At 37.6% G+C, this 72,089-nt stretch overlaps 3 protein-coding genes across 3 annotated transcripts in view; all 3 read right to left on the bottom strand.

Moving 5' to 3' along the window:
• The window catches only part of LOC121388122 (protein unc-93 homolog A-like), a 14,964-nt gene extending 87 nt beyond the window's left edge, over positions 1-14,877 (bottom strand). Inside the window, exons 1-7 of the mRNA XM_041519347.1 lie at positions 14,803-14,877; positions 8,987-9,542; positions 7,530-7,687; positions 3,836-4,072; positions 3,034-3,169; positions 1,247-1,378; positions 1-501 (exon numbers count right to left, since the gene is read on the bottom strand). The exon at positions 1-501 is cut by the window's left edge and continues 87 nt beyond it. Of these exons, the coding sequence (XP_041375281.1) occupies positions 254-501; positions 1,247-1,378; positions 3,034-3,169; positions 3,836-4,072; positions 7,530-7,687; positions 8,987-9,533 (1,458 nt within the window). The 5' untranslated portion in view covers positions 9,534-9,542; positions 14,803-14,877 and the 3' untranslated portion in view covers positions 1-253. The remainder of the gene's footprint in view (positions 502-1,246; positions 1,379-3,033; positions 3,170-3,835; positions 4,073-7,529; positions 7,688-8,986; positions 9,543-14,802) is intronic.
• Positions 14,878-26,411: 11,534 nt separating this feature from the next.
• Positions 26,412-71,696, bottom strand: LOC121388119 (protein unc-93 homolog A-like). The gene is made up of 7 exons (XM_041519344.1): positions 71,507-71,696; positions 41,367-41,916; positions 39,822-39,979; positions 38,255-38,491; positions 37,552-37,687; positions 34,701-34,832; positions 26,412-33,601 (listed from the first exon to the last, which is right to left on the bottom strand). Exons 2-7 carry the CDS (start codon positions 41,812-41,814, stop codon positions 33,333-33,335), a joined length of 1,380 nt encoding a protein of 459 aa, XP_041375278.1. The 5' UTR covers positions 41,815-41,916; positions 71,507-71,696; the 3' UTR covers positions 26,412-33,332.
• Positions 64,486-69,412, bottom strand: LOC121388120. The gene is made up of 3 exons (XM_041519345.1): positions 69,176-69,412; positions 68,343-68,430; positions 64,486-66,406 (listed from the first exon to the last, which is right to left on the bottom strand). Exons 2-3 carry the CDS (start codon positions 68,377-68,379, stop codon positions 65,910-65,912), a joined length of 534 nt encoding a protein of 177 aa, XP_041375279.1. The 5' UTR covers positions 68,380-68,430; positions 69,176-69,412; the 3' UTR covers positions 64,486-65,909.
• Positions 71,697-72,089: the final 393 nt, after the last annotated feature.

The raw sequence follows: 72,089 nt of genomic DNA, 5'->3' as shown, positions 1-72,089 counted from the left end.
GATTCCGTATACACTGTAATATTATTTTCTGTGCAGGGGCGTAGCGTAATCTGGCCCTGGGGGGGGGGGGGGTCGAATATGAACCAAGTGGACCTTTTTCTATTTTGTTTTTGCACCACCAAAAACTCCACATGTATAATATGTATAAACCTGTATGTTTTAGTTCTGAAAGCGAACCATTTGTTTCGGGGGAGGGGGGGGGGGGTCGTCCGAACCCCCCTAGCCTACGCCCTTGCCTGTGATAAAATTATATTTAGGTTTTAACGACTGTCTCTACGACAGTCACTGTCTCTTTTGAAAGTTTTCGCCTTCTCTCCATAATCTCGACGAGGCTGTAGCACACTACCCCCACCACCAGGAAAACAATACAGATGTAGAGCTTTACGTTTGCACACAGATAGTCATTATACGCATACGTAATCAGAAATCCCAGAGACTCCCACAGCCGATAATTGGCGAAAGCTGCTTCGGTATTTTTCGTGAATAAACATCCGTAAAGTGCTGTGAAACGAAAATAAAAGTAGCAATAATTACTGGTGAGAAATGGTAATGAATCTAAACTTGGATATCATATCTGTTGAAGATAATTTTGATCTACTCATAAATACAAATACTTATTAATTTTTGTTGACAGTATATGGGTCCGATGGAATGCTAGATGCTTACTGATGAATTTTTAGATCGTAATTGATCCTAACAGATTACAATTTATAATCGATCATTATTTTAAAGTCATTAAACTACACCAAAAAACTCACAAAGAAACAAACTTAAACGTTTAAATAAATCCATTTTAGGTTGTTAGGTAACAGCAGACCCTATAGGTATCTCAAACTACGTGATACACCATAGTGCCACTATGACGTAAAACTACCTCGTACATTGTGGTAATAGTCTTTTAGAATATATTACACAGCTTCCAACATGAGACAATACTGTTAACGTATACATGTAATAAATACAATAGCGAATTTCAAAAACAATTAAAGCATTTTATTTTAATTTGGCGAAATAATTTAATGTAATTACTTATTTTTTAGAAACAATTTTAAATAACTGTGTTCTTCCATTTTTACAAGTTTAATAGATAAAATGGAGGGGTTATTTTGTTCGTTTTTTGTTGTTGTTTTTTTTAGGGGAATTTTGGGGGGGATTTAAAAAAAATTTTTTTTATCTTTTTGCTCACACAGAGCTAACCCTGTAATTATTATAAATTAATAATAGCACGTGAAGCCTGAAGACGTACCGTTAATTTGTGTTTGGATAACAGCATCTCCCATTCCCCACAGCGCCGCTACGACGTAAAACACTGCTAGGTGGTCGGGATTTGGACCCCACAGAAGAAATGTTATCAGACATCCACCGTGCAGTAGGAACGCTTTTAATAGGAGGAGAGAGAAAAAACCAACAGAAAATGATAAATAATTATTAAAATAAATAAATTATAAATAAATGCATCATGTAAATAATATTTAAGGTGTGTCAATTCATTATAGAGGATTAGTTTATTTTCTTTCTTTCTGTCTCTCTCTCTCTCTCTCTCTCTCTCTCTCTCTCTCTCTCTCTCTCTCTCTCTCTCTCTCTCTCTCTCTCTCTCTCTCTCTCTCTCTCTCTCTCTCTCTCTCTCTCTCTCTCTCTCTCTCTCTCTCTCTCTCTCTCTCTCTCTCTCTCTCTCTCTCACTTTAAAGTATAAATATGTAACGTGTGATGCGTTGTAGAGCTCAAAGCACCCGCTTGGGTATGCGCTGTCCTTTCTATGAGATAGGAAAGCGGGGTGTTTTTTTCCACATTAATCCAATGATTTAATCCAATGATTTAATCCAATGATTGTCCTAGGACAATGTACTCAAATTCTTAATTGGACACAAACATTTATTTGATCATTAACAAATACAAGGCAACATGGCGTAATCTTATTTCATTTCATTTCAACTGATTTTCTTGCTTATATCCAATTAAGGTTCAAGCACGCTATCCTGGGCACACACCAGTGGATTAGTTGTTAGTTGTTAGTGAGAGAGAAGAACACCTTACACCTACCCATTGATTCGTTAAAACTCGCGCTGGGTAGGAGCGGTACCTTGCCACGAAACCTGTACCTACCAGCCTTATGTCCGATGGCTTTACAATGACGCCACCCGAGGCCGGTCGTAATCTTAAAAGTGGGGCGGGACGTACCCCACTGGTAAAGCGCTCGCCTGGTGCGCGATTGGTGTTGGATCGATCCCCGTCGGTGTGTCCATTGGGCTATTTCTCGTTCCAGCCAGGGCACCTCGACTGGTGTATCAAAGGCCGTGATATGTGATATCCTGTCTGTGGAATGGTGCATATAAAAGATCCCTTGCTACTAATGGAAAAATGTAACGGGTTTCCTCTCTAAGACTATCTGTCAAAATTACCAAATGTTTTTGACATCCAGTAGCCGATGATTAAATAATCAATGTGTTCTAGTGATGTCATTAAACAAAACAAACTTTTTTAATCTTAAAAGTTATCAGTTTTAACAGGAGAGGGTACTCTCGGATTATAAAGAACTATTCGAGTGATCTCCCCTGAACAATATTTCAGAATGCAAGTGTTATTTCAGATTTCACACCCTTAGAAACCTAGAGAATTCAAATGATGGGCTAACAGACTAAATAAATAAATAAATAAATAAATAAATAAATAAACAAAAACATAAATAAAAACATATATAAATCTATAATATTATAATACGCAGGTCTTTTTCAACAGTTTCCTATCGTTCTGATAGCTTCTCCTCTTTTAATCTGCACTGCTGACCGCCTTGTGTGTACTTACTCGAATTCCACAAATAGAACCTTAATAGGAAGCCGCCATCTTTGTCATTTGACATACGCGGCGACCGTATATATATGATCGGCTAATGAGGGATGGCTACCTACAAAGCGGTAGTATTTGATTTTTAGGAAAAGCCTAGTGAAAGAATACGGCATCTCATCTAAATTTTCCCATTTAAATAAATCAATAAATTGTGTGTAATATACTGCTGGTATATTAATATGAACGTACCGAGAACAAAGAAAGGAATGTGTCCCACATACTGCACAAGCCGTCCAAAGCTGAAGGAACAGATGGCGTCCGTGATTCCGTAAACGATCATCACGTATCCGATGTTCCAGATGCCGAGAGAGCAGGTCACGTACGCCTGGATACAAAGGTATGTAGTGAGTAGCGCATACTGGAAGGCAGTGTGTGTGTGTGTGTGTGTGTGTGTGTGTGTGTGTGTGTGTATGTGTGTGTGTGTGTGTCAGAGAGAGAGAGAGAGAGAGAGAGAGAGAGAGAGAGAGAGAGAGAGAGAGAGAGAGAGAGAGAGAGAGAGAGAGAGAGAGAGAGAGAGAGAGAGAGAGAGTGAGTGTGTTCTTTAAATTACAAAATTCATTAAAATAATTGTACAAAATTAATTATCTTTGCTTCAGACAAATATTTGTAATTTTATAAGACAAACATGTGCATATGTGTTAAAATAAGCAGTATACGTCATTGATTGGATGAATGAACATTAGCACTGTTCGGTTTCAATATTTCATCAAGAAATACCTCTGTGATATTCCAATTGATAACCTTTCATAACTTTCTGAAATGGTGTATCCTTTTGTAACAGAAAAATCAATCTTCACTACGGACTTCAGTACGAAAAATTTAGTGCTCTACCAACTGAGCTAATTTTGAAATTCCCGCTAGCTACTGCCAGTAGTAGCACTTTATATCAACACTACTGCATACACCCCCCTCAAGTGAAGCTACGTCCCGGAGCTGTGGGCCATGGACATTTGAGCTGTTACAGTTTGCACCAAGTAGCAGCCAGTCTTACCCGTGTGAAGGTTCCACCAATAAAGCCTTGCTCGACGCCACTATAGATAGTGAGCGGCACCAGCAGCTTCTGCGAGTGGTTTTTGAAGAGCTGGGAGAACGTGGCGACCAGCAGACGGAAGGAGATCTTCCTCGATTTACCCTGCTGCTTGTCCAGCACAATCTTGTCCAGGAAGAGACTGACGAAAATAATCGCGAGAATAGCAAATCCGGTTGTGATGCCACAGACGATATAGACCTGAAGAGTAAATTTTTAAAGTAGCTACATGTTGTCAGTATTTTATTTTGTTATTAAAGGCATTAAATCGAACAGGGGCGGTGGTAAAGGGCTCGCTTGATTCGTGGTCAATTTAGTATTGATACCCGTCGGTGGGCCCATTGGGATATTTCTCGTTCCAGCCAGTGCACCACGACTGATATATGAAAAGCCGTGTTATGTGCTATTCTATCTGTGAGATGATGCATATAAAAGACCCCTTGCTACTAATGGAAACATGTAGCGGGTTTCCTCTCCAAGACTATATGCCAAAATTACCAAATGTTTGACATCCAATAGCCGATGATTAATAAATCAATGTGCTCTAGTGATGTCGTTAAACAAAACAAACTTTAACAAACTTTAAATCGAACATGACATTGCATTGGTACAATGTATGGTGTAAGGCATCTTCAGTAATACATGTGATCACTAATGGTATCCGAACAAGCATTGCATTTCACCATGGTCACTCGCATACAATTTGTATGGCGTTGTCATGACATTAGTGTCTCAGACTCTATTAGAGTATTGAGTCAAAACCTGGTACCAAATACTTCGACGAAATACTCAAAATAGATCACAGAGATTGACAGGCTGATATTATTTTCTCGTTCCTTCCTACACCACCTCAAGTATAAGTATAGCAATTTTACTTTCACCAATACGTAAAGGTAACACATTCTCTGTGACATTTCGACCATTAACTTTTATTTTAAAAAGTATAAGAGTTGACTACTGCATATGATTAATGTTTTATTACATACAATACAGATGAAAGGATATATTACACTACGTTAATTACACCTTCAAAATGTTATTTCGCTGACTGGGAAAGCTCATTCCATATGTTGAAATGCCCACTCCCCTCCCCCCCCCCCCCCAACAATAATGTTTCACCATACAATAGCACTATCATAACACGTTTAATAAATTTATATACACAATAACGGGCATAGAATTTACTTTATCAAATAATGCACCTTATCAAATGATACATTATACGTTCAGACACGTAGTAAAATGCAATATATATATATATATAAACTGCACAGCCAAAATGAAAACTAGAATGTTCTTTGTTGAATAATAACTATGTGTATAGTCCGTTTGCTTCAAACGAAAACCGATGAATTGACATGTAACTTCATCATGAATAAAAATTAAAATTCATATAAAAAAAAATTCTTAAGTTTTAACCCTACACAAACTTAAATAACATTTTTTGAAAAAGAAATCTAGTATAAATAAAAATGTTTTCTTTACAAATTACCATTAAATTATACAGATTGAATATAATTTTTAATACAGGGGTGAAGACAAAATGCTAGAACAGCCAAGTAATGCACTTGACTTGCATTGCCTCTTAAGTAAAAATAATAATGCAGTACAACGAGAATAAAGGTAGAACTGCGCGTGCTGTAATATATAAACTAGTATGGGGTGGCAGTCCTCTTTATGGAGATGCAAGCGGGATGAAATAAACTTTGTGGCGATGCAAGTGGCTGTTCTCCTATAGACGAAGCACCCACACGTGTACTTTTAATATGAATATTGTAAATGCTACAATAGAAGGTTACTAATAAAATAAATATCGAAAGAAAAATAAATCGGCTAATTGTTTTTTGTTTTTCTCCAAATATACGATGTACTTAGTTATCATATTACAAAGCATTAAAAAAAATGTACTTATTGTTTATCACAGTAATATTTGGACAGTTATGTCATCATGTCAGTCTTGGTGTAACTTTAGATCAGTTCTTATTTCATGCAAATCGCTTAAACTTAAAATAATACCGATAACGACAATCAGTTAACTGACTTTTGGAATAAGCCTTGTAGTAATCAAAAAAATATTTGTTCTTTGTATATGCGTGCATACGCTCACGGTAGTATGTTAAAATTGCAAGATTTTGTACCAGAATAATGTAAGCTAATTAAATTTGATTCCGTTTTACCATAACATTAAATAACAATTGTCAAATAGTAGTTCTACTAAATAATTATGGTGTATCCAGTTCATTCCAATAAGCAGACAACTTCCAGATTTTAGAAATACATGCAATGTCTTCAATACGTTTTGAGCTCTACTTGTACAAAGACCCGGCCCAAAGCTACAGAAGCCGAGAATGGCACTGTCAAAATATAGAGCATGTGCTATGTATTCTGCTACCAGATCTGTAGTTCGCGCCAACACAGACGCAGTTTGTTTTGTCACATTCAATTCAGTTTCAGGCTTTCTTTTTTCAACTGGTACCATACTCGCCAGATCCTAAAATCGATCGTTGCCCTTTGTAAGATTCTTAATTTATTATGCTCGCATAATACAACTTTTATTCCTAAAATATGATATTGACGATACCGAAAGACACACTAGTAATAACCGTTCTCTCTCTCTCTCTCTCTCTCTCTCTCTCTCTCTCTCTCTCTCTCTCTCTCTCTCTCTCTCTCTCTCTCTCTCTCTCTCTCTCTCTCTCTCTCTCTCTCCGTGTGTCCGTGTGTGTGTGTGTGTGTGTGTGTGTGTGAAGGAAAGTCCACATTTATGGCACTTTACTTCATTCGTAAGTTCATTCGTTCATTTCAGGCGATTGTAAATGAACGTAATTAATTATATTATATTTTTTTGTTGAATGGTTGCAGTAGATATCATTGCATATGTTATTTTATTCTTTGAACCCAGTGTATAGCCGGAAATGGCAGTACCGAAAATGGCAGTTGCGTCAAAACAAATAGAGTGATGCAAAACTAATTTCAAAACATAAGTCTCGCAGTTTAGACAAACAGATTACTTATACATTCTCATTTCTATTAATATCATTTTATCATTATGTTCAGAATCTGTAGTAGATACGAACCTAGTCTAAAATTAGCAGGTTAATGCATAGAAAAATTGCCGTGAGAACAGACGTTAGACCACTAATTGAACATATTAAAATTGTAAAGAACAAAGTCACATTTCAAGTATTAAAAATAATAATAATAATAATAATAATAGTGCATAGGCCTAAATGCATTTCTTAGCAATTTTGTTAAATTGCTATAAACACATATTATTAAGTGATCTAACATTGTAGACATACAAAGTAATCCCACTGTACTACACTGAATATTTATAAAGTTTCTAAGTGATTAAGATATCTTTACATTAAATAAAACGTTGTCATGTGGTGTTTTAGTTTGTAAATCGTGTATCCAAAATGTTTTCCTTACTAGGCGGTCGTGTTCATCCTTGCTAAATAACTGTTCAATTGGGGTAAAAGAAACGTTTGATAGGGAATGACAACTTTCACTGAAAAGGTTCGATCCAGGAATCTTAATGGGCGAGTTCTCTAACAAATAAGCTAATATAGATACCAGTATTCCCACTAGCTACGTAACTACCAGCAGGAGCACATTATAGCAACACTTTTACAAATCATATATCTAATATATTCCTCACCTTTTCGTCGGGAGGTCTTAGAGTCTCATTTCCTTTCTGGGGACAGTAGTTCGCACCGCATAACGCCAACTCCTCTTTTGACTTGTTGGGAAAACTGGAAGAATTTTCTGGCCGCTGGCTAAATACTTCAGATGAAATAAGATTTCCCCATATTTGGGCTGTAATTGAAAAAGTAAAATATAACATTATTTTCGAACGTGGATTTTTTAGTAAAAATTATTACAAACTCTTAATAGATCTGTTAGCTAGCAGCAAGAACAAAGTAAACAATATTTTAGCAACTGACAATATACTAGCAATTGGCTGGCCAGTGAAAAGGGACTAGTGAATGGGAAACAAATATTACTGTCCTTCTACTAACACTAATTTTGCTTCTATTTCACAATCTTGATGGTACTTTAAAAGTTGGCACGGACTGGGATGTGCCCCATTCTGTCAGAAAAATTATGATATATGTAAAGAACGCCTTTGTAATAACAATAAACCAACTTGTGCCTCTATAACATGTTTGAACCCCAGTATGTCATCATTGTTAGTGTGACACCCAATAGCCGATATGTATTTTTGTGCTGGGGTGTCGTTAAACAATTCATTCATTCATTCATTTATTCATTCATTGCTAGTGTGTACACAACCACTGATATTTTAAACAAGAAAATAGCTTCGCCATCCTGTCTTTGAGAAGATTATATGTGTAAAGAACGCCTTTGTAGTAACGATAAACCAACCTTGGGCCTCTATAACATGTTTGAACCACAGTATGTCATCATTGCTGGTGTGTACACAAACACTGATATTCTAAACAAGAAAATGGCTTCGCCATCCTGTCTTTGAGAACATTATATGTGTAAAGAACGCCTTTATAGTAACGATAAACCAACCTTGTACCTCTACAACATGTTTGAACCCCAGTATGTCATCATTGCTTGTGTTTACACAGACACTGATATTCTAAACAAGAAAATATCTTTAGTATGCAATTGTAGTCATCAAATAAGGCTCTGTTAGTCGTAGACATTTTCCAATGGCACCAAAACCCAGGACAGTCCCTTTAAAGGGGCATTCCTGACTTTGCTGCAATTTTTAAGATGTTATCGACTAACAGAGACTTTTTAACGATTATAATTACATATCAAATATATTTTCCTGCATAAAATATTAGTGGCTGTATATTAAACGTGTTTCGGATCATTCTAGTATTTGTGCTAGGTTAAATTTCATTTTATTTCCTAAAATATTATTGTTTCGTACGTACGAAATTATTTGAAGACAAAATCCAGTTTGGGCTTCTTACAAATATTAAGACGACCAGAAACACATTGAATATACAGACACTGATATTCTAAACAAGAAAATATATTTAATATGTAAGTTCAATCGTAGAAATATTTAATAGTCGAAAACATCTTACAATGCACTAAACTCAGGACAGTTCCTTTAATAATCATTCTACTTACTGGTCTGGAACGTCATGAAGAAGATTCCGAAGAACCTATTGATGATGGCGTCTTCGGACATTCCCGTCATTTTAGAATACCACACACCTATCTGAGTGAGATACGTGCATTTGGCAGACCACAGGGGAGCAGCACCAAGACCAATGAACACGGCCGCTGGACCCATGAGCTCCCAGACCGCGTAGAAATTGGCAGCCATATACAGGACGTACCCTACCATGGATATTGGGATCGTCCACTTGCAGCCGAGCTTGGCGACCATGATCGGTGCCAAGAACATACAGGATGCGACGAGGGCGGCGTATATGATGGCGATGCTGCCAGATCCAACTCCTTTTTCCTTGTTGAGGCTCGACTGCAGATTTGAGATGCAGTTGAAGGCTGTGAACATAAACAGGAATGCGATACTGAGGACTGCCACATTCTTGAAGATCTTGTTCCTGCTCATCGGAGAAACGAAGGTCTCTGCTGTCTTGGAAATTTCGCCTTTCGGTGAATGATCCAACGATTCAGCATTGAATAATGGCGTGTCCTTCTCATCAGACATGTCTGTAACCTGCAGATAGAAAATTATATTTACGTTCTTTCGTGTTAAAAAATAATCTTCGATTATATATATATATATATATTCGATAATCGATTATAATCGAAAATTGATCCATTGGACTCCGATGTGATCATCGATTATAAACATGCATTACAGATTGTCGCGGGGAATGTTGTCTCTCCAAATTTCAGTAATGTAATTGATGTAAACATGCTAGTGTTTGGGTTTGTTTAATAAGCGATTGGTAGGATCTTTCCCAGACAACACGACAATAGGTGAATAAAGGAAGGAAATGTTTTATTTAACGATGCACTCAACACATTTTATTTACGGTTATATGACGTCGGACAGATGGTTAAGGACCACAAATATATTGAGAGAGGAAACCCGCTATCGTCACTTAATGGGCTACTCTTCGATTAGCAGCAAGGGATCTTTTATATGTACTATCCCACAGACAGGATAGCACATACCACGGCCTTTGATATACCAATCGTGGTTCACTGGATGGAGCGAAAAATAGCCCAATGGGCCCACCAACGGGGATCGATCCCAAATCGATCGTACATCAAGCGAGCGCTTTACCACTGGGCTACTTCCCGCTCCCATAGGTGAATAGTTCTAACAATTCAAATATTTCTAAACTTCATATAATTCTATTGGATTGTATAATCAAAAGTTAATCGATTGAAAAAAGAAAGATTATAATCGATAATCGATTACGAATTTGCAGCCGATTCCCAACATTGCCATAAACTGACTTCCTACAGTCTAACATAGTGGTGTTTCGATGAATCTCAAATTGATATGGTGAGTTACCAAAATCCATAATCGATTGTCGTGGAAAATGTGGAACAGTAATATTTCAATGCATTTCAAAGTTCATATATACTCTAACCAATTGTGTAATAGAAAACTGATCGTTTCTGCAAACCGATTATAACCAATGATCGATGGTGACATTTCCAAATGGTCCTATTACTTAGGGTATTCCAGTAAGATAAAAAAAAAATGACATACTACTAAGTTGACGGTCTTTTTAGTACTGCTCTTGAGTACACAGTGAAACTAAAGTTCTTCTTGGTGACATTAATGAATAGCTGCCAACATAAAAAAGTTTAGGTTTTTTTGTTTAACGACACCACTAGACAACATCGATTTATTAATCATCGGCTATTGGGTGTTAAACATTTGGTAATTTTGACATATTGTTTTAGAGAGAAAACCCGCTACATTTTTCCATTAATAGCAGCAAGGGATCTTTTATATGCACCATTCCACAGGATAGCACATACCACGGCCTTTGATATACCAGTTGTGGTGCACTGGTTGGAACGAGAAATAGCCCAATGTGCCCACCGACAGGGATCGATCCCAAACGGACTGTGCATCAAGCGAGCGCTTTACCACCGCCTCTGCCAACATAAGGTCTAACTGAATTTTGGTATCGATGAAAACTAGTTTCAGACAGTAACTAGTTTCAGACAGTAACTAGTTTCAGATAGTATCTGTCAAGGTAAAGCTTGCATGTATATGTAATAAACTAACATTCATAAGGCTTTAGATTTTTTTCATTTCATTTCAACTTATTTTCGTGCTTATATCAATTTAAGGTTCAAGCACGCTGTCCTAAGCACACACACACACATCTGGGATGTCTCTCCAGGACAGTGGGTTAGTTGTTGGTGGTTAGTAAGAGAACAAACGGTGTAGCGGTCTTAAACCTACCCGTTAAGTCTTTAAAACTCGCTCTAGGTGGGAGCCGGTACCGGGCTGCGAATACTGTACCTACCAGCCTTATGTCCGATGGCTTAACCACGATACCCACGAGGCCCGTGCGGAAGTGCGGAACTTATTCAACGTGCCCATATCCAATTAAGGTTCAGGCACGCCCACCCCGTACTTAGCCTCTGACTTCGCCAGTCACCAATTCCGGGGCCGGAGGGGACCTGTTGTTTTAGATTTTTAACTGCCATAATTATATTACCTGACCCAAAGTCTAGATTGATGGTTTCTCTTGTGTGCTCAGAAATATATGTAATAGTTTTCATCCAAAGTATGTGCCGCAGTGATGTTACATAACGTAGCATTTGAAATAAAATTTAAATACGCGTGTACCAACAGTGTAGATTATTTATGTTAATAACCTTAAGTCGTGCTGACCTAATTCATAATATTATCTTGGATTACCTTGGCGAGTCTGTCGCATACGTAATATACACGTTTGTGTACACACTCAAAATATGGACTTAGTCTCTTGTGTTATATCTAGAGAAACAAAAAAGAGGTTTGTTTTGTTTAACGACACCACTAGAGCACATTGATTTATTAAACATCGGCTATTGAATGTCAAACATATCGTCATAGAGAGGAAACCCGCTACATTTTTCCATCAGTACCAAGGGATCTTTTATATGCACCATCCCACAGACAGGAGAGCACATACCACGGCTTTTGATATACCAGTCGTGGGCTTTACCACTGGGCTACGTCCTGTCATATATCTAGAGAGGTGCGAAAGCTGCCCAGGCTTCACCCACATACATGTACTAGACGTGTCCACATTTTGGTCAGTGTATCCATAGACGTTTTTGTAATTAATATTTGGGTGCTTCATTACGAAAACTGATCAGGGCAGATTTCTTTATCAACAGCAGGACCTGGTTAAGACATGGAGTCCCCGTTAACAGAATTGCTTCGCTAAAGTTTGTTTTGTTTAACGACACCACTAGAGCACATTGATTTATGAATCATCGGCAATTGGATGTCAAACATTTGGCCATTTTGACATATAGTCTTAGAGAAGAAACCAGCTACATTGGGGGGTTATTCCATATGTAGAAAGGGATCTTTACATGCACCATCCCACAGACAGGATAGCACATACCACGGCGTTTAATATACCAGTCGTGGTGCACTGGCTGGAACGAGAAACAGCCCAATGGGCCCACCGACGGGGATCCATCCTAGACCGATGACGCATCAAGTGAGCGCTTTACCACTGCGCTACGAATTAATACGTTGGCCTAACGTCAATCTTGGTCAAAAAGGTTACAGCTGGAATCCATAGTCGCAAGGATCGATTCCTGTCAGTGGCCTATTTCTCGCTCCAGCCAGTGCACCACGACTGGTACATCAAAGGCCGTGGTGTGTGCTATCCTGTCTATGGGATGGTGCATATAAAAGATCCCTTGCTGTTAATCGAAAAGAGTAGCCCATGAAGTGGCGACCGCGGGTTTCCTCCCTTAATATCTGTGTCGTCCTTAACCATATGTTTGACGCCATATAACTGTAAATAAAATGTGATGAGTGCGTCGTTAAATAAAACATTTCCTTACTTCCTTCCTTCCTTCGTTTCTGGACCGACGAAGCATCAAGCGAGCGCTTTACCACTGGGCTATGAATAATTACGTTGGCCCAACGTCAATCTTGGTCAAAAATGAATGAATGAATGAATGAATGTTTAACGACACCCCAGCACGAAAAATACATCGGCTATTGGGTGTCAAACTATGGTAATGCAAATAAATAAAGTGATGATCAACTTCAATATAAAAATTCAAGACTTAAACAAAAACAGTGTAAAGAACTGTGCAAAAACACAAATATCGCAGAATTTTACGGATACTGAATTTACCTCAAAAATGTTGTGCTGTATTGGCCATTCTCAAAGAGAATGTTACACCCCTGCACCACGGTGAGGTTACAGCACACGCAGGGGTCTTGATCAAAAAGGTTACAGTTGGAATCCATTGTGGCACTAACATTGGTTGATGAGTTATCAGCCAACACCAGAGACAAGCCATCAGTAGTGCTGGGCATCGGCTGAAATGTCATCATCGATCATCGGTTATAATCGGCTTGCACCTGCTAGATGTTTAGTCCGGTATTGTGGACGAAGTCGGCAGTCAGCCTTAGCGACGTCGCCGGTCCCCACAGCTTCTCCCTCATGTCCACTGCACTGGGCCACGTTTGCTGTCGCAGAGTGTCGAAGGTGGGACAGGATTGGAGAATGTGGGCTGGTGTCTGTGGACCAGTGCCTCATGGATACTCGTCCGTGTGAGAGATTTTCAGCCTGAAAATATGCGAGAGGAGCTGACAATGTCCTGTTCTCAGCCTGAAGATGGTGACCTGTTGTGACCTGTTCAGCTGGTAGATGCCATTCCCTTCAGGCCCTATATGCACCAACCGATCAACTTTCGATTACACAACGGTTACTTAGAATTATATGCACATAAGAAGGATAAATCGAATTATAAGGACAATGCACATATTGTCGTGTTCATCGGAATTAACCTTAAAAATGGGCGATTTTACCTTTGTGTACACATGAATACAAAAATATTTACATCACTACCATTATCTAAACTGGATGAACAATTACAGTTAACATTTTCCCGCACAATCGGTTATGGATTTTTATAATCGATCATCACATCAGTAGAGTCAAACCGATTAATTTTCGATTTTAATCGATCACTGGCGCTGGTCATCACTAACCACCAATGAGCTAACGTGGGGTGGGTGCTAAAGATCACGATGGGTCAAAGTGAAACCACTGACTGTCCATCACTAGCCAAACAGCAGTGTGCTGTCTGGGACAAAACTTTAAATTTATATTATTACAGACGTGTAGCCCAGTGGTAAAGCGCTCGCTTGATGTGCAGACGGTTTGGGATCGATCCCCGTCGGTGGATCCATTGGGTTATCTCTTGTTACAGCCAGTGCAGCATGACTGGTATATCAAAGGCCGTGGTATGTGCTATACTGCCTGTGGGATGGTGCATATAAAAGATCCCTTGCTACTAGCCGATGATTAAGAAAACAGTGTTCTCTAGTGATGTCGTTAAACAAAACAAACTTTAAGAAAGTGTTTTTCATATATTAAAATACGGTATTTTCAGCACATGAACAGGGAAAAGTGGGGGATGGTCCTCGCTGTTCACGGCCCCTTTCAAAAAACAATAACCGATTACACAAACTGTCAGTTTTAAAACTAGCAAATAAACAGTGAAAAGTGTGGGGGGGGGGGGGGGGGGAGGGGATGGCCCTCGCTGTTTCGCGGTCGCTTTCTGTAAACAGTAATCGGTTACACAAACTGGCAGTTTTAAAACTAGCAAATAAACAGTGAAAAGTGTGTGTGTGTAGGGAATGGGGGGGGGGGGGGTTGCCCTCGCTGTTTCGCGGTCCCTTTCGGAAAATAGTAACCAGTTACACAAACTGTCAGTTTTAAAACCAGCAAATGCTCGGATGAAATAATGACTCTTACCCGTTAATCTAGCTGCAGTTAATGCAGGATCTCTTCTTCCACTAAGATAACCCTGGGTGGAAAATTATATTTAACACTGATGGTGTATCTTACAAAGACATGTACAAACTTCCAGCCTGTCGCGTGATTCTTCGTGTCATTGTAGAAGGGTAGCGCTATCTATGTTGACACACAACTGAAAAGTTTGTGTTTGTTAATAAATATTTTTCACAAGTAGGGCAAATCTCTGGGGACACCCTGGGTAGTGTGTGTGTGTGTGTGTGTGTGTGTGTGTGTGTGTGTGTGTGTGTGTGTGTGTGTGTGTGTGTATGTAATGAAATAGGCAAACCTCCTAAAAGGCCTGCGAAGTCTTTGTTTTAGAAAGAAAGAAATGTTTTATTTAACGATGCTCTCAACACATTTTATTTACGGTTATATGGCGTCAGAAATATGGTAAGGACCACACAGATATTGAGAGAGGAAACCCGCTGTCGCCACTTCATGGGCTACTTTTTTCGATTAGCAGCAAGGGATCTGTTATATGCACCATTCCATAGACAGGATAGTACAATCCATGGCCTTTGATGTACCTATGTTTCAGAGTCCATTTAGGGCCTAACTATATAATTGTTTAGCAGTTTACTGTGAAATAATCTTTGTTCTTGGTGGGCTAATTTTCGTGAAAATGTTAAAAGTTTGTTTTGTTTAACGACACCATTAGAGCACATTGATTTATTAATCATCAGCTATTGGATGTCATACATTTGGTAATTTTGACGTATAGTCAGATACCAAACCTGTTCACTCATTTCATAAAAATGGTATGACAGGCAAGCTCGTTTAGTGTTTTATATTTATGAAACATGATATGAAACAAAGATGATAAGACATTCAAGTCTGGTATTTACTTCAGTCATACCGGTCTCGGTGGCGTCGTGGTTAGCCATCGGTCTACAGGCTGGTAGGTACTGGGTTCGGATCCCAGTCGAGGCATGGGATTTGTAATCCAGATACCGACTCCAAACCCTGAGTGAGTGCTCCGCAAGGCTCACTGGGTAGGTGTAAACCACTTGCACCGACCAGTGATCCATAACTGGTTCAACAAAGGCCATGGTTTGTGCTATCCTACCTGTGGGAAGCGCAAATAAAAGATCCCTTGCTGCCTGTCGTAAACGAGTAGCCTATGTGGCGACAGCGGGTTTCCTCTCCAAATATGTGTGGTCCTTAACCATATGTCTGACGCCATATAACCGTAAATAAAATGTGTTGAGTGCGTCATTAAATAAATCATTTCTTTCTTTCTTACTTCAGTCACATATATCACAGATGTATATGTTATCAACATATTTAGGATATGGTGTAGGATAGTATCAGTCAGTAAATGTATAATCTTGTGTCATCTAAATTAGATGATAACTAATATCTTTATACACACTGTCATCCTGAGTCACATATATACATGATAACCTGTCTAGATATCCTTATAAAGATATGAAAAGTCTGATATTTACTTCAGTCACATATATCACAGATGTATATGTTATCAACATATTTAGGATATGGTGTAGGATATTATCAGTCAGTAAATATATAATAGTGTGTCATCTAAATTAGATCGTAATTAATACCTTTATACACACTGTCATCCTGACTCGCATATATACACGATAACCTGTCTATGTACCCTTATAAAGATATGATAAGTCTGGAAGCCCATGAAGTGGTAACAGCGGGTTTCCTCTCTAAATATATGTATGGTCCTTAACCACATGTCTGACGCCATATAACCGTGAATAAAATGTGATGAGAGCGTCGTTAAATAAAACATTTCTTTCTTTCTTACAACTCGATTCTCGTCGTATAACCCAGTAGTTGTTAATCTGAGCGCTCTGACAACTCGATTCTCGTCGTATAACTCAGTAGTTGTTAATCTGAGCGCTCTTACAACTCGATTCTCGTCGTATAACCCAGTAGTTGTTAATCTGGGCGCACCCGTCTTAACTCGGGAGTTGGAAAAGATACAACGCAACCGTCGAGTTGGCCAACTTTCTGCTAGCAGTTGGTAGTCTGATCCTATCATTATGCACCAAATTGCCATAAGTTAAAATGTGCTGAGGTGTCGTTAATAAATATTCATTTTCTTTCGGTTATGGTACGTCGGTGAGTTAATCGTTACAGCGTATCTACCCACTTTCTCATTGCTTTGCTAAGAGTCCCCCTCCCCCACCCCCGCAATATTTTTCTTATTCTGCTATATAAAGATCCCCCACTTTTATTGTTGTTCCATAGGCGGATTTTATATATTATATGTACACACCACAACCATCATATCATAGGTAGCGTATCCAATGTAATTCCTCGGGCAATGTATCGAAGTTACAGGGAGAGTTTTTAAATATTAATATTTCCAGGCTGTCGTTGGTAAAAATTATACATTATTTCATTGAGTTTCTTCTATCATTTTAAAACCTACCTTTTCATAAGACCCTTTATAATGTTTGCCGGCATCTACAGCACCTTTTCTTTTTGCAGACATCGTGAAATCCATCTTGAATGAAAGAGTATGTGGTACAAATACCACCTGCAGACTCTACATTACCAGCATACACTGGAAGGTCGACCACTTAGGCTACATTAATGAACACATGCATACATATGCAAACACATGTTCCAGTGATGGGATAACCAGAAGTACTAATAGTCAGTCAGCCTTAAAAGGGACAGTGTTGGGTTTCCTGCCTTTGCCTTAATGGGATAGTGCTTAGTTGTTGTTGTTTTCGTTGTTTTGTTTTTTTTGTCATTGTCTTAAAGAGATAGTGCTGAGGTTTTTTGTCAGTCTTAAAGGGACAGTGTTGAGTTTTCTGTCTTTGTCTTAAAGGAACAGTACTGAGCTTTCTACCATTGACTTAAAGGGACAGTATTGAGTTTTCTGTCATTGTCTGAAAGGTACAGTACTGAGCTTTCTACCATTGTCTTAAAGGGACAGTGCTGAGTTTTCTGTCATTGTCTTAAAGGAACAGTACTGAGCTTTCTACCATTGTCTTAAAGGGGGCAGTGCTGAGTTTTCTGTCATTGTCTTAAAGGAACAGTACTGAGCTGTCTACCATTGACTTAAAGGGACAGTGTTGAGTTTTCTGTCATTGTCTTAAAGGGACAGTGCTGAGCTTTCTACCATTGTCTTAAAGGGACAGTGCTGTGTTTTCTGTCATTGTCTTAAAGGAACAGGACTGCGCTTTCTACCATTGTCTTAAAGGGACAGTGTTGAGTTTTCTGTCATTGTCTTAAAGGAACAGTACTGAGCTTTCTGCCATTGTCTTAAAAGGACAGTGTTGAGTTTTCTGCCATTATCTTAAAGGGACAGTGTTGGGTTTTCTGTCCTTGTCTTACAGGAACAGTACTGAGCTTTCTACCATTGTCTTAAAGGGACAGTGTTGAGTTTTCTGTCATTGTCTTAAAGGAACAGTACTGAGTTTTCTGCCATTGTCTTAAAGGGACATTGCTGAGCTTTCAGTCATTGTCCTAAAGGGAAAATGGCTGTTTTCTACCAGTGTCTTAAAAGGACAGCACTTGTTGAGTTTTCTGCCATTATCTAAAAAGGAAAATATTATGTGGGCGATCTTTTTTAAAGCTATAACATATGAGCCACTATTAATATTTGTATTTCACATTAAAATCATACTCGTGGTTCTCTTACCATAATTTGCCAACATTAATTTTTATTTTTTGGGCCACCATATTTTTTTGTAAATTTCGAGCCCTGCTTATAGTTTCGTTTATTTTTATTACGTATCTTCAAATTATTTGCTAGAAGAAAGCCTCGGAGCTTTTTTAACAACTGAAACTAAATGGTATTTACCACTTATTGTTCAGAATATCAGAGTCTGTATATGCAATGTGTTTGTGGTCGTACTAATGTTTGCACGTGTTATAGCTAAAACGTCATTTTTCTTCCAAATATACCTTTTTGTCCGTACGTACTAAACTATTGGAAAAGTAAAATCTAGTTTTGGCTTCTATAAACATTCAGGCGATCAGAAACCCATTTTATATACAATGAATGAATGAATGTTTGACGACACTCTAGCACAAAAATACACCTAGGCTATTGGGTGTCAAACAAAGGTAAGTACAGGACGTTGTATACTGGCACACAATGAAAACGCAAAACAGATATTTTTCAATATTTTGTTGTGATTAATGAAAAATATATTTATTGGATTTAAAATAACAATTTATGAGAGGAAGCCGTCGATTGGTACTTTTGTCTGGGTTTTAATCCTGGTTTTGTTCTCGTTACACATACATTAGTAGAAACACACAAAATGGTGTGAAATGCGTTCACTACATGCTCAATCATGCTGGCCCGTACAATAGTAACATCATGACACCGCGACATCGTGCTGCGAGACTACAGTTTGCTCTCCAGAATAGTAATCATCCACCAGTCTTTTACCGGAGCATTGTTTTCTCAGATGAGTCCCGTTTCTTTGTCTCCTTTGCCAATGGAAGAGCACGTGTGTACAGGAGACTCCATGAACGGTACGTTGACGGATGTGTGAGGGAACGTGATCGGTTTGGCGGCGGTTGTCTGATGGTATGAGGGGCAATCAACTGTCATTTCAGGAGTGATCTCATCATTGTCCACGATGCCCTTACAACCCAGCGTTATGTTGACGTTATTCTAAGACCAGTTTTCCAGCCACTTTTGCGCCGTCACCAAAGACCAGGAGGTCCCCTTCTGTTTCAACAAGACAATGCCCGTCCACATACTGCAAGGATTACCCAGGCATTCCTGCAACAAGCCGGTATCACCGTTATGAACTGGCCCGCCGTTTCACCAGATTTGAACCCAATTGAACACATGTGGGATGAGTTAGGACGTCGTGTACGTCACCGCCAGCCACCACCGCGTAACGTCGCCAAGCTTGCACAGGCGTTGCAGCAGGAGTGGAGGAACATTCTTGTGGCTTATTTGAGATGTTTGTGCCAATCCTTTCCCCGTCGTCTTCACGCATGCTCACGGGCCAATGGTGGACACACCAGATACTGGCCTTGATATAGGATATTGGGGGAGGGAGGGGGTTGAACTTTTCGATTACGAATGGAACTCGATTACTGATGATAACTGGCCATGTTTCCATGTGAATGTAGCTCATGAATACCAGTCATTAATGTCATATTACATTATCCATCAATTCATTAATAGTTTGTCGTTATTTGCAATGAAAAGTTGTTTTTGCGTTTCAGTATATATACAGACACTGATATTCTAAACAACCTGCCTCGGTGGTGCAGTGGTTAAGCCATCGGACTACAGGCTGGTAGGTACAGGGTTCGCAGCCCGGTAACGGCTCCAACCCAGAGCGAGTTCTTAAGGACTCAGTGGGTAGGTGTAAGGCCACTGCACCCTCTTCTCTCTCACTAACCACTAACCAACTAACAACTAATCCACTGTCCATGGGCCTAATTCACTAAACTCTCGCAACTTTACGATCTCGCAGTGCAATGCTAAAAGACTTGCAAAGAGGATGCTTTGTTGTCTAGCAGAGCCTAAGAGAGCTTTGTGAATAAGGCCCCTGGACAGACAGCCCAGATAGCTGAGGTGTGTGCCCAGGACAGCATGCTTGAACCTTAATTGGATATAAGCACGAAAATAAGTTGAAATGAAATGAATTCTAAACAAGAAAATGCACTTCATATGGAATTTTAGTCATTAGAAATACTCTGTGTCGTTCGGAAACATAGGCCTATTAAAATAGCAATGAACTCGGGAGAGTCCCTTTAAAACGGAGCTGTCTTCATAATGGATACACCACAGATCATATAACAAGACAATTACTGATGTAGGTGAAGGTATGTAGTCACGTCCTCCCACCCCTGTTGTTACAAATGGCAGTGGCCAGGAAGGAATACCCTAGGGAAAGGGGGACGGGACGTAGCCCAGTGGTAAAGCGCTCCCCTGATGCGCGGTCCGTCTAGGATCGATCCCCGTCGGTGGCCCATTGGGTTATTTCTCGCTCCAGTCTGTGTACCACGACTGGTATATCAAAGGCCGTGGTATGTGCTATCCTGTATGTGGAATGGTGCATATAAAAGATCCCTTGCTACTGATGGAAAAATGTAGCGGGTTTCCTCTCTAAAACAATATGTCAAATGACCAAATATTTGACATCTAATAGCCGATTATTAATAAATCAATGTGCTCTAGTGGTGTTGTTAAACAAAACAAACTTCAGCTTTAACCCTTTTGAAGACACCACAGATCAATAACAGATGACTACTGATGGTATGTAGTCACGTCCCCCCCCCCCCCCCCTGTCATAGGCGTACAGGCTCCCATTTTTATAAGGGGGCAGGGTTTTTGTTCCCCCGAATTAAACAAAAATGCCCAAATCTGCATAACAACATTTATTCATATTAGCCTTACTACCAAACAGCCATATATGGTTGCAAACGAATGACTACGCGTTTTTACACGGATTACAACTAATTTTGAGGGTAAATATAATTCTAGACAGCCCAGACTGCCAGAGACAGGCGTGCTTCATCTGATTGACCAGATTAACAATTCATTCGTCTTTAAAATATTATCGGCAACGACAATTTGATCAATCCACACGCGTCGAGTTTTAGAGGTGCATGATCTATTATATCGTTATGGCGGAACCAAAGAATTAGGTCGAGAGATGTTATCGACTAACAGAGACTTTTTAACGATTGTAATGACATATCAAATATATTTTTCTGCATATTATATTAGTGGCTGTATATTAAATGTTTTTGATCGCTCCAATATATTTACTAGGTTAAATTTCATTTCATTTCCTGTGAGTAACACAGATACATAATTTGCTAGAACATGAATCGACAATAGACGTGTGAAGAACTCAACAACTAAAAGGGGATATTATTTAACCCACCTGGGATAGGCGGGTATCAACGCATATTCTGGTCAACTTAGCTTCAGAGTTGGAGTGGGGGAGTGCATCCCCAATTCCGACGCCTAAATAGATAAAGATAAACTGTATTGTATATAAACATTCCACATTTAGAACTGGATGCGAAACATGTACTATTTGCACAAGCATGGCACAAACAGGATACTATAGTCGGTAGTTATGTTAAATTTTTGAAGGTTGCATTTTTAAAATGTTTTTTTGCTCAAATTAATAATTTTTTTGTCATATGTTCCCATGGCCTACCTGAACCAGAAATCCATTGATAGCATTTTTTTCTGACCACTATCATGTCAGCCATCTTGAAATTCAAACTGAACGTCATTTCAAAAAAAAAAAAAATCCTCGCTATACTTCCACTTAATACAGAAAAATATTTTTGTCTTAATTTACATCAGTTCATATTTTGTAAAATAAAATAACAAAATTGTGTATTTTTGTCATGCCAGTACCGTTAGGCTCAATGGGTAGGTGTAAGACTACATACACCGAGTTTCACCCACTTCACGGGTGCAATTATGGGTGTGTCTTCTGAGTGTATGACCCCACATGGGGGATGATTACCCGGCATGCACTGCAGGTTCCGTGTACCCCGGGTTCGGGTGATACCGAGATAGCTCAACTGACAGCAAGCGTGGAGCACGGACCGGTCAAGTAGTCCCATACCGAAATGGAAATACTGCGTCTTCACCATCCATGTTTGTAATGTCCCCCCCACCCCCCCACCCCCCGCAAATTTCTTTGTCTCTGTGTGAAATGTTTGTGGTGGGGTCTTTTTTTAATAAATAAAATAAAATAATAATAATAAAATTGTTGTCTGATCTTGGCAGCCATCTTGAAATTAAAAATGGCAACCATTTTAATATATTTGTCAAATATTTCAACTCCCAGTTAACGTGGAAGCACAATGTTTTGTTTCATGTACATTTCTGTAGTTCATGAATTGGTTGAATTCATTTATATAGTCATTCAATCATGGCAACCATCTTGAAATGCAAAATGGCCACCATTTTAATGATCTATACTCCCGGTTAAGATAGAAGCACAATTTTGTTGTCTACGTACATTTCAGTAGTCAATGAATTTAATTGTTTAGATGTATAGTCATCCAGTCATGGTAAACATCTTAAACTTTAAAATGGCAGCTATATCGAAATTTAAAGGGACATTCCTGAGTTTGCAGCAATTTTTAAGATGTTATCGATTAAAAGAGACTTTTTAACGATTGTAATTACATATCAAATATATTTTTCTACATAAAATATTAGTGGCTGTATATTAAACGTGTTTCTGATTGTTCTAATATTTGTACAAGGTTAAATTTCATTTCATTTCCTAAAATATGGGGTTTTTTTGTACGTACGAAATTATTTGAAAACAATATTCAGTTTAGGCTTCTAAAAATATTAAGACGACCAGAAACACATTTAATATACGGACACTGATATTCTAAACAAGAAAATTTATTTAATATGAAAGTTTAATCGTAGAAATGTTTTATTTGTCGGAAACATCTTACAACGCAGCAAACTCAGGAATGTCCCTTTAAAATAGCCACCAATTTAATCATTTGACAAATACTTTTTTCTCCTAATCTACACACAAATGCAACCGTGTGTTCCTAAGAATATTTTTAGGTCAAATAATTAAAATGTTGCACTACTAATGATTTTTATATTCTTTATTTTAAACTAATGAAATATAAGAACATACCAAGAACATACATTATAATTCATCTTAGCAATTTAGGCATCTACCTCACCTGTAATAGTATGCTCCAGCCAGTGCACCACGACTGGTATATCAAAGGCCGTGCTATGTGCTATCCTGTCTATGGGATGGTGCATATAAAAATTCCCTTGCTACTAATGGAAAAATGTAGCGGGTTTCCTCTCTAAGACTATATGTCAAAATGACCAAATGTTTGACATCCAGTAACCGATCATTAATTAATCAATGTGCTCTAGTGATGTCGTTAAACAAAACAAACTTCTTCTGTAATAGAATGCATATTGCAGCAGTCACGCTTGCAGCGCTCTGAACATTGACGTTTGTGTCAGAACAGAGCAGAACAGAACGGAACAGAACAGAACTTTATTTACTCTCATGACCCCCATTCGGTGGCATCAGAGGAACATAAATAATAATAAACATACAAATTGTCAAGATGATTTCAGAAATATATATACCACGATACAAACAGATGAGCAGCTAAATATTAAAAACAGTTAAAATTGCACGCAAGTCAAGAAGCACAAAATTGTTTGTTAATAATTGATATAAACTTACACATTTTTTTAAGAATACTAATATGTTTTGAGCTGAAGAGTTGCTGGAATTTGTATATATTTGGTCTATTTACATAGTATTTGTTACGATGTTTAATCTTTCTTGTTTAAAGTTTTTGCATAGAAATAGATAAAGTAATTCATCTCCAACAATATTGCTATTACAAAGCGTACAGTTTCTATTTTCATATAAAATATTGGTCCACCTCCCCTTTTCAACTGGTAAAAAGTGATTCGAAATTCTAAATCGAAACTTTTTTGTGTACATTGTTTTATCCAGAATGTTAAAATATGATTCTAGTTCCAATTTTTCTTTAAATATTCTATAAGTAGTTCCTTTGCTGGTCGTAAAGATGTCATTTCTCCATGTTTGTAGATACTGATCAGACAGTCTTCTCTTCACAACTCGTTTTAACCACTCCACTGATTTAAATGACTGCTGGTCCCAAATGTTATTCAATCCAAGCTGGTAAAATAGATCTCTGATGTTAATTATCCATTTATAATGCGTACTGAATTGAATAAAATCGTAATACATTATTTGTTAAGCCTTTACAGATGGTTTTAGGCTTTTAGCCGTTAACAGTCGTGACCAAAAGCAAATTATTCTTAGATATATTTTTAGAGATAGAGGTGATCGTCCATATTCACCATATTATAACATATATACTGGAGTACTTTTCCTGACAGGCGCTAAATATCGTAAGAATTGAATATGAATCTTTTCTATAATACTTATATTTTCAAATCCCCAAATTTTACAGCCATATAGTAATATAGGAACAACTATTACATCAAACAGCTGAGTCTATATTCTATCGACAAAGAAAGTTCATTTGACTTTTTTTAAATGTAAAACATGTCTTTTTTTGCCTGTTGTGTTAAACGTTTCTTGCATAAATTAAATTTGTTACTTTTTTAAAACCAGATACCTAAATATTTGTATTCATTCATGTTTTCTATTATTTGATTACCCAAATACAATATTTTCTTATAATCTTTCTTTGTTCCACCAAATATCACAATATTGCTCTTTAATGTGTTTATCGACAGGTGCCATGTTTTACAATAAGTATCATAAGCATTTAATACTTTTTGAAGCTCATTCTCATTTCTAGCTAATAATACAGTATCATCTGCATACAACATAACAAATATAGTTAATCCAATATTCAAATATATATCAAAATCAAATGCATTGATAGATATACCTGTACATTGTTGATGTTGTAAAAATTCTTCTAGATCATTCAAATACAATGAAAATAAAAGAGGTGATAAATTTTCTCCTTGCCTCACTCCTATATTACATGGGAAAAAATCTGAAAATTTACCATCTTTCCTAACGCATGACTTAATACCACTATACATGTTATGAATTATTCTGAACATTTCCCCATCTATGTTGTATTTCAATAACTTACACCAAAGACCAATTCTCCACACAGTATCGAAGGCCTTCATAAGATCAATGAATGCACAATACAACTTTCCTTTTTTCCTTCTCAATAATTCAAATAAAGCATGAAGTAGAAACACATGATCATTTGTAGAGTAACCTTTTCTAAAGCCAGCTTGGACTTTTGATAAAATATTGTATTTATCCACATAAGCAGTTAGTCTGTTATTAAGTACATTTGTAAATAGTTTACTAAAACAGGATACTAATGTTATAGGTCTATAGTTTTGAACATCATGTACATCTCCGCTGTTTTTATATATTGTAGTTATAGTGCCATTTAGCCATTCACTTGGGTATTACCACTATCCAGGACTAGGTTAAACAAAAAAATATAAACTGGTAAAAGTTTGTTTAGCGTAGTTTTTATATATTCGTTTAAAACATTATCATGTCCTGGTGCTTTGTATTTTTCAATTGCTTTACTGCTTTCTTTATTTCTTCATCTATTATTGGCTTGTTTAAAAAGTCATTCAAGTCAACTGCTGAAGCTATCTCGTTCACGTTAACAACATCATCATCTGTCTCAGCTTTATAACAATTGGTATTCTTAAAATAAATGAAAAATTCTTCTAGGGAGGGGCTAGATAATACTTTTTTGAACCTTTTATTATTTTTAAAATATGCTTATGGTCACTTTTTTTATTATAAGCAGTACTATGCTTTCTGATCGCCCTCTTGTACTTTTTGCTAGCAGTGATAACAGCTTGTTTATTGTCTTCGCTATTGTGTAACCGATAAATATGTTTGGCTCTGTGGAACGTTTTTCTAGCATTAATACATTCCTTTTTAAACCAAGGTTTGGGAACACTAGTAATCCGTTTACAATATTGTACATTGTTTCCTGTTGTTCTGACACCAAACACCGTCCTAGCCGACTGATTGAAAAGCTTGGTAATACTATTGACTGCATTGTCAATATTGACATTTGGTTTAAACAATATTTATTAGCAAATCAAATTTGGGATTGGCAAACAGGAAAGTGCCTATATTAAGGCCTCTCTCTACATTTAACAAATATACATGCTATACATCAAGATGGCTAGAACAATATTACAATAAAGATAACACGGATAGTTGGGGGAATAGAAGAGAGGAGTGTGTAGAAGAAACAAAGAATAAATAGCAAACAATTAGAATGGTTAAATGGTTAAATGATCTCGAAACGCTTACTATTAATAAGAAAATTCTGAACAGATTTAAATATATTTAAATCTCCAAATAGCAAAGTATGACACTTGAGATTATAATAGTTCAGTAAATGGGTATTGCGAGCTGCAACATATATTGGGCAAAAACATAGAAAATGTTCTGCACCTTCAACTGGATGGCCACAAATACAAGAAGGGGTATCTGTCACATGTACAAATCTATGACCATTCAAATCACTGGTACCCAAACGGAGTCGGCTATGTAGGAATATTGACATTTGGACTTTGAGTACTATTCACCATATCGTGCATGATACTGTTGACCTTGTTTTGGTTAATAATTTCAACAAAATTATTCTGTAATGATTTCTTCCATCTACATGGCTCTGTTTTCAAACTATAATTATTACTATATACTGGCAAGTCATGAGAGACATGGCTTAAGGTCAGATCAATTGGACAATGAATGTTGGAATATAATGGATCGAAATCACAAACTTTAAAACTTTGTACATATCTAAAAGCACACCGTGTACTTATTGCATATTCAACTGAACTAACTCCTTTACAAGTTACTTTGCCAATACATCTATCTTCACCAACTCGATCATTTATAAAATACAAATTATTCATCTGGCAAATTTCAATTAATTTATAACCATTGTTATTCGGCTTTCCTTTATCTTTGTTGTATCTTTCAAGTGATATATTTAAGCAGTGCAATAAATCGTCATCATCATCTAAACAATTTGAAAACAAGTTATTAATTTCAACAAAGCAGGTTAAATTTCTGTCAGTGGGGACAACAAGGAGTACAGATTTGTTTAACAGCAGTTTATCGGTTATTTCACAATGTATTGTTTGAAATGTGCCTACAGTATTGTATGGTGGTCCTTCTGGTGGGATATAAACAGTTCCTACTAACAAACTAGAATTGTTGTTACCCATATGTACTCGAAACCATAAAATGTAATCAGATGTGCTACATATATCAAAGTCAACACAATTAACATATTTTATTTTCACAGCTACACCAATCCCACCTGAATTTCTTAATGAGTAACCGTATCTATTATTCATTACATATTTATAGCCTGGTATGTCTATAAAATCAATATCACTTGTTTTTGTTTCACAAAAACACAAAATATCATATTTATTCAAAAACACTTGAAACTCGGGTATAAGTAATTTGGATTTCAACCCACAAACATTTAAAAACATTAATTTAATATCAGTTTGATCACACAGCTTATCATTTCCTGGGGATGACGTAACGGTGCTCTGATTGCATCGACCCCACTCAATTCAATTCAATTCTTTATTCAAACTTTGAGCAGTAACTGCTCATCAGTTGTAATTACAAATAACATGTTAAGGAAAGACGAATGAAAGGTGTAAAATAAGAATAACAATATAAACATAGCATTATTACAATCAATCAAAGGAGAATATAATAGAATAAGTGTAATTCGACTTTGTCTCTAAGTAACAATAAAATATGCTTCACGTTTTTTGAATACTTTCCATAGATATTTACCTAAATTACACAAATCTTTAATATTATTTGTACTTAGTAACTGTATTAATTTGAACATTGATGGACGCATCCTATAATATTTTTTTTAATATATAAAACTCTTAAATCGTTAAAATATGGACAGCATAATATACAATGAAACTCATCTTCAATCTCCCCCAGTTGACAAAATACGCAGACTCTGTTAATTCTATCAATATTATTATAACGTCCAACTTCAATAGCTAACCTATGTGAAGATAAACGAATTTTTGTGATGCACCTTTTATACAAATCTGGAATAGATTTCTTAAGATAGTTCTGTAAAATCATATCCTTTACTAAGAATTTATAAAGATAAGAGTATTTAGTCGACGTTTGTAATATGCCTGTTAGATTTTGCTTGCACTGATCTATAATTCTCTGCCATAATACAAGTAAATAAAACTTAGCATTTGCCAGTGAATCCTGGTTTAACCACAAATCGTAAAATCCTAGGGAGCACAATAGTTGTTTTATATGAGTTGCCCAATTATTATCCTTTTCACACTTAGACCTCAGTTCATCATAAGCAGCATGCAATATACAGTTATTTGTTTTAAGTAATTTGAACCAATATTTTAGCATACGATAGTTGCGTACATAGGACAGTGGATAAATACCTAGTTCAAAATATACCATAATATTATTTGTGGAGCCTTTAGCTTTTAAAATATCCTTACAAAAATCTAAATGTAACTTTTCTATTGAGTTAGCTTTATAGTATCCCCATATTTCACAACAGTAATACAAAATACTTGAAATGTACGTATTAAATAAGGATAAAGACGTCATTAAATTCAACAGTAGATGTTTAGTATTTCTTTTAAGTGCATACATAGCTTTTCGACCTTGGTCTGTAGTGATTTTATAATTAAAAGTTAAACCTAAATAAGTGAACTGATCTACATTATCAAGCAAAACACCATTGTAATACCACCTCTCATAATCTTTTATAGTACCACCGTTTCTAAACACTACAATCTTAGTTTTTACAATATTGAGACAGAGACTCCATTTTGTATTATATTGGTGTAACGTATTTAACATTGTTTGGAGACCTTCAACGCTTTTAGCAAAAATAACCATATCATCAGCATATAATAATAGAAAAAGGCTTAAATCCTCCTTTAACTCATAATCAGAACATGAACTACAAATAAATTCATTTTCTAGATCATTAATATAGAAAGAATACAATAATTTCTCCCTGCATTAAACCGACATCATTATTAAAAAATTCAGAACGAAATCCACTTATCGTAACACATGATTTTACAGATGTATACATACTTTTAATAACCTGAAGAAGCTTGCCTCTAATACCAATTTTAGAAAGCTTAACCCACAAGTTTATTCTATTTACAGAATCAAATGCTTTTTTATAGTCAATGAAACAGCAATAGAGCCTGTTCTTTCTTGCAAGCGTTCTTGAAATGATAGCGTATAATGAGAAAATGGCATCTGTTGTCCCCATTCCTCTACGAAAGCCAAACTCATCCGACCAATCTAACAATCTCTTATTGAGTATAGAAGTAAATAGTTTTCCTAGAGCACTTAGTAAGCTAATGCCTCTGTAATTGTTTGGGTCAGACGTGTCACCTTTCTTAAAAACTGGAACAATGACAGCGACACCCCAGGAAGCAGGGAATCTACCCGAATTTAAAATTATATTAAATATTGTTTTAATGATAGGGATTAAAGGCTCTTTGAATTCAATGAGAAATTCATTTAAAATAGCATCGTAACCAGCACTTTTATCACGTTTCAAATTTTTTATCGCCAATATTATTTCATCATCAGTTATTTCGCAATCTAGCTGTTCATACAAACTTTCATAATTTATAAAGTCCTCATCTGATTCAGCCTGCTTTCCTGAAGTGTTAGACTCTGTTTCAACTACTTCTTTAAAATGATCAAAAAATTCACATAAAGGTACGTTAGACTTTTGCCGTTTGGATTTGGAGAAATTACGATAAAATTCTTTAGGATTATGTATTCTCAAATATTCTAGCTGATTTCCCTGCCAACTCTGATATTTTCTTTTAAGACGTCTTTCTAATCTTTTATAAGCATTTTTACAGATATGCAAGTTATCATTATATTCACGAGATTTTCTAGAGTTAAAAATACGTAATGCCTCTAAGTATTGGTTGTATAAACACCTACACTCTTTATTGAACCATGGTTTATCAGTAGTTTTAGTTTTTATATTGTCCACCTTGGGCATATAATTACGTGTCTTATCACATATAAAAAAAGGATCCTTTATATCATGAAGTATATCAGTAAAATCATTAACCATTTTATCTATATCTCGCTGAGAACCTGTCTCCACATTTATAACACATGCATTCAATAAATCAATATTAACTCTAATTGCTTCCAAGCATACCTGTTTATGTTCACCAAACCATCTAGATTTACTAAGTTTACTCATTTCGGTATCTACAGCAACTGAGGTAACATTTGAATTAAGCATTACTATATTTTTCAAAGCAAACGTCACATGCAATGATGCGTGGTCAGAATACTGATTAAAGTTACATACAATAAATTTCTCTAACATAGAAAACCTATTACTAGTAGATAATAAGTAGTCTACAACACTTAAACCCTGTTGACCATTGAAACGTAAACTCATTAGCAAAACCGCTAGAGTGTCTACCATTAACAATACGCAATCCAGTAGCTTTACATAAATTCAAAAGTTTACACCCATAATTATTTTGCCCTCCATCAGGGTTCATTCGTGGTGATAACTCCTCGTCATTAGAATAATTAATTAGATCGTTTATATGATGAAGTAATCTAACATGAGGCTCATCAAATTTAATAAACTCATCTCTAGATGCAGTTCTACTATTAAAATCTCCAAATAAAAACACATCCCCAATCATAGAATAATACTCAATTGATTTTTGTAATTCTATAAACAGATCACAGTAATATAATTTGTAATAGGAAGATTTTTGAGGCGCTATATAAACAGCAGCTATAAAGATATCCTGGTTGAACTTATTCAATGTTTTATCTAATTTGATCCAAATAATGCTATCTAAACAATTTTCAATTATTGAAACATAAGGTATGAGTTTTGTTTTGTACATAATAAAAATGCCACCACCTTGGGAATATTTTCTTTTCTTAACGGGGAACGCTTTACACTCATACCCATCAAGGCTAAACACTCTGTACCCCCATCGTACCCCTATTCAGTAGAAGATGAATAGCTAGAAGTTGGCGCTTGGCGTTCGTGACATGTTCGCTTGCTTGGTGCTTCGGGAGATGATGTACCGCTTCTGTTGCGAGTTTGTCTCGTAGGGTTCGCTGGTTCAGTCGGCTTCTCCTTTGGATATATTCGCTTGCCGTCTATAAACAACTTGTCAGCAATAAACGAAATCTGTTGGTGGTTTTGTTTGGCCTCCCTAAACAGTGGGTACAATTGCCTAGACCTCTCGACGATCTGATGGGGATACGGCTTCATTATTCCATAGGGTCTTCCTTTTAACATGTACGACTTCCGGCGGACGGTTTCCTTGTCGTAGTAGCGCTCAAATCGGGCTACAATTTGTCTCGGTTTGGAGTTGAGTGTTTTACCGTCACGGTCTTTTTTCAATTTCCCTAATCTGTGTACTCTATCGAAATAAAGTTGTGAAGTGTCAAAATTCAGTTCCTTTTCTAAAAGTTGTACAAAATGTCCTCAGTATTTTCTTTATCATTTTCTTTGAGTCTAGTAAACAATAAATTGTTCCTCGTGGACCGTGTTTGTAGATCATACACGGTCTCTTGTAATTCAACTTTTTCACTGCTTAATTTATCTGAATTTACGCGCAGAATCTCCAGCCTTGCATTTATGTCGTTAATTTCTCGGGCGGTCTTTTGTTCAGAAGATTTCACCGCTTGCCTAATGCTCTCGCGTTCCTTTTTTGATGTATCGTAAGCATCACTAAGAAACTGACTATTTTCTAACACACCGACTCTTTCACATGTTGCTTTCAGTTCATTTGTAAGTCTACTGACATTGTTTTCAATATTGGACAACTTGTTTTCTGTTGCTGGCAAACACGCTAGCTTGACAGTCTGTTGTTCAATATTTACTAGCCTTTCCATCAAACTTTTGGCCCATGCGGGCGGAGACATAACGCTATGACTATCGGTATTCACTGACTGTTACTGAGCTTGGCCTGGCTGTGGAGTGTTCATCATGTATCTGAACTCTGCTTCCCCATGCTGCATCTCGGTCGCCATATTGGGTGTATATGGATGTCCGTTGTCAAACGTTGCACTATGCATACATCCACCATGATTCTGATTATGGCTCATAATTCACAGTTTTTGGAATAAACAATACTAAACACAAACCTCGGTTGTTTATATGCGAAGTAATAATGATCAAAGTGAGACAAGCATAGTTAAATCACAAAATTCAGCTGGAGCTCATCTAAAGACGTCTTGCCATCTTGACATGCGCTTACACTAAATTACAGGCCTGCATCAACCTGGGTATTTGCTGACATCACAGCAGCATCTGATCACTTGTATCACAGCTTCTGATGCTGCTTTCTCTGAACTAATTATTGGTTAATACATGTATGATCATAAACAAGTCTACAAACTGCACCAGCACAAGCAGAATCCTGGTTGTGCATAATAAAATGCATGTAGACATAATTTTAAATGTGTTATTATGTAAAGTAAAATATTCATATAGTTTGGAGCGTAGAATATTTTATTATATAACATTTAGTGAAATATCTTAAAATATCAGTGAAATAAAAGTGTTATCAGTCACTCGGTGATGATAACACATTTTAGAGTGAAAATTTCACTATTTCACTCTAAAATGTGTTATCGTCATTGTAGAAAGTTTATATTCACTGCAAGAAACCCGGAACTATTTTGCTGCTGCCATTTTAAAAATAAAGGTAAATTGCCAAAAGTTATATAATAAATGGAAAATTTCATGTTTTTTGTCAAATATGAATTATATCTCATCTCGTGAAGTTTGCAATCATATCACACTCGTCGCGCAAGCATATTTGACAAAAAAAACATAAAATATCCTCTATATATTTCACACAAATTGTGATGCAATGATATTCATCTGCAATCAGATGTTAACATATCGCCAAGATGTTAACATATTGTCGTCTGTTCTGCGTCCGAGGTTTGATTAGCAGCATTGACGGAAGAGTTCCGAGTGACTACCCGTCGTCTCTCCGTGATCTCCACGACGCTGTAACACGCCATTCCCACGACGAGAAAACCACCACAGATGTAGAGTTTTACGTCTGCACAGAGAAAGTCGTTGTAGGCGTACGTCAGCATAAAACCAAACGACTCCCAAAGACGATAGTTGGCGAAAGCTGCTTCGGTGTTTTCCGTAAACAGACATCCATAAAGTGCTGTGGGCAAAAATATAACAAATACAATTAGCTATGTATTTCCACAAATAATACCAAATGACAATTTGTGAGTGGAACTAGAGTAATGAAAGTTCCTGTTATGCTTGAAACCATTTATTTTTTTACTTAATCGGCTTTATCCCGCGAAGGTTAGAATGGCGAATGCCGCGATGCTCTACCATTCGACCTAAGCAGGATAAAACCGATATTTTAAAGGGACATACCCTAGTTTCAGCCCATGAAAATGCACACTAAGTCTAGCTAATCTACAAACCTGTAACACATTTGGATAAAGTTACAATTGAGTGAAACATGAGTCTGTGACTTTGAAATGGTGAAATACCCTCTAAAAATAGACTAAAACTCGACTCCATAACTGTTACTTCTCAGACACACGTGCGTTTTTAAAACTATGAGAAATCCATTTTGTGATATTAAAAACAACAGGATGACCAAAAACACAATGTACGGAAATGGATAATCTAAACAATAAAATCTAAGTATAGTATGATGTAAGTTATTAAAAACGGCTCTAATTATCACAAATATGTCTTAGTGTTTCAAAACTAGGGTATGTCCCTTTAAGACAGTAACCAGTTATTTTATTTATCTTGCAAACCACATGAAAGAAAAAAAATAATGAACTGAAGCGATTTTATTACACAACTTTGCCATTTTTCAGAGTAGTATGTCCACACGTACTGAAAGCCTTGTCGCCTATAATATCTGTACACCAAAACAAAATAGTTCTTAATAACAACAATTTATTTCTTATTTTAAAAATAAACATTATTCTCAATTTTTTTTTTTTTAAATCAAAACAATCAACTGGAAATAAAAGACTGACTAACTTTGAACAATACAACATTCATTTGCAGAAGTAAAAGTAGTTCCGTCCCAAAAAGCTATATTTGTGGTCATTAAATTCATGTGCTCTAGTGGTGTAGTTAAACATAACAAACACTAAGACTTGATGTCGAAATTACCAAATGTTTGACATCCAATACCCGATGATTAATAAATCAATGTGTTCTAGAGGTGTCGTTAAACAACAACAAAAACCCTCTCTCTTTAACAATAAGTGGATTCAAAAGCTTACCGTTAATCTGTGTTTGGATAACAGCATCACCCATCCCCCATATCGCTGCTAGGACGTAAAACACCATCAACTGGTCGGGGGTTGGACCCCACAATCGAAATGTAAATAGACATCCACCATGCACGACGAAAGCTGTAATAATATATGAAAAACGAAAAGAATATTGTGATTAAGAAAAATTGAGTTACAATAATAATAATAATGCAACAAAGCAGTTTAAGAGGGGTAGTATCGATATGTGCCAAGGGAGAATATCCCAATCAGAAATAACTACATGTACTTGAGTGGTCTCCTTTAGGCCCCAAAACACACCGAAGCTTAGTCTCGGTCTGGGTCTGTCGTATTTTAACGTCTGCGTCACCAATAACTGCTTTTATATGTTTACATATATTTTCTTCTATAAACACCAGAAATAAATATGAGAATCCTACTTTGATTAATAAATATTTGTCCTGTTGTTTATTAAGAAAATAAACTAAAATGTGGCTTTCACAGGCTACAGCTGTCAGTCTGGCAGTGTGAAAATATAGCACATGTACTATGTCGTCTGTTGCCAGATATGTAGTTCGCGCCAACACAGACACGGTGTGTTTTGTCAACGTTTCAACTGGTAACATACTTTAATTGCTTACAAACCGGCCTCGGTGGCGTCGTGGTTAGGCCATCGGTCTACAGACTGGTAGGTACTGGGTTCGGATCCCAGTCGAGGCATGGGATTTTTAATCCAGATACCGACTCCAAACCCTGAGTGAGTGCTCCGCAAGGCTCAATAGGTAGGTGTAAACCACTTGCACTGACCAGTGATCCATAACTGGTTCAACAAAAGCCATGGTTTGTGCTATCCTGCCTGTGGGAAGCGCAAATAAAAGATCCCTTGCTGCCAATCGGAAAGAGTAGCCCATGAAGTGGCGACAGCGGGTTTCCTCTCAAAATCTGTGTGGTCCTTAACTATATGTCTGACGCCATATAACCGTAAAGAAAATGTGTTGAGTGCGTCGTTAAATGAAAAGATTTCTTACTTTAATTGCTTACAAAGGTGTAAAACCAATCCACCGATATATCGCACTAACCATTAAGAACTAACCATTAACCCACTATCTTGAACACACTGCCCAACTAGCTGTGACATATATGAGCTCAGAATAACGTGCTTGAATCTTAATTGGATATAAGCATGAACATTAAGATTAAATTAACTAAAACCACAATGTGGTGATTTCCATAAGTCGGTCAAATTATAACGGTTGTAGTTTATTTATTATCTTAATTGGATATAAACAAGAACATCAAGATTAAATCAACTAAAAGCACAGTATGTGGTGATTTCCATAAGTCTATATATATATATATATATATATATATATATATATATATATATATATATATATATTCTGTCAAAAAAGATACGCATAGGCGAAATATTTCTTTAATATAAAGTGGCATAATTTCGTTATTTATAATCGTAACACAGTCAAATTTGACATGAGTATGTGACAATGTTCTTGCTATGGACTGACGGCAGTGGGGGTGTTTTCGTCACCAAACAGCATCGCACGAGGGCGCTGAAAGCAGTATCTTGTGTGGCCACCAGCAGCAGCAATCACTGCGCGACATCTCCTTGGTATAGTCTAAATGAGTCTCTGAATCCGGACACGTGGAATCCTAGCCCATTCTTCCTGCAGTACATGTGACAGTTGCGGAAGCGTCTGAGGCTCCGGGTCACGCTGGCGTACACGTCTGTCCAGTTCGTCCCATAGATGTTCAATGGGGTTGAGATCTGGCGATCTTGATGGCCATGGCAGCACATTAATGTTCTCATTTTGTAGGAAATCCATTGCTACACGTACCGTATGCGGCCTGGCATTGTTCTGCTGAAAGAGTTCTGTCTGTCGATCCAAAATGGGAAGCATGTGACGACGAAGAATTTCATCTCAGTAGTGTACAGCTGTCAGGTTGCCTTGTACGAACACAAGTTCACTTCTGTCGGTGTATGAGATGGCTCCCCACATCATAAGACTCCCTCCACCGAATCTGTCAACTTGGGCGACGCAGTTGTTGGCAAAACGTTCATTGCGGCGTCTGTAGACACGTTGTCGTCCATCACATCGCTGTAGAAGGAAACGTGACTCGTCGCTGAACCACACTCGCCGCCAGTTTCCCAAGTTCCACCCCTGTACATTCGTGCACCAGCGAACACGTAAATGTCGATGTTGACGTCGCAGGACAGGGCCAACATACGGTCTCCTAGCCCGAAATCCAGCTTCTCGAAGTCGGCTCCGAATGGTTTGTGCAGACACCCTTCTCAAACCAGGTATGCGTCCAGCAGTGTTCGTTGCTGTGGCAGTTCGGTGACGCAAGTGCAGTACCCGGATGTAGCGATCTTGTGCTGCAGTTGTTATGCGAGGTTTTCCACTTCTGGGCCGGTCTTCAGCTGATTGAAACTGCTGGTACCTGTCCCAGAGACGTGAAATGTGCTCTGATGGACGTTCATGTGGCGTGCGACTGCTGACTAATTCACCTAATTTGAGGCGGCCTATTGCAATGTTTCGATTCGGCAGGCTTAGTCTTGCCATCTTGTAACTCGTCTACGTCGAAATGGAAATGAGGCATCATTGCAAGCATTGCAGCTTTTAATACCCATCACTACCCCCAATGTTTTCCTCGAGTTTCACGTGCATTCCCAAAATTTGTTTTGTACAAAAAAACTATATTTTGTAAAATCAAACACTTTTCTTCTTTCCCTATCACCTATGCGTGTTTTTTTTGACAGAGTATATATATATATATATATACATACATAAATATGTATATATATGTATATATATATATATATATATTAATATGAACGCACCGAGAACAAAGAAAGGAATGTGTCCCACATACTGCACAAGCCGTCCAAAGCTGAAGGAACAGATGGCGTCCGTGATTCCGTAAACGATCATCACGTATCCGATGTTCCAGATGCCGAGAGAGCAGGTCACATACGCCTGGATACAAAGGTATGTAGTGAGTAGTGCATACTGGAAGGCATTATAACAAATGAGTACCGTACGGGGAAGGCCGTTTCTTTATTAAAATAAAAACAAAAAAAAGTAACTACAGTTCTGTTGTGGTAAAAACAAACCACCATGAATGGTCTGTTTAGCAAAATATTTACTATGGGACTGACCGCCATCTGCAGCTTGTGAATGTGTGAAATTAACCAAATTACTATTAAATAATTCACCAACAAAAACTCGAAGAGCTTTTAAATTAATGGTATTTTACAATATGTACAATTATCTATCTATCTATCTATCTCTCTATCTCTATCTCTACCTCTCTCTCTATCCATCCATCCATCCATCCATCCTAATCTATCTATGTATCTATCTATATATATATATATTTCTACGACTAAATCTAATACAGTTACGAATTTGAATTTGGAAAGAGCCTTGCTTCCATTTCATCAAAAATCTATTTTATATCTTTGTAAGATCCTTTCACTTTTATTCCAGTAACAATTCTAGTTACGTCTGTAGTAGTTTTTATTCTCTAGCATTCTGACTTACTCGCGTAAAGGTTCCCCAAATTAATCCTTGTTCTACGCCACTGTAAATAGTCAGTGGAACCAGAAGCTTTTGAACATGACTCTTGAAGAGATGGCTGAAAGTGGCAATCAACAGACGAAAGGAAATTTTCCTGCTTGAAGCTTGCTGTTTGTCAAGGACAATCTTATCCAGAAAGACACTAACGAAAATAATGGCAAAAACGGATAATCCAGTAGTGATGCCGCAGACGATATAGACCTGAGGATGAAAGAAAGAAAGAAAGAAAGAAAGAAAGAAATGTTTTATTTAACGACGCATTCAACACATTTCATTTACGGTTATATGGCGTCAGACATATGGTTAAGGACCACACATATATTGAGAGAGGAAACCCGCTGTCGTCTCTTCATGGGCTACTCTTTTTCGATTAACAGCAAGGGATCTTTTATATGCACCATCACACAGGGTAGTATATACCACGGCCTTTGATATACCAGTCGTGGTGCACTGGCTGGAACGAGAAATAGCCTAATGGGCCCACCGACAGGAATCGAACCCACACCGATCGCGCATCGAGCGAGTGTTGTACCATTGGGCTACATCCCGTCCTCCTGAGGATGAATGCATCAACTTTATTACAACAACATTTCACTACGTGTATGCCATTACGTCTGTTATTGTTTCAAAGAAAATCTCCTTTAACATTATTATGAATGAATGAATGAACGAATGAATGAATAAATGAATAAAATAAAATTATACTGACATTCTAGTATAAAATTACATCGGCTATTGGGTATCAAACGAAGTTGAGTATATGAAAATCATTATTTATAATGAAAAGAAAAGACAATCATTATGTAAAAACCGAATAGAGCTGTGAAATCTACAAATATCAAAGATAAATATTCGAAGAATTTTCTATAAAAAAATGTGTTCTTTAAGGACCTGAATTGACAAATTTGTATTAAAATTAGAAATACATTCCCCTAACTGTGCCTTTGGAGTATGCATAAATTAAGTGGCTGAAATTTATAATAGCGTATCCTGTGAAAGTAAATTCTGAGTTTTAGCACTAGTGATCCTGTCCTTGAAGACAAATGTAGAATATCTCTACTTAGCAACTACTGGGGATTTGGTACCTTGTACATCTAAGGAAGGAAGGCAGGAAATGTTTTATTTAACGACGCACTCAACACATTTTATTTACGGTTATATAGCGTCTGACATATGGTTAAGAACCACACAGATATTGAGAGAGAAAACCCGCTGTTGCCACTTCATGGGCTACTCGTTTCGATTAGCAGCAAGGGATCTTTTACATGCACCATCCCACACAGGATAACACATACCACGACCTTTGATATACCAGTGGTGGTGCACTGGCTGGAACGAGAAATAGCACAATGGGCCTACCAACGGGGATCGATTCCAGACCAACCGCGCAGCAAGCGAGGGCTGTACCACTGAGCTGCGTCCGAGTTATTTCCAGATAGCTCACGTAGACTCAGTCTCTTCATCTATTTAGTCTGATGACAGCTTTCATAAAGCTTACCTCAAAGACCACTAAGAGATACAATATAAGCACCTTTTCATCAGAAGGTCTTAGAGCCTCGTTGCCTTTCTGAGGACAATAGTTGGCACCACACAGCGCTAGCTCTTTGTGTGACTTGTTAGGAAAACTGGTAGAATTTTCTGGACGTTGGCTGAATACTTCAGATGAAATAAGGTTTCCCCATATTTGACCTGCAAATGAAGAGTAAAACAGAATCTCCACCATCATGACCAACATACTGTCGTTACACAAAAGAGGTAGACCTCCACCCCGACAAATACAAAACAAAGGTTCCTATGTTGGTTCTTAAATGCCCCTATTGTCTACTTCAAGAAAAAACTATATTACTATATGGTTCTGTTAGAAAACTCCACCATAATGACCAACATACTGTCGTTACAGAAAAGAGGCACCCATCCCCGATAAATACGAAAAAAATGCCTTTTGTCTACCTCAAAACCTATATTATTATATGGTTCTGTTGGAAACTCCACTATGTTGACCAACATATTGTTGTTACACAAAAGAGGCAGCCCCCCCCCCCCCCCACACACACACACACACACACTACTACTACCACCACAACCACCACCACCAACCCCAGACAAATACGAAAACTTATGGGCTATTGAATGTCAATCAATACTTCTGACATATAGTTTTAGAGGAAATCCGCTTAATTTTTGCATTAGCACACAGAAAGTGATCTTTTAAGGGATTAATCCAGGCATTTTGTGGTTTAGAACATAGGCCCCTTAGCAAAAGAAAGTGGCACTGAAAACTTCCAATTTCTACACTAAAAAGCCACATATATAATTATATCTGTTCTAATAAATTAATTTAACAGTAGTGTACTGCATCATTCAATTGCCTGAAAACATATTCCAAGAATGATTTACTGGCGGGCATAGAACACTGGTGAAAAATCCTTGCTAAATCACTTTTATATGCATTTTCCCCACAGACAAAACAGCACATACCACAGCCTTTAATATAGCAGTCGTTGCGCACTGGCTGGGACAGTGGGGGTGGTAGAGAATGGATCCACCAGAACATCTCAGGCGACCACGCTACCCACTGAGCCAGATCCTGTCCCCGGTTTTACTAGTAGGCCACCCATGTTGCCGTTTTACCAGGGCTTCTAGACTGTGGTAGCCCCACTTCCATGATTAGTGATGTTCAGTGTTGGGCTAGTAAATAACTGCTATTGCCATGCCAGATGGCTAATGGGCGGGTTTGTTGTTGTTGTTTTGTTTGTGTTTTGTCAAATGTTGCAGTTACGTCTATTTTGTAAATATAAATATCCTGACCCCACCTCAACCCCCAATGTTAGTGTTTTGAAGCTCTATCTCCCTCTTTAGGTGACATATCTGATTATTACTATTATTTAGTAAAATTGTATTAACTTAAAGAAAAGTAGGGCTAGTTAATTTTTAATCGTGGCTAGTAAATGTTTTAAATCACTGATCCCATGGCTAGTGCATTTAAAAAAAAAAAATCTAGAATCCCTGCGTTTTACTAACTTTGAGCACCACATCATACTAGCCCTCCACCTTTCTACCAACTCACTTTACTTACTAGTCTGCAACAATCCAAAGAAGATTCCGAAAAACAGATTGATGATGGCGTCTTCGGATATCCCCGTCATTTTGGAGTACCACACACCTATCTGTGTGAGGTACGTGCATTTGGCAGACCACACCGAGGCAGCGCCAAGACCAATGGACACAGCCGCTGGACCCATAAGCTCCCAGATCGCGTAGAAATTGGCCGCGTTATACAGGGCATACCCTACCATGGATATCGGGATGGTCCACTTGCAGCCAAGCTTGGCTATCATGATGGGCGCCAAGAACATACACGACGTGATGAGAGAGGCGTAGATGATGGCAACGGAACCGGATCCGACTCCTTCCTCCTTGTTCAGACTCGACTGCAGATTTGATATACAGAAGAAAGCTGTGAACAGGAAGACAAATCCTATGCTGAGTACGGCCACATTCTTCAAAATCTTATTCCTGCTCATCGGAGACACAAATGGCTCTGTCTCCGGGCGAGTTTTGCCCGGGCGAGTCTTGCCCACCCATGATGAAGGATCTGCTGATTCTGCATACGACAGGGATGCAATCTGCGAACAGAAAGTTATCTATGTGGTATGATCTTTGCTATATTTTCATTAATCCTGTTCTTACAATTCTCTACAATTTTCAAAAAATGTGTTATCCTATTATCGTGGGGGGGGGGGGGGGGGGGGGGGGGGGTTCCGTCTAGTTTTCTGTGACAATATGAAACACTTCAGTTTGTAAACTAATGACCTTTGCTCCATTAGTTTCAAGTGATGTTTTTTTTATTTCTTTCTGCTACTCGTCATATTGTTACAGATATTAATTTTCATACCTGTAGCTAATGAAATAATAACATTATTATTAGAGATATCTCAGAACAATTCGCTATTTTCTTTTGGTCATTTTTGAAAACATGAAACTATCCTTCCTTGATCCCAACAAATTTAACAACCATCTCGAGTTTTGGGGTTTCTGGTTTGTTGTTGTTTTTAAAAAAAAATATTGGAGAATTGGGGGGGGGGGGGGGGGGGGGGGGGGGGGTATTATTATTTTCTCTTCTTCTTCTTCTTCTTCCTCGTCTTCTTCTTCTTCTTCTTCTTCTTCTTACTATTAATATTATTAATTACAGCCGAATTAGATATATGATCTTACTAGTAAAGAATAGAAGATATTTTTATTATTTTAATCTTGTTTCCGCGATATCCACTTATATAGGAAAATTAAAACAGAGGATTAGAATCAATAAATCCTGTTCTTACAATTCTCTACAATTTTCAAAAAAATGTGTTATTCTATTATCTGGGGGTTTTCCGTCTAGATTTCTGTGACAATATGAAACACTTCAGTTTGTAAACTAATGACCTTTGCTCCATTAGTTTCAAGTGATGTTTTTTTTTTTTTTTTTTACTACTTCTCATATTGTTACAGATATTAATGTCCATACCTGTAGCTAATGAAATAATAACATTATTATTAGAAAGAGATATTAGAATCAATAAATGCAACAATATACTTAAACTTAATAACCCAAACGATATACAAATTCGTTTGAATAAGTTTAAATCTTGAAAGAATGGCATGACGTCTCGTCTGACTGGACTTGGTAACTTTTAAAATGTATTTATCAATGTCAATATTAGATTAAAGCACGACTGACCCAACCCTGACACTGCCATCACTGCCATATTTGTTTATGGGATTAATACATTATATATATATAGATAGATAGATAGATAGATAGATAGATATGTATATGTATATATCATTTTTGATTAAAAACGGACTTGGTAACTTGGTGCAATGATACAAATACAATAACACAAACAAAATGAAAAACAAAATAAAATAAGACACACAAGAAAGCCATTCTTGTTATTTTCGGGACTCCGGGGGTGAGACATAGCCCAGTGGTACGATCGATCCCCGTCGGTGGGCCCATTGGGCTATTTCTCGTTCCAGCCAGTGCTCCACAACTGTCAGTACCGTAACGAAAAATAAGATAGGATAAGATTTCCAACATTCTCCTCTAGGACAGTGTCCGCACTAGAAAGTTTGGCATAGTTAAGTAGCTTTAAACTTACTATACACAGTTTCCTACCATGTATATCAAATGCCGTGGTATGTACTATCCTGCCTGTGAGATGGTGCATATTTAAAAGATCCCTTGCTGCTAATAAAAAAGAGTAGCTCACGAAGTGGCGACAGCGGGTTTCCTCTCTCATTATCTGTGTGGTCCTTAACCATATGTCTGACGCTATATAACCATAAATAAAATGTGTTGAGTGCGTCGTTAAATAAAACATTTTTATTCGGGGCTCCGCGTAGTCTTCGTCACAGTGATTGTGCAGTAGGTTCAAATCCTTCTGGCTGACACTTTCTGTTTTTAATATTATATTTACTGGGTCGACCTTTCCGTGGTGCACTGTTTGAACAGTGTTTGCCCCCGACTGCGTGTTTAACCTCGATGCAATTTAAAAATTGCTGAATACTAATAAAATAAAAAACAACCTAATAACAAATAATATAAAAAAAACATTTCGTCATTGTTGATGGTAACATAAAGTACAAATAGATATTAATATTTGTAATTTAATATAATAGTATACTGAATTAGACCGAAATAATTCAAAACTACCAAATAAAGTATTCGTACCGTTTCACTTATTAAATCGAACTTCTTAAAATCTTAAATACAGTATGTTTTTGAAATGGCAGGAAACTGTGTATAGTAAGTTTAAAGCTACTTAACTATGCCAGACTTTCTAGTGCGGACACTGTCCTAGAGGAGAATGTTGGAAATCTTATCCTATCTTATTTTTCGTTACGGTACTCACACAGTATTACGGTACTGACAGTTGTGGAGCACTGGCTGGAACGAGAAATAGCCTAATGGGCACACCGACGGGAATCGATCATAGGCCGACCGCGCATGAGGTTTAGCGCTACTGGGCTACGTCCCACCCCTAGTTAACTTTGAATATATATCCATATGTGAGGTAAATATTTTCGCGGATCGCCGTATATCGGACATGTATTGTACAGGTAGGCATGGGGGAATAGTGTTAAAACGAATGGAACTGCCTAATAAATTTGTTTGTTTTCTTATTTTGCTGTTGTTTGGTTCAGAAAATTAATTTACAAAGTATTGCAATTTCATTTTTCAAATTTCTTCTTTTTTCCTTTAAGAAAGACAACATTTCAGTAGTGATGTTTGTCAGTACCGTAACGGAGGTCAGTACTGTAACGTGTAAGTCAGTCCCGTAACAGGTAAATAAAATCATTCATGTGTGCTCCAAATGTTATTTTATTTCATAAATTATTGATGCAACATCTCGTTTCAAACAAAATACTTTATTCAACGGTGAAACTTTTCTACTGCATCGAAACTACCTCAAGATTTTCCTTTTAAAAGTATTCATTTTGCACGTTGTTTAAAAATGTGTCACTTTAAATTAACTATTTATTATTTAAAGCCGTTAGAAAGAAAAAAAAACCAAGAAGCTCAACTTGTAGAAAACCTTTCAAATTTAATTAGGGCTAAAAAGTTTTGATGATGTATGTTTTGTTATTAATGTGTGATTCATTTTACAATCATGTTATGGTACTGACAAAATGAGCCGGTGACCTAGTTTTGATACGGTCATTTATTATTTTTTTGAAAGAAAAGTGCGTTGCAATAACTTTTAAAATTTTAAAAAATTTTTTCCCAAAATGAATTGTCGTCCACTTCCAAGGAAATTTCTTTTTCAACGAAAGTAACCCTTCAAAATTAAAATTATAAACTTTAAACAACAAAAAAAACAAAACGTAAATTTAAGATTTCATTGAAACAGTTAACAAACAAAAAAACAAAACCAAAAAAGGAATATATAATTCCAGGAAGTAAAAAAAATCCACTTGAAGGAATAATTTTATTGCCCAAAGGGGAGAAAAAAAACCCCCAACAGAATTTTAAATAATGTTGTAGGCCCTAAAAGAAAAAAAAAAACCCCCCAAAACGTAATTTTGGTTTTATTTTATTCAGGGCCCCCCCCAAAAAAAAAAAACAAAAAAAAACCCTAATGTTTAATTTTTAAGTATTTAATATTTCCCCCCCCCCCCCCCCCCCCCGGGGGCCCCCCCATCCCCCCCCCAAAAACCAAAAAAATTACCCCCATCCATCTTGTTTATTTTAATTTCCCTAAAGGAAACCCCGAAATAAATTAATTTAAATCTTTTTAATTGTTCAACTTTTGTAATTAAAAGTTTTAAAAGCCCCAATATTTGGTTTATCCCGGGCAGAAAGTTTGGGTTTGTTTCGAAATAAAATTGAAATTAATCCATCGGCTGGATTCAAACTTGGAAATTTTAAAATTTTCAGGGGAAACCGGCCCTTATGGATGGATGGGTTACGGCTAAGAAAACTTGTGTGGGACCCCGCTTTTCTTTAACCAAAACAACGTCCCCCAAGAAAGGGGACACCGGGCAACTTCACGAAAACCTTCTCCGCGCCCCCACCCACCTTTTTTAAATGAAGGTGGGATAAACGTCCCAATAATGGAACCAAACGACGTGGAAAAAGGTCATTCCAAACGCAACATCTCCATTGTTTCCCTGGGTCCTGGTCTTCCCGGCGAATAAAAACCCGTTACCGAAAACGATTTCCTGCCTTCCCTGTTTGGGTTTTCCCCTTATCCGGGGGATTCCGTGGTTTTTCCCTTTAAACGAAAGTAGGGTCTTTAGGGTGCTTTCCCACACGTCCACGCCCCCCCCCAAAACCCAGGGGCGGGCCGTTACCGTTTGGAAAAGCAAATAAATTCCTCAAATGTAATGCCTTTGTTTGTGTTACCCTTTTTGGGGGTCATTGCCACAAGGGTTTCAAAAACCCAACCTTTGATGGAGCTGGGTTACCGAAGTCGGGCAATTTTGGCCCGGTTAGCATAAAAAATTTAAATTCCACATTTACTTACGGGATTTTTGTGTTTTTAGATTTAAAAAATAAACAACTGTTCACGTTTGAAAATTTCCCCGTTTGTATTGATAAAAGATGTACCGAGTTTAAAATTGTTTTTGGCGGTGAAATAAAAAAAAATGTATAATTTAACCCAACAAAATAAAAGAAGGTAGTTGTTTATTTTAACTAATTATTTTACCTAAGCAACTTTACACATATTTGAATTCCCCTTTTTTTTGAGGAAAAACGTGCATGGTATTTACTTTTGCCCCTTTTCCCGGCGGACCAAACAGGTTTTGAACTAATTTTTACTGCGGCAAAAAGTAAACAAAATTTTGTTTTATTTAACACGTGAGCCTTATGTTTTATTTACATGGCTATGGACCAAACAATTCCTGAAAATTTTTAAAGGCCCGGCCCGGGGCCAAAAAAAATTTTTTATTTTGCCTTTCCCCGGGCAGGTAGCAAAAACCTTTTGTTAATAAAATCCCTTTTGTCAATGTTCCCACCCATTAAAATTCGATATCACCTCAGGTTTAGCGGTATTGGTTAAATTCCTGGGGCCCGACCCGTATAACCGAACGTTCAAAGACGCCACCGGGGCCGGGAAAAAAATAAAACGGTTTTTTGGGGGGTACGTTGTCCTTTCATTTTGGGGTTCGGAAAAATTTTTAATAGAAAAAAGGAATACCACAACTATTAAAATGACTTGAAAAACCTTTAAAAAAGTTAAGGGCCATCACCCTAGCCGTTTATAAAGTGGTAACAGAGCGCCGGTTAATAATTTAATGCAACGACCAATATTTTGGTATTTCCGAAAAATTTTTAATTAAAATTATATTCTTTGTAATTGTTTCCAACCTTTAATAAGGGCGGGGAAATTTTTTTTTTCCTAAGGGCCCCTAAAAAATCCACTTTTAAAAAATTTGAAAAATCTGGGTAATAATAACCATAAAAGTTTAAGGAACATAAAAACAACGTTTAAAAATTCTGAAACCGGATTACAATTATTTTTTATATTTAAAAACGTTAATATTTTATGGTTTCCAAATTTCTTTTTTCCCCAATTTAAAAATAATTTTATTTTTCTTTCGTTGGTTTTTCCCCTATTAAATCAAGGGCCCTGGAAAAAGTTTAAAACCTAGTTTTGGTTTCATAAGCCCCATGCGTTCGGTCCCCTAAAATTGCGGAACAAATCCTCGTACTTGCAGTAACATTTAAATCGGTTTCTACGTGAAACGATTCCCACAGGAAGAGAGAAAAACAAACGTTTCCGGATAAAATCCGTTTGTCTGGAATATCGCTGGAAGGATAAACAATTTCCCGACATATCGTGGAACATTTATAATTGAACATGGTCGTGGTCCTCCCATTTGCTTTGTTCCCCCCAATTTGCAGATAGGTCATTTGCCGAGGATTCGCGAGATCTCTCGGTTTTGCGTCCTCGAGTAACTCATGCTAAGGCCGTGGAATGAGAAAGAAGTCTATTATTCATCAATAGTATTATGAGTTATCTGCCCATAATGCCCACCATGCTTAGTTGTCAGTCGTAACGGAGTTGAGGTTATACACAACTCCCTCAACTCCATTACGCTTTTAATAATAACCCCAACTCAAGACGAGTAGTTTCATAAAGTTCACTATGTACTAATTATATGAATATAATAAAATCATATGACATTCAGTGGTCATACATGTAGTTGTTTTATATGCTTCCCAATAATCATATATTTTTAATTCAAAATTTACACTTATTTGAACTCCAAACTTAATTAGTAAATTTCAATGCGAATAAGCACACAATTAAATTGTAAGTTATTTTTAAATTCATTAAATAAGCTGTGTTTATACGATGAATTGAAATGTATCTATATATATTATTATATATCTTCCACGTTATCAATGTTGTGAGTGTAATAGAGTTCGAGTTTCATCTCAGCAACTTAGCAAGCATCATTTGTATTTGTAATAAATTGAAAAACAAAATGCTCAAAACATCACTGCTGAATAGCCCATATAATAACCAGAAAGCGATTTTTCCAGGTTTAAAGATGTAACTTTGACCATTCAAATGTTGTTGACCCATTATATACACTTGTATATACACACGTACCTTGTAGATGCACAGGCCTACGATATCCTCCGATTATAAATATGCCAGTCGTAAAATAGCCGTTGGAAGGTAAAATAATCTATTGCATGCACTGTTATTAATTTACCAGTACTCTAGGACGGACATATTAAATAAAGGACGTAGTAAGAAAGAACATATGAAACACCATCAAATACCTTTACATCGATCATTTTCGAGTTAACTGATTAAAAAAAATCCACATATTAATCACTAATACACATAGTACAGAAAGAAATCCGACAGCACCCACATTCAGCTACGCTTCGTGACACTCCGTCGCAAGAATTACAAAGCTCGGTGACCTATTTCGTGACGTAGATCACGTGATCGCCCACTGGGCGATTCCGCCTAGTAGACGGAATGGCTGAGTGGGCGATCATGTGACGCAACGTCACGATATAGGTCGGCGAACTTAGAATTCTGCTGTCCGGAGTTTGCCGAAGCTTAGCTGAATGTGGGTGCTGTCGGGTTTCTTTCTGTAGTGTGTGTATTAGTGATTAATATGTGGATTTTTAAAAATCAATTAACTCGAAAATGTTCGATGTAAAGGTATTTGACGTCAAACATAGGATTGTTGTGGTATTAGAGCGGAAATCTTTGCCAACTTTTTGGTTGTCGGGAATTGCCAAAAAAAATTACATAGCTTGGTCTCTGACTGCAATGAGAGCGTATTTATGTCTAAATGTCCGTCTAGCTATTTTACAGTCAGAGTACTCGGGCTGAGTAATTTATAATAAATACTGGTAAGACATTTTATTATTCCTTTATTGTTGTTCTTAGAATTTTCAACTTAATGGTTTCTGCCAGAGGGTACTGAGGTTAAACTTATCTACCCTAAAATCTTGGAAATTAATAGATATATTTTTTAATGTTTAGATAAATGATAGTAAAAGAACTGCTGTTTATAAATTGTCATGTGCTTGAAATGTAATGTCCTAACCCTAATTTCAAAACATTTCAAACCCATAACCACCTAGATGAGGCACTTACATCTGTTTTGTTTTTATTACCTACCCTAAATATGATTTTCTTTTGGAGACAGTAGTTTTGTTTTATACCCCAAATTTTAGCAAAGCATAGGCATTTTTCTTCTTCCACATGGCATCTTATATGTAGCTTTGTGCAACTTTCTAATAGAAATCAAATAACATCATCAAAGTTGAATACACTGTTTACTACTCTTCTTAATTTACTGCTATACTTTTTAATTTTATATTTTGTTTAGTCACACTGATTTTGTTTCCTGTTTAAAAAATGTTTTCCTAAATTTAAATTAATACAACGATATGTAATTAAGTTACAGACTAATGTACTTCTTCAAATGGATGTGAAATACTTTATATATTTCAGCAACTGGACCAATGGATGTGGAGTCGAAAATGAGATTCTGAAGACAAACTATTAAACAAATTACATTGCATCTTGATATTGAGGACAGAATGATAGAAGTAATAGAACAGTTTCAACTGATATGTGAAAGAAAAACTGGGGCAGGGGGTGAAATTGCTGCTGAAAATTAAACACTTTCAACAATTTCATTTAATACAATATTTTATTGTTTTTTGTGTTTGACATATTGCTGCTAAGGAGTAATGCAGACTTCCAAGACTTGGGATTCAGTTTGGCACCACCCATCAAATGGTAATCCTTAATTGCTCAGTTGACTGTACAAGTTTCGAGGATTTGGAGATGGATGTCACAGAAAGATAAATTTTTTAATAAATATATTTACCGGTACTAGACTGCATGGTGATTAATATGTAAACATCCTCTCTTTGAGAAAAAAGAAAATGTTAGGAAGTATTCTCATAATAAATATTAAACAAATTGTGCGAACTGCAATCTGTGGTTTAGTTTCATGTTATATATATATAACATGAAACTAAACCACAGATTGCAGTTCGCACAATTTGTTTAATATATATATATACAGTGCTAGCCCTGGGTGGCTATTTTTGTTCGCCAAAAAATTCGCCAATCTAAATATGTATTCGCCAATTACATTTTGGCATTTCAGTTAAAATATTTTGTTTTTAATCCTGTTCTTTATGATAATATAGTACATGCTAAGATGTACTTATTATTCAGTTTACGTCTTGTATAACACTGTTTTAGGGGATTGTTTTTTAGCAGATGTTTCAACCTGAAAAGAAAAATTAATTAGATCAGCTCGAATTTTAGTATAAACCATCCGCGTATTAGACCAAACTCTGTGGTTATTGACGGCAGTGTGTAACCCCCCACCCACCCCCACCACCACCACCACCACCCCCACCCCCACCCCCCAATTAAAAAAAAAATCCCGATTCATATATGATAAAGCAATGAATAAATGTTTTTATTAACAAAATAAAAAAAAGTGCGAAACGACCCTACATGGGGGCGAACCGACTCGGTTAACAGTACAAATGGATCCGGGTCGAAACGACGCGGGCAATCTAGTAACAGGGGCGAAACGACCTGTTACCAGTCACACCAGATAGCTCATGTATATTTACGAATGCGAGTTCTATATCTAACAAAGTATTTGTAGTCTGTATGCAATGGCTGAAATGTTATTTATGTAATGTTATCTTTCATGTTCATATTTTATTTCAGTTAATGTATTATGTCAAATTATATCGTGGAGAGGCACTTACATAGGCCTACAGCCTGTTTGCCGATCCATTTCATTTATTTTAAATGAATAAATATTGTTTAAAAAAAACCCTGAAAACCCCCACCAGATACTGTGCTACCTCCTCGGATTTCTTTCTGTACTATGTGTATTAGTGATTAATATGTGGATTTGTTTTAATCAGTTAACTCGAAAATGATCGATGTAAAGGTATTTGACGTCAAACATAGGATTGTTGTGGTATTAGAGCGGAAATCTTTGCCAACTTTTTGGTTGTCGGGAATTGCCGAAAAAATACATAGCTTGGTCTCTGACTGTAATGAGAGCGTATTTATGTCCAAATGTCCGTTTAGCTCTCTTACAGTCAGAGTACTCGGGATACCACTCAGGGTTTAGAGTCAGTATCTGGATTAAAAATCCCATGCCTCGACTGGGATCCGAACCCAGTACCTACCAGCCTGTAGACCGATGGCCTAACCACTACGCCACCGAGGCCGGTCTATGTAAGAATGCACCACATAAACTTCGCAATCCCACAATCTAAACCACTGCCTGCATAATTGTTGCATATGCGACTCTGTATCCTGCTATAGTTTTGTAACCTTTTGTGCATAAAATTATAATACACCGATAGCATTCCCCCACGCCTTGTATTTTAATGTTACTGCTCACGCCCCCCCCCCCCCCCCCCCCCCCCCCTTTAGAAAAAAAACAAAAACAAACATTTAACGCAACCCGACCGAAATAAAGACGTCACGGTTTTAGGCCGGGTCGTCGCCGCGCCTTCTATTCACTTGTTCTTCGGCATATCGGGATTCCATAAATATAAAAGTCGAACAACAAGAACAACAAAAATTAAGATGAAAAAGAAGAAAAACGAAACAAACAAGATATTTTAATTTGTCAGTTCTGACAAAAGTTAGCATAGGATGTTTTAAATCATCTTTTGCTTGCATTCGACGTTCGTCACTTCCAGGTTCTTGTGCTTCGATTTACTTAAGTAAAAATGGTTTCATCGATTTAAATCACGTTGTCATCGTAAATGTACCTTGTAATGAAGCACTTGAATGTCTCCTCTTGTCGGCTTTTTAATTAAACAACGATATTTCTAAATACATTAAGGCGAAAACTTAATCGGCAGATCGGTTGATTTTGCTATCGACCTATGCGAATCGGCAGCCATTATTGAAATTTGTCTAACCTTGCATCACGTGTGATGGGTGTGGTTAACTCGTTGTCACGGAACATGCTCTTAAATTTGTTTCGCCAGTGGCGATTTTAATTGTGTTAGAGGGCCGTGTGCAGTTTATTGCCCGTAGCCCAGATGGGCAACTTGTTACGTAATACTTCGCGCGATCTGGCATTCCAATATGCACTTAGCCAGGTGCGGAGGCCATGTGGCGAGTAGTTACGTAATACCTCTGCGAGTGCGGTTTCGACGACCGTGATTTTGGCGACGATGGCGTCAGTAAGTCTGACGATCAGAGAGAAATAATACCGACTCTAGTAGAGTCAGACTATGAGATGATACGTGAGGTACCGCCTTGTACTCCCAGGCAAAATTCTGATTTTGGAATAAATAGCTTGGATTTAGAGATATCTAGGAGAACGAATTAGGACGGCTCGAGGGGATCACGAACGTAGTCCGTTAGGACTTGGTAAATATCATTTCTGCTCTGTGTATAACCTTGATGTGATTGATGTGACTTTAAATATTTTAATACTGTATTATACCGATATTCTTTAGACAGTGTCTTCGGTCATCTGACGAAGTAAATCGTAGACTTATTGTTCTAACATTATATGAGTATTTGGTAATATAAAGCTTAGCCAGTCATCCTAGCCGACCTGGGTAAACTGTAGGTTATTGTCTTTATTGTGATAAGTATTAATTCTGTGTTACAAGATTACTGAAAGAGTAGTTAGGGTTAATTAAAAATTAACCCGTTAGGAATAGAGCTGTAATTCCTTTATTAATTAAGTTCCCCAAGAAGCGTTTCTAAATTATCACACGTTACGGAACGAGTAATAAGGGTTAATTAAAAATTAACCAGTTAGGAATGGTGTTGTAATTCCTTTATTAATTAACTTCTCCTGTAAGCGTTTCTCAATTATCACACGTGTGGGTGTGGTGTAACGGTGAAGTGATTCGCATATTGTGTAACTAGACACCTAGAGATTAACTAATTAAGTGATCAGTTCTGGGTTGTTATTATTGTTGTTATTAATTACTACTACGGCTGTACATTTGTCAGCGTAGATTAATACAGATTCCAAAGTGTATTGTGTTTTTGTTGTGTTTTCTAGAGAACTAACGTGCTATATTATATATACTTTATATAAGATCGTATCTCTGATCATACCTAGAGACGAGCCATACTAGGTTTAACAGCCTGTTACAGAGAGATCTAATAGATATACAGTTAGGAGAGATATTTTGATAATCGTGTTTTACTCAGTTACGGGAATTATAGAATCCCCGTGACAGGAGTAGAAAATTGGGGCGCTCGTCCCGGATCTGAAACGGGACATGCATATTTAAAAAGGTATTGTTTGTAAATGGGGGCTTTATAAATTAATTTTACAAATTAACCAGAAGTAGCACGTTGTTCACTAGAAAATTAATTAATATTAAGTGCGTCATATCTAAACATGGATAAGAATTTGCTGGATAGGCCTACGCTCAGTGTAGTGGAGATTAAGCGAGCACGTAAGGCCGAGTTAGTTGAAATCGCGGGTGAGCGAGAAATTGATTTAACATCAGCTAAAACCTTAGGAGATATAAGGACAATTATTATCCAGGAAGTTTTTGGTGATAGTCCTGTTATGGAAGACAGTGAGATTGTTCCAGAGATAGAGATAAATGAGTTAAGTGTGGACCAACAATTAGCTTTTAAAAAGCTTGAGTACGAAAGAGAGGAACGTGCATTAGATAGAGAGAGAGAGAGAGAGAGAGAGAAAGAAGGTAGAGATAGAGAAGATAGAGAGAGGGATAGAGAAGATAGAGAGAGAGAGATAGGGAAGATAGAGAGAGGGATAGAGAAAGGGAGAGAGAGAGAGAAGAGAGGGAGAGAGAGAGAGAGAGAGAGAGAGAGAGAGAGAGAGAGAGAGAAGAGAAGATAGGGATAGAGAGAAAGAAGAAAGGAATAGAGAATTCCAGTTAGAAAAATTAAAAGTGGAACATGAGTTAAAGTTGAATACTGAAGAAGTTAGACGTGAGGCAGGAAATGGTTTTAACATGTCGGAGGCTTATAGATCAGTGCCTGTATTTGACGATCAGGAGGTAGACATGTTCTTTCAACTTTTTGAACGGGCCGCTAAGCAGCTAAATTGGCCGCAGTCTAAGTGGACATTGTTAGCCGTGTCTAAGTTTAAGGGGAAGGCTAGTATAGCTTATAATTCAATGAGTGATGAGCGAGCAAGTCAGTACGACCTACTTAAGACGGCAGTGTTGAGGGCGTATGAATTACGTCCTGAGGATTATCGTTTACGGTATAGCGAGTTGAGAAAAACGCAGGGTCAGTCTTATAGTGAGTTTGTGGCTAAGAAGGCAGGGATGTTTGATAAATGGGTGGTGTCTCATCAGGTAGAGTCATATACCGAGTTACGGGAGTTGTTGATCTTACAGGACATTAAAAATGGATTACCAGTTAGCTTACGTATTCATTTAGAGGATCGTGATGTCAAAAAGATAGAGGAGGCAGGCATAGTGGCAGATGATTACGTGTTAATACACAAAGCTCAGGCAGTACCGGGTAGCTCTTTGCAACAGGGTGATAAGAAGAAATTTCAGCCAGGTTTTTCCCGGGAAAGTAACTATCGGGGAGAGTCATTTAGTTGGTCAGCTAGTCAGGCCAGGAATGCACCTGGTGGGCAAAGTAAGGATAGACCTGCATTATCAGCCAATGCACGAACTTTTCGTCCACATTGCAGTTACTGTAAAAAGGATAACCATCTTATCGGGGATTGTTTTAAAAGGAAACGCGATAATGCGCAAGTGGTCGGTTTAGTGAGGTCAGCTCCGTTAGCGAGAGAGTTAATGGTTAGTCCCATGGCAGAGAAAGTAAACCCGTATGTGTCCACTGGTATGGTTTGTGGTGTGAAACAAGAGTTGTGTCCTAAGGCAATATCAATCTATAGAGATACCGGGTGTAGTCAGAGTCTGATAACGCAAGAGTGTTTAGCTGGTATTGAAAATTCAGACATAGGACGTAGTTTGGTTTTAACCTCGGTTACTGGAGAAAATATGGTTGTCAGGTTACATAAGGTTTTCTTGTGTTCGAAGTTTGTGACGGGACCAGTCATTATGGGTTTTGTGAAGGACTTGCCTGTTGAAAACATAGGAGTTTTGTTGGGAAATGATTTGACTAGTCAGTGTTGTCAGCCGAAATGTGACCAACTGTTAATTAAAGACAGCACGTTACCAATAGAAGAGTGTGAGGTTGATGAGATTAAATACCCTGCGTGTGTAATGACTAGGGATATGACCAGTAGGTTAGCACAAGACGCAGAGGATATTTGTGATTTGTCTGATACGTGTGTGAGCCATGAAATTGGAGTGGATGAGGTTATCAGTAAAATGGTAGATAAGTCAACTGACAAATTAAATGTGGTGGAACCTGTTGATCTCCCGCAGAGGGGAATTGAACCAGTTGTGTTTGATAGAGGGGACTTACCTTGTATTAGACAAGAGTTAGTACTAGAGCAGGGGGCTGATCCAAAATTGTTGGCAGTTCGCACTACATTGTTAACTGAGAGAGTATTAATAAATAAGAGAGTTAGAGATCGGAGGTTGCCGGCGACCGAACTAGCTAGGACGCAACTGAGCCATGCTCAGAACAAAATAAAATCAGAGTTTGATAGGAAGGCTAGGAAGCAACTGAGCCATGCTCAGAGCAAAATAAAATCAGTGTTTGATAGGAAGGCTAAGAGTCGGGAATTTAAACCAGGGGATAAGGTGCTGCTGTACCTTCCCATTAAACGGGGTTCATTACAAAACAGGTATTTCGGGCCCTATGTTGTGCACAAACGGGTTAATGAGACAGGGTATGTGATAAACACTCCTGATAGGGTTAGGAAAAGTAGGTATTGTCACATCAATTTGCTAAAAGGTTATTTTGACAGACTGCCGATAGTTCCAGAGAGACCGGTCCAAATTGAGAGACACTCAATTTCCTGTGATGACGTCAAGACTGCGGAGATCAAGTTGGCCAACGGCCAGATTCTAGCAGACTTGAACCCCCAGCGAGCAAAGCTGACTACGTTGAAACAAGACAATGTTTCCATTTGTCAGAACCTTCCAACGGTTACCAATACTTTAAGCCAAGATGTGCGCTTGGAACCCAACGCTACACCGCGTCGACAGCATGCCTATCGGAGAAAACCGGGAAAACGTGCGACGCTGAAAAGAAAGGAAACGAAGTTCCATTGGTCAGGTGAATGCGAGAAGTCATTCAACCGTATCAAGCAGATGCGCTACTCGTCTCCCGTGATGGTAGCACCAGACTACCGAATGCCTTTCAAGCTAGCTGTGGGTGCCAGTGACGTGGGTGCTGGAGCTGTGCTGTTCCCAGAAGACGAAGACGGACTGGACCATCCTAATGAAAGCCTCCAACCAGAGAGTTTTGAGATGGAGTCTTCCTCTGCAAGAATACCCAATTACCATTGGACATATCAAGGGCACATCCAATGTAATCGCTGATGCCCTGTCCCGAAGTTGAACGTTATGATAATGTGTTGACATTCTTTATTTCTGTTTTGTTTATATATATTTTATTTGTATACCAGGGACTCAGAGACTCAGTGTGATTACTGGTAGTCACCTTATTATTACCTGTGTTATAAATGTCCGTATGCGTCGGTTAACGCACCTTTTTGTTTTAATGTAGTATATTTCCCTATTCCTAGAGTAGAGGAAATATCCTTTTTGAGGTGGGGGTGTGTCACGGCACATGCTCTTAAATTTGTTTCGCCTGTGGCGATTTTAATTGTGTTAGAGGGCCGTGTGCAGTTTATTGCCCGTAGCCCATATGGGCAACTTGTTACGTAATACTTCGCGCGATCTGGCATTCCAATATGCACTTAGCCAGGGGTGCGGAGGCCATGTGGCGAGTAGTTACGTAATACCTCTGCGAGTGCGGTTTCGACGACCGTGATTTTAGCGACGATGACGTCAGTAAGTCTGACGATCAGAGAGAAATAATACCGACTCTAGTAGAGTCAGACTATGAGATGATACGTGAGGTACCGCCTTGTACTCCCAGGCAAAATTCTGATTTTGGAATAAATAGCTTGGATTTAGAGATATCTAGGAGAACGAATTAGGACGGCTCGAGGGGATCACGAACGTAGTCCGTTAGGACTTGGTAAATATCATTTCTGCTCTGTGTATAACCTTGATGTGATTGATGTGACTTTAAATATTTTAATACTGTATTATACCGATATTCTTTAGACAGTGTCTTCGGTCATCTGACGAAGTAAATCGTAGACTTATTGTTCTAACATTATATGAGTATTTGGTAATATAAAGCTTAGCCAGTCATCCTAGCCGACCTGGGTAAACTGTAGGTTATTGTCTTTATTGTAATAAGTATTAATTCTGTGTTACAAGATTACTGAAAGAGTAGTTAGGGTTAATTAAAAATTAACCCGTTAGGAATAGAGCTGTAATTCCTTTATTAATTAAGTTCCCCAAGAAGCGTTTCTAAATTATCACACGTTACGGAACGAGTAATAAGGGTTAATTAAAAATTAACCAGTTAGGAATGGTGTTGTAATTCCTTTATTAATTAACTTCTCCTGTAAGCGTTTCTCAATTATCACACGTGTGGGTGTGGTGTAACGGTGAAGTGATTCGCATATTGTGTAACTAGACACCTAGAGATTAACTAATTAAGTGATCAGTTCTGGGTTGTTATTATTGTTGTTATTAATTACTACTACGGCTAGCAGAGTTTATTTTGCGCAAGAATATATATATGTGTGTGTGTGTGTGTGTATGTGTGTAAAGAAACGCACAGGTGATAGGGAAAGAAGAAAAGTGTTTGATTTTACCAAATATCGTCTTTTTGTACAATGTTGCTGAATGACCATGTTTGTTAATGTTCCTGGAATGGGACAGCATGCCCAAATGCACCCTAAAACAAATTTAACGCACGTTGTGGCACGTTGTGCGACAATTGTAGGAAATCGGCGTGAAATGGTCACATTTTGGAAAATGCACGTGAAACTCGGGAAAAGATTGGGGTAGTGATGGGTATTTAAAGCTGCAATGCTCGCAATGATGCCTCATTTCCATTTCGACGTAGACGACTTACAAGATGCCAAGACTAAACCTGCCGAATCGAAACATTGCAATAGGCCGCATCCAGTTAGATGAATCGCAGTCAGCAGTCGCACGCCACATGAACGTTCATCAGAGCACCATTTCACGTCTCTAGGACAGGTACCAGCAGTTTCAATCAGCTGAAGACCGGCCCAGAAGTGGAAGACCTCGCATAACAACTGCAGCACAAGATCGCTACATCCGGGTTCTGCACTTGCATCACCGAACTGCCACAGCAACGAACACTGCTGGACGCATACCTGGTGTGAGAAGGGTGTCTGCACAAACCAATCGGAACCGACTTCGAGAAGCTGGTTTACGGGCTAGGAGACCGTATTTTGGCCCCGTCCTGTGACGTCAACATCGACATTTACGTGTTCGCTGGTGCACGAATGTACAGGGGTGGACCTTGGGAAACTGGTGGCGAGTATGGTTTAGCGACGAGTCACGTTTCCTTCTTCAGCGACGTGATGGACGACAACGTGTTTACAGACGCCGCAATGAACGTTTTGCCAACAACTGCGTCGCCCAAGTTGACAGATTCGGTGTAGAGTGTGTCATGATGTGGGGAGCCATCTCATACACCGGCAGAAGTGAACTTGTGTTCGTACAAGGCAACCTAACAGCTGTATGCTACTGGGATGAAATTCTTCGCAGTCACATGCTTCACATTTTGGATCGACAGAGAGAACTCTTTCAGTAGAACAATGCTAGGCCGCATACAGCACGTGTAACAATGGATTTCCTACAGAATAAGAACATTAATGATCGCCAGATCTCAACCCCATTGAACATGTGGGACGAACTGGACAGACGTGTACGCCAGCGTGACCCGGAACCTTGGACGCTTCCGCAACTGTCGCGTGCACTGCAGGAAGAATGGGCTAGGATTCCACGTGCCAACCAGACTACATAAAATATTAACGCTAACATCAAAAAACTAAACTGCAACTCTTGTCTAATAAAGTACATGTAGTGTAACAGATTCTATTGTCTTTTGTCTGATCTTCGATATTTGGTAAATTAAAATAGTTAGAAGAGTAGTTCGTGCTGTGTCCAAATCTGAGCAGAGTTGTGCGACTGTAATGAGTTGTGTTTTAGGGCAGTTGATGATATAATAACATTTTTCGTATTTATTTAGTGTTTGGAATAGTGGGAATTCTTGTGCGAGTGTAATAAAATATTTTCTTCTGTTCGTTTCTAGCTGTTTGCAGTCCACGAGAAAATGTGTCTCATCTTCCACTGCCTCTTTGCAAAGCTTGCAGAGTCGGTCTTTTCTGAGAATATTGTGATACCTGCCTCTTTCGATTTCGAGGCGGTGTGTGCATATTCTAAGTTTAGTTAAATGTCTTCTTAGGTTACAATTACTAGTATTTAATGTTTCGAGGTATAGGGCAAGTTGATATGGTCGTACTATGTGTTTATAATATAACAGTTTTTCGGAGTCTTTTCATTTTTGTTTAAAGTATTGCCTGTAGTTGTGTTGTAGTTTTTCAGTTACTAGTTTGTTGCGTGTTTTCTTGTTCTTTGGTGTAGTGCCAATAGCTGTTATGTCGATGCAGTTTTTCTTAAGCATGTTTGCTGTGTAGTTGTGAAAGCTGTTTGTGTTATTGTTATCGAGTAGCTTGCTGTATTGAGCTGCATCAAGTAGAAGTGTGCGTTCTTGAGGTATTTTTGTAGGTGTGCCCAGTAGTTTATAATTTTCTGATTTATTTCATTTATTATTGGGTATCTGCCTAGTTCACTTTTACATGCAATATTGGTTGTGTTTCTTCCTACCTGTAAGTTGAATTTGCAAAATTTTATATGTACTTTTGTAGTTTATTATGGTCATGTATTTTCATCTTATTATTTAGTTCAGTGCCCCAGATTTCACAGTTATAGAGAAGGATCGGTTTGATTAGGGTGTCGAATAGTTTGTTATATATTTGGGGAGGTGGAGGTGATCCAGAAAAGGATTTTTGGAGTCTGAATAGGCTTTTACGTCCTTTAGTTGCAAGATCTGTTTTGGTTGAACTCAAGTTTCCATTGGTGTTAATGGTACAGCCCAAATAGATATGTGTGTGTCTGTTCGATTTGCTCCATGCCGTACTGAAATGCTACATGTTTTGGTTTTCCTTTCTGTATAACCATGGAATTTGTCTTTTTCAAGTTGACCGATAAGTGCCATTGTTGGCTATATGTGTGGAGATCGTCTAACGCTTTTTGTAGACCTGGTTGAGTTTCTGATACAAGTACTAGGTCGTTTGCCCATAATAAATGCGACACTCTTTCATTTAATAGGTGGGGCGAGTGGCAGTCGCTGGAGAATGTCATATCGGCTAAATATACGTTAAACATAGTGGGACTTAAATTATCTCCCTGTTTCACTCCTACTGTAGATGGGAACGTGTCAGTTATTTGATTGTTAATTTTGACGGCTAGTTTGGTTTTGCAATACATTGCTTTTAAGATCTGAAAGAATTTCCCCCTAATACCCAGTCTAAGTAATTTAAGGAGTAAGCCGGTTCTCCAAACAGTGTCGAATGCTTTGTGGAAATCAATGAAACAGAGATAAAGTTTGCTTTTTTCTGTTCAATGTATTTGTTAATCAGCGTTTTTATGATAAAAATGTTATCTGTAGTTCTTCTATTCTCTCTAAAGCCAGCTTGGTTGTCTGCTATTAGGTTTTCTGATTCAATGTGACGTGTTAAACGTTTATTTAATATGGAGGAGAATATTTTCCCTAGACAGCTTGTAATGGTAATTCCCCTATAGTTGTTTGGGTCTTGCTTAGATCCCTGTTTGTGTAATGGTGTTATATAACCAGCTGTCCAAGAGGACGGTAGTATCCCATACTGGAATACTGTGTTGAATAATTTTGCTATGGGTGATATGATGATTTCATTTCCATATTTTAACATTTCGTTTGTAACTTGGTCTAAGCCACATGCCTTGTTTTTCAGTGATTGTAGGGCTGTTTTAATCTCTTTGATCGTGATACTTTGGTCTAGTACAGTGTTATTAGTTTGGGTGGATTCCGTTATCAAAAGTTCATCGAGCAATCTAGCATCAGATTATATATTCATGGCTGTATGTTGAGTAGGTTCAGCATTTTTATCTCTAAAATGTTCATGTATTTTCTTTGCCATATTTTCTGGCAGGTTGATACTTTTGTTGGTTCTTTCTGTTAGGTTATTTATTATTTTCCAATAGGCCTGTGGGTTATTGATGTGTAGGTTTTGGAGTGTGTCATACACATGGGGGTTTTCAGATTGTTTGTGTGTTTTCTTTGCTTTCTTTAGTTGTTTTTTATATTGGATGTATTTCCCCCTAATTCTAGTGTTATTAGGTTCCTTAGATAGTGATTTAACAATTTCGGTAAATTTACTCTTGAGGTTTTGGATGTCTATTGGCATTTTTTTAAGTTTTAGCTTTTTTGTTTTGTTATTGCAGATGCGAGTTTTGGGACATGATCTAGATGCTGCTCCAATGAGTATGTTGTTGAACTTGTTTACTGCTGTTTCTATATTTGTGTAGGAGTTACTGGTTTGGTCGTTTCGTACCCTGGTCATTTCGTACCATTGCAAAAAGTCATTTTGTACCTTGGTCATTTCGTACCCTGGTCATTTTGTACCATTGCAAAAAGTCATTTTTTACCCTAGTCATTTCGTACCTTGGTCATTTCGTACCATAACTGAAAGTCATATCGTACCATGGTAGTGTCTTTTACAAAATAACATTAAATTACACATTTGTGGTTCATTTAAGGGATATTTTATCAGCAAAAGACTAAAAATTATTGCCACTTTGTATAATATTTGGTTATGCTATTGCAAGCTGAAACGAGGTATGACTGCATACATGTATAACTTGGGTTTTTTCCTTATGCAAAATTTTAAGTTATGGAAATAACAGTTGACAGATATTATGGTTATCAATAACGATATGCTGCACAATAACGTGTTCTGATGTTCAAACTGTCCAAATAAAGTTTAAAAAAACAAAAAACACTGCTTTTATTTAGTCGATTTGTTTTCTATATACTGGTATGAAATGACTAGGGTACAAAATAACTTTTCACAATGGTACAAAATAACTTTTTGTAATGGTACGAAATGATCAAGGTACGAAATGACTAGGGTACGAAATGACCAGGCAGTATGGTACGAAATGGATGGTACGATATGACTTGGGTACGAAGACTATGATTCCGTACGTGTTGTACGGTTTTTCGTGACTAACATTAATTCGGACCAACTGCAAAATGGGAGTAAAATTATTATTTTGTATTAATATTTTTTTTAGAAGTGATAATCATTGTGGAGTACAATGTCTGTGAATTTACATAAAACTTTATTATGTCTTTTTTAAACAAATTATCGTCAATGGCTTCGGTACCAGACGTTTCTTCTCCAAGCCAGTTCGCCCCAAACTATTTGTCGGTTCGCCCCACCCCAAATATTAATGTTAGGCAGTAAAGATGACATTGATTAATATATATGGGTGTTAGTGATCACATGACCTATTTTACCTACAAACGTAGTCATTGTTTTTTTTCATTTATCAATATTTTTAAAAAGGATACACCAAAACCCCAAGTGGGGGCGAACAGGATTTATTTGAAGGGGATGAACATATTTAACATTTGAAGTGGGGGGGGGGGGGGGGGGGGGATGCAAATTATATTATCAGTCTTCAAACTTACCTGGATGCTGTGAATGCCTTTTTAAGTTAAAATTTATTTTTGCTTTATGACACCACTAGAGCACATTGATAAATTAATCAGCTATTGGATGTCAATCATTTGGTAATTGTCGGTTTTCCATTAGCAGCATTATTACTAAGTATACACTTCTCCACACAGGACAGCAAATATCATGGGGTTTTATATATCAGTCATGGGTCACAGTTTGGGACAATATACATTCACACCACTAATAACTATACTTTAATGTTTTCATAAAACATTTTGTCACCTTTCCTCCTCTCCAAATAATAAATAAAATGTTCCACTTAAATTGTTTTTTGAATACAGATTGTAGTAGTGAAACAATATGGGCCAATTCATAGGCATACGGGACGGGGATGGGGGGTGGGGGGGGGGGCTGCACATCAGTTTCTACTTATTTTTATTTCGTTTCATAATTAATGCAAGTTGAATAGGCTGTATTGTGATGTTATTTGTTTATTTTTAATTGTGTACGAAAACGACTTGCTAGACTGGTTTCCTTTTTCACGTAGGACCTTATTTTCGTGTGGCGTCACCTGGCGTTGACTTCACCTCGAAGTCTCATTATCTTTTAAACGTTTATGATTATGTTGTAATCGTATCGCGAAAACAAACTTGAACACCCGCAGCCAAACAAAAACATTTGTTGTGTTGTACTAACTTGTAGAACCTGTAAAAAAGCATGTCGAGTCATTCGTGAATATAATGTCAATATGTTCGTGATAATTAGCACAAGTTCTAACACGGTAACTGATTACGCAGTGCTATATTCTAGCATTAGCTTTTAATCCTGGGGAGCGCTTCGCTGACGTTAACGTTAGACAACGTCACCGGTTCGGTGGTGGCAGCGTCATGGTGTGGGGCGGCATCTCTATCCACCACAGAAACCCCCTCTATGTGGTGGATAGCAATCTGAATGGAATCCGCTATCTGAATGAGATTATCCGGCTGTTGGTTCTCCCAGGCCTTCAGCAGATTGGCGGCGGGGCAGTTCTGCAGGATGACAATGCCAGACCCCACCGCGCCAGGGTGGTAACGGACTTTCTCAGACAACAAGGTATCGCCAGGATGGATTGGCCAGCATATTCGCCTGACTTGGCCCCAATAGAGAACGCCTGGGACGAATTAGGCAGGAGAGTTCGGGATAACCATGCCCCTCCGGCCAACCTTCATGATCTGGGTCAACTTCTTATGGCAGAGTGGCAGGCCATTCCCCAAGAGTTCTTCAGACGTCTGATCAACAGCATGAGGCAAAGATGTGTCGAGTGTATTCGCGCCAGGGGTGGATTCACACACTATTAAACGAATGTTCTAATGTGTAAAATCCATGTTTGACAACCTTCAACTTTGACAGCATGTGACTTTCTTGTATACAGTGACGTTTATTTGTGGTTTTTTGTAAATATGGAACAATAAATTAAATTTTTGGTGTAGTTTACATCATCAGTCTAATACACTCTGAAACTTGTTTGGTTATAAATTTTTGACCCTTAAATTCTTTTGAGTAGTATATTTATGAAAATCCACATATTCAGTTGAACTGTGGAGTAGTGTCCAATATGGTGAAGTGATGGTATAATACAGTATACCAACTATGCGTGTCAGGCACATGATCTCAGATTTTGCATCGGCCAAAACACTCTTAAGTTTTAAATTCAGATGTGTGTTATTGTAATTGGTCTCTAGAAAGTCAATGATGTGAGCTCTGTGGTAGTACAGGGTTGCTGCACTGGCATAAAAATTGTTGAAACGATTTGATCTGTAGCTCGTGATTCGTGACTGAATCCCCTTTCAGCACAATATGCTAACCAGTACTCTCTGCACCCACTTTTCTCATCTCCTCGAGGTCCAAAACAGTCACATGCCGTTTGAATAAATCGTGAAGTGCAGCACTCAGCACCACCCCAGGTTCTAAAACAAGGTAACAAGTCTCTGCCAAGGGTTCCAAGGTCCTTTTCAGTTTTCCCTAGAATTTGTTCGCTGTTTGTACAGAGACCAAGCATATTATCAGTGAATTTCCCTTCAATTTTGGTGTCAAACTCTTTATTCTGCCAAGAAAGTTCTTCAGCACTCAGATGTCGACACTGAGATTTCAGAGAGCTATTTTCTAATTCAAGACATCGCCTCTGATCCCACACTTTTTCAAGTCTGACAAAGCATTGGAAAGTTTGGTCTGGGCCTCATTCAATGTTTGTTTTAGCTCCTGAATCTGTTTCTGACACGTGTGCTTTTCAACATGTGCTTTCAAACCAGTGACAACAGATTCCTGTGCCAACAAGTCCTTTTCCAACTGTTTAAGTCTTTCATATCGAGCAGATTTTTTAAGTTTTGCCAAATCGGACGATTTTGCACACAGTTTTTTTCTTAGTCGTGAGATCATTCACTTTCTCCTGCAATTTTCTGATTGCACCAACCTTGGCACTCAACTCAACTTTCGTTCATTGTCTTTCTCACAGCACAACTCCTTCAGTACTTCAATTTCCATTGTCAATTCCTCTTGATTATCAAGCAACTGACTTACAGAGGCCTCCAGCTTTTTTACTTTATGTGTCAACTTTAAATTTTCCCCAACAGTAGACACATTGTGATTGACATTGCTGCTAGTGTTAGACGCGCCAGAGGAATCCTCCTCCACTACCACAGAACTGGTTGACACATGTTCACCATCCACATAATCACATCCCACTTCTACAACACCAGCAGAATTACATTCAGCAATGGGGAACTTGCCACCCAGGTATGTCTCAATTTCAGTCATTTTTTAAGATCTGCTTTTGTTCCTAATTTGAAATTCAAGTTTGACGTCACAAACTTTCTCCATTACACTTTTTACTTCAAAAAGAATGTTCAGATTTCCAATTTCCGACAGCCACTGAACAAAAATCCCATTGTCTAATTTCTCTAAACTTTGAAAAATGTTCAAGTTCATACACAACACCTCTGCTCAAAGCACTGTCTGGAAATATCATTTCATTTAGAAGTGTAATGTTCAACAACTTTTCACGATCTATCCCAAGTGCTGCACAGCGTGGACCGATATACCTCAAATCAACAGTTGACATCAGTTGTACTTTCATGTCCTCAAATTCAAATTTTCCCATCTTTGTTACCGCACTTTCAATAACAGCTCGGAATCTCCTCTGTGAAAATCCAAACATTTTCTCCATGGCCCTTGAGATTTGATTCCATGACACTTTGGTCTCCTTTTTCATGTTGTGGATTTGTAGCAGCTGCAGATATGTTGGATTCTGATCATTGGCTGGAAGCGATGGTGGTCGACCTTGACCCTTGGCCAGCAGATGTTTCTGCACTTGATGACACCATTCATCACCTACAAAGACAAAAGAGGGAACAAATGTCAGTGTTTGAGATTAACGGTATCCCGATATCCTGGGGATCCCAGAATTTAATTTTGGATACCAGACTTCAAGAAGCCAGTATCCCACTGGGATGCCATATAATACTAAATTCTCAGGTGGGATACCAGATTTTGGAATGTTAGTATCCAATTGGGATACTGGCGAAGAAATTTAATCTCGAACACTGAATGTAGTAACCATTGACACTGCATGGAATAATCTAGCCCCAAAAATAAGGGTCTCTTTTTGATAAAATTGGGAAAACAATCGATAAAAGGTCAAAACTGAGAACATTTTGTAGCAAAATTTGGGAATTTGGTGTTAAATGAAAGAAATATGGATGGGGAATGGGGCCTGTTACCAGCCCCAAATTGTATAACACATTAATCCCTGCACTGGTACTATTAGTGGTAAAAAGTAAAAAATGCTAAAATAAGAACAATATTGAATAAATGATAATCATTAATCAATCAAATAATTAGCATTACCCTTGTTTGTTGTTCACTTTATTTCACTACGTTTCTTTCAGATACCTCCCCTCCCCTCCCTACACACTAGGGGTGGTATTTTTTAAACAACTTAAGTTTCTGAAAATGACATAGCTAAGTCAAAAACTTAAGTTGGTATTTATCAAACGACTTAGTCTTAAGTCAAAACTTAGCTAAATAACTGGGATTCCCTAATGTATAACTGACGCGGCATCTAGCTTTGCCAATACTTGACAATGTCGGACTGCAAGAAATGAAAACCCGATTGGACAAAATAGAAATGTTTGTTCCTTACACAACTTGTGTAGAGCCAGTGGTTTTCCGCGATCGCAGAAAACTGACTGAATTCGTGGAATTCACATTGTGGAACGGAAATCATAATTCGAAACGGAATTGTGATTTTCAGCGAAAAGCTGACGATTTGTCATTGTTGTCAAACGCGCGGTCTTATTTACCGGGTTTACTCGGATTTCCGCTTTCAGTGTCGCGCCTGCGCAGTTGAGACAGTCTTTTGCCTACTAAATTTTCGTTATCATGCGGCGCCTGCGCTGTTGGGTCAATCAGATAATTGACCTTGCAGTTACAGACGACATTAGACCCTCATAGCGGTGATAAAAATAAATGGTCTAAGTGACGTTTCATTTTATTTACAGCCTGACAGCCCTGGTACCCTTTGAATAAAACAGTGTACGTAGTTGTTGTACAATTATGTTTTATTACATTTAGTTGTTTTAATTGTGATCGTTGGTCCTGATGTGATCTTTCACCACTAACGCGTACTTTTCATACAGCGATGCAAATTTATGTGAAGTTGGTTTGCGTGACCGCTCACAGTCGCTACAAGTAGCCAATACATGTGACGTCACATGATCTGTAATAATTAATTAGTTGTTAATTACATATTGTATTCCTGAAACGGAAACGAAACTTACAAAAACATGAAACGGAAAACTTTTTTTTTTGAAACGGAAAACCACTGGGTCTACTTGTGGAGAAGAGAAAAAAAGGTTTTAGATAAGCAATTCACCCCTGAAATAATGTCAGCAAAGTGATAAGAGGCGTGGCAGGTGAAAAAAAATGAAAAAAATTTGATCAACATATATTTTCGATACTCCATTCGTAACTTCATATATCGCTAGACCGTGCGAGAAATGACATTTTTCACTAATGCAATATTTTGGTACAAATGAAATGTGTTATTTAGCAAAATTCAGTTGTTAGATATTCCTACAGTTGTCATCTGCTAGACTAATAATGTAACAATGTTAGACCTTTCAAACTGACGTTATAAAAACATAAGGTTTTTTTGCTGACTTAAGTCTAATTTCAGACTTAAGTTGTAAATACCGCCCCTGAGCTACACTGTATTAGCAAGATGAATTGTGCAGATGAATTTAAAAACAAGAAATTAGATACTTACCACAACTTTTAACATACTCTATGCGCACAGGATCCATGCTGATCACTACTAGTACTACTACTGTTGATGAACTCTACCATCATATGTCCTGAAACAAAATGGACAGGGTAAATGTATTGAATGAAAGGCGGTGCAAACTGATATCGGGGGAAATGGAATAGACAGTGAGGAATTTACCGTAAATATAGATTGAGAATCTATGTTTTCATATACATGTATTAAAAAAAATAACAATCTAGCTCCTCAATGTTTACTGCAATTCTATCAAGCTTGCGCACCCCCTCTGTTGAAAATGCACATATTGCAACCCTCAGCATATTTTGTGACAAAAACTCTAAAATTATCCCAATCTTCACAATTTCCCTCCAAAAAAAAGCGAAAAAGATAAATATATCACAATTTTTCACTAAAGAAAATTCAACTTGCTACTCCAGCAGCGGGGGTGTGCGTAGAGACTGGAACTGCTCACAACAGCCGCTTCGATGAGAAATGTTCAAAATGATTTTTTTATCTGCCCATTGGATGCAAGAAACGCCTGAATAACTCAAATAAATCACCCAGGATAGAATGAGAAGACGATAAATGATTTTTACATTTGGTTTATAAGTTCGTTGAAAGATTTTAAAGCTCCGAAAATCGTCTTGGATTATGACCATTCGAGAGCAACAGATCGTCAAAGCCTGCTACCAGACAATTTCGATCGTAGAGTTTAATATTTTGATCGTAAAATCACCTTTTTTGGCAATATTTTCACATAGTTTTTAATCTAATGATTCCTACATTTGTTATTTCTTTCATAATAGTCTTGACTTGTGATTATATCGAGTACATACCACATATTTTGAAATTTCCAACGAAGGTTGTCTGCACTGGCGTTCCTCGTGTTTGCTTCTCAGTCGACACTCCGAGCTAGCCTCGGAAAACGGCCTGCGCATGCGCGCCCTATTCTTATTCGAGGTAAAAATATGTTTAATCTGAAGAAAATTAAATTATCTAAATTATGGTGCCGAATATGTGGGGGGGTTTGAGCTGATTTTGTGGGAGAAAATTGCGTTTGAAAGTCAAAATTGTGAAATCTTGTCGTTTATGAAGGAATTTATTATATTTTGAGGTCGGAAAGTATGGATTGTTTTATACGTATGGAAAGCTTGGAATCTCCTCTACATCGTGATAAAAATAGATTTTATGTGCGATGCCACGAAATGAATAGCGAGGTTGCGCAGGCCAGAGAATAAATTTGGCGTCGGTGCTCAACTCGGCTGATACGCTAAAACAAAGGATTAATTAGCAACATTTTCTCTAAATCCCTTTCACCTATTTCATTAATGCAGGCATGTTTATCCATTAAATTGAATGAAACTAACACATATGTAAGTTGAAATCCTTCTCTTTATTTCAAAATTTATTTGACAAAAATTGATCAAGAACAAGTATTACTTTGGGGGCTGTAAACATTGTCAATATTGACACACTCTAGTACTTTTCCACCGGATTGCTGGTATCACTTGGCATACCTAGTGTTATATAACAAAATATCAGAGTGAAAGGATTTATTAGAAATTACTCCGATTGTGTGATGCAGAAGCCCTTGCCGAAGTGATGATCGCTGAGTACCTCGCCCCTGGTTTCATTGAAAACTGGTCTGGTAGACGTGTTCAGAGTAACGCTTCCCGCCGAGGCCAATTGTTTGATTGTTATCACGGTTGATCGAAAAGGCACCGTGACACTAGCTGTACTTGAAAGATTTTTACCGACAGCCGCTGGCTGAACACACAACATGACAGGTATGGCAAAGAAAGGATTGCTTGGCTATATAGTGTCGCGATTCTCTGATCCATCTATAACTCATTCCGCCTAAATTATTATAATCCAAAGGTTGTAATAACCAACTGCGCAAGTGCAGCAATTGTTGGTCCTTTTCGGTGGTTTTCCATTTGATATTTGATGTATCACCAGTTCGAGGGAAATATAGCTAATAACACAGAAGGGACCAATAATTTAGTTCGAATGAAGCCTTATAGTCGACTCTGGACGTATTCGACCCATCGTCAATTAATATAAGGGTTTACCGGACAAAAAACTTGGGACTTCGTTTTTGGTTCACGTGTTCCGGTGTGATCGACCCTTCCGAGGTCGAGCCAATGAGATTCTACTGTATATATATATTGTGCCCAAATTAGTGAGATCTAAAGCCCCGAGTACCAGTGCCACTAATGCAACAGCTGTGAAGGGTGAACTATTTTTACATGAATTCTATTTAGTCATCAACATATTTTGGGTGGGTTTTTTTTTTACATCTGGCAAACTAGTAACAAGGGCAAAACAGCATCATAAAAGATGTTATAAAAATATAACATTATAATTTATATAGTATAATACTATTATTGGAATCGGTATAAAGATCCCGGGAGACGGTGGGGGGGGGATGATTCTGTGCAAACAAATATAATACATGTATATCCTACCAGTAATTTGAAGAACCCCCCCCCCCCCCCACAATAAAACCCACACTATCCAAATATTATTTTAAAATTGTTATTATTATATGCATGGTATACATGTATGTAAGGTTATATGGTTAAGGACAACAGATAATGACAGAGGAAACCTACTTCCATCACACAATGGGCTATTCTTTCTGATGGGCAGCAAGCAATCTTTTTTTATATGCAGTATCCCACAGACAGGATGGTACATACCACAGCCTTTGATACACCAGTTGTGGAGCATTGGATAGAATGAAAAATAGCCCAATGGACCCATTGCGGAAATCAATATTAAACTTACCGCACATTAGGTGATTGCCTTACCACTGGACTATGTCCTGGCTCTATATAAAATATTGAGAGGCTTTGTATTACAATTTGATTGGCTGCACATTACAATTTGATATCCTTGCATTAATTATGCAAAGATTAATTGTAGGATTGATTAATTAAATGTGTACTTATAATTGACAAGTAGGCTAGACCTAAATAATGTAAAAGTGGTGAAAAAATAGCACATGCAAACTGATAATATTAGTGATAGAGATAGTGTGCCTTTAAGCAAAAAGAAAAAATTCATATCGTGTTATTAGTATTTTATATTTTAGCATTACCTAAACTATATTCTAACATAATCTACAGGAGAAAATAATAAAATAAAAATTCAGTTGGACTTACATGTTTTATAATCTTCTGTCACAGAATATAATTTAAAGTGTCATTTGTTTTATCTCATAGCAACAATCCGTCTTGTTTTACAATATCTTGTCACTTTGAAAGATTCCTTCTTCCGTGGTATTGAGGAACACAAAAACACGAAAGCATTATTTATAGAACGTTTTACAAAATGTTATCGACGCAAAGTCGTTTACTTCCTTGTTTTTCATAGTGTCACGTGGGACCCTGTTGTTGCGTAATGCCACCTATTGAGGAGTTGGCACACCTCGAACACCCATAAGGCGCTATGAGTTGTCTCCCTTCGCGAAACGGGCTTCGAAATATTTTCAGTTTAAAACCACCCGGAATCCTTGTTGACACTCGTAATATCATATCCAAACAGCAAACAAATAAACAAAAAAGAAAGAAAAAGAAAAAGAAGGAAAAAAAGGTTATTTATTAAAAAAAAAAAATCAATATATTTTCAGGAATTTGATGTTACGTTATTAAACTCAAACTCAAAATGTGTGTGTACTTTATTTAAAGGTTTGACTGTTAGTGTAATTTTAGTTTAATTAAGAATTGACCACAATTATTTTTTGGT

Source organism: Gigantopelta aegis, chromosome 14 (genome assembly GCF_016097555.1).
Source record: "Gigantopelta aegis isolate Gae_Host chromosome 14, Gae_host_genome, whole genome shotgun sequence".
NCBI lineage: Eukaryota > Metazoa > Mollusca > Gastropoda > Neomphalida > Peltospiridae > Gigantopelta > Gigantopelta aegis.
The sequence above is the reverse complement of the archived record's forward strand: the minus strand, read 5'-3'. Positions and strand labels throughout refer to the sequence as shown.

What these genes read in the sequence shown, in the direction of transcription:
- LOC121388119 (XM_041519344.1), bottom strand. Translation starts at nt 41,814, where the DNA reads ATGAGCAGGAATAAGATTTTGAAGAATGTGGCCGTACTCAGCATAGGA. An exon ending in CTTTGGATTGTTGCAGACTA is followed by an intron (nt 39,980 to 41,366) that starts GTAAGTAAAGTG and finishes CTTCATTTGCAG; the next exon opens with GTCAAATATGGGGAAACCTT. An exon ending in TATCCAAACACAGATTAACG is followed by an intron (nt 33,602 to 34,700) that starts GTAAGCTTTTGA and finishes TTTTGCCCACAG; the next exon opens with CACTTTATGGATGTCTGTTT.
- LOC121388120 (XM_041519345.1), bottom strand. Translation starts at nt 68,379, where the DNA reads ATGGATCCTGTGCGCATAGAGTATGTTAAAAGTTGTG. An exon ending in AGAGTATGTTAAAAGTTGTG is followed by an intron (nt 66,407 to 68,342) that starts GTAAGTATCTAA and finishes TTGTCTTTGTAG; the next exon opens with GTGATGAATGGTGTCATCAA.